The 53,190-nt window shown below is 52.7% G+C and overlaps 3 protein-coding genes across 4 annotated transcripts in view; all 3 read left to right on the forward strand.

Moving 5' to 3' along the window:
* The first annotated feature begins 9,799 nt into the window (after window positions 1-9,799).
* On the forward strand, window positions 9,800-21,737 carry LSM4 (LSM4 homolog, U6 small nuclear RNA and mRNA degradation associated). 2 transcript variants are annotated; one of them, XM_059696200.1, is made up of 5 exons: window positions 9,800-9,937; window positions 13,894-13,935; window positions 15,328-15,426; window positions 19,325-19,508; window positions 20,882-21,737. In XM_059696200.1, exons 1-5 carry the CDS (start codon window positions 9,935-9,937, stop codon window positions 20,971-20,973), a joined length of 420 nt encoding a protein of 139 aa, XP_059552183.1. In that variant the 5' UTR covers window positions 9,800-9,934; the 3' UTR covers window positions 20,974-21,737. The 2 variants fall into 2 exon arrangements, with proteins under 2 accessions (XP_059552183.1, XP_059552184.1); XM_059696201.1 differs by lacking the exon at window positions 9,800-9,937 and adding an exon at window positions 11,771-11,793.
* Window positions 21,738-35,690: 13,953 nt separating this feature from the next.
* On the forward strand, window positions 35,691-37,347 carry JUND (JunD proto-oncogene, AP-1 transcription factor subunit). Its single transcript, XM_059696202.1, has one exon. The coding sequence runs from the start codon at window positions 35,853-35,855 to the stop codon at window positions 36,891-36,893; it is 1,041 nt and encodes a 346-aa protein (XP_059552185.1). The 5' UTR covers window positions 35,691-35,852; the 3' UTR covers window positions 36,894-37,347.
* Window positions 37,348-49,566: 12,219 nt separating this feature from the next.
* IQCN (IQ motif containing N) overlaps window positions 49,567-53,190 on the forward strand; it is a 9,705-nt gene continuing 6,081 nt past the window's right edge. Inside the window, exon 1 of the mRNA XM_059696203.1 lies at window positions 49,567-53,190. This exon is cut by the window's right edge and continues 1,559 nt beyond it. Within this exon, the coding sequence (XP_059552186.1) occupies window positions 51,621-53,190 (1,570 nt within the window). The 5' untranslated portion in view covers window positions 49,567-51,620.

The raw sequence follows: 53,190 nt of genomic DNA on the forward strand, positions 1-53,190 counted from the left end.
CGTTGGAATGTCACCTCTTCCTAGAAGCCCTCTCTGGCTGTCACCTCCTCCTAGGGGCCCTTCTAACGGGCTGAACCCACCACCACCCAGGAGATCCTTCTCATTTCCTTATTTCACTGAAAGAAATCATTCCTTGATAGGTGCAGCTTTCCTGGTGTAATTCCCCATTTGCTCTGACATAAGGGTTAGGACTTACATGCCAAGAGGGTGTCTCTATTACATCGGTGTCCCTGCACTCAGGACAAGCCTAGCACACAGTCGATCTCCCACCAACCTTCATCAGAGGTCAGAATTCCTCCAAAAACAGCCAGAAAAATAAAGCTGTGTTTCTGGCCACATCCTCGGAATCAGGGCTGCACATTAGACACGGGTCACCGACGTCTCATTCCAAGCAGCTGTGGACGAAAGGGGCCACACGCTGACCTGACAAGCTCAGGGAAGGCCTGCGTGGCAGCCTAGCAGACTCAGAGACCTAAAATAACCACAAAGGATGGTCTGAAATTAAACTTTAACTAAAAGCAGTTATGGTGGGCAGTTACGTCCTAGGCCGGTATCTTCACTGACAAGATCAACTTTGATCCTTACTGAGCCCATTTGCCTTTTTGCCTCTAAGATAACATACCCTTGAAATGTCTGGGTAACTTGTAACTTCCCTTTTTCTGGAGCCCCTGGGGCATAACCAAATGTTCTGGGCGCCGGGACAGATACTACAAATTCCTTCATTATCATGTTGATTGATCCTGCACCCACCTAAGTATGTGTCCATCATTTTACTTTTTATCCTATCACAGAGGTTTCCCCGCTTTGCTTAAACCCACCTCCTTAATCTATCACCAATGATTTCATGTAACCCACCTACATTCCTCCTTTGATTGCAAATGTATAAATACAGATGTAACCCTGCCATTCTCCGGAGCACTATCTCAATTCGTTGAGGTTCTGCTTCCCGGCATATGTCGACAGTTTGGCTCAAATAAACTCACAAAAATTCTTTACAGGTTTCAATGGTTTTTTACGTTAACACAGCTTGGCCCCGATTAGCCAGGCTGCTGCTGAAGTTCCAGCTGCCTCCGGCCCAGGCCTCAGACTACCCGGGGCAGAGGTCTTTGGGCTACCCAGAGCCCTGTTTGCAAGCTCAGACTGGAGGTCACATTCTCAGTGACTATTTGGGTCTCTGGCAGCTTCAGGTAGAATTCAGAGCAGGTCTCGTCTGACCAGGGGAGCGAGACCCAAACCAAGTGGGAGAAGAGAACAGAATGAAAATCTCACCCAGAATCAGGCTTTATAGTTTAAACATGTTGAAAGTGTCTGGTAGAAAGTGCACATGTTGCTAGAAGCCTAGGATGTGAAGAGAGGGAAGTCACAGTGGGTTTCATTTTCCCCCATCAAAGGGAGGAAATTGAAACACCCAGAATCAGCCCTGATGGGGGGAAACTGAGTCCCATGCTGTTGCCAGAAGTGATTGGGGTAAAGGCTCAGGTTCACTGGCACCTGAATCACCCATGGATCCTCTTCAAGTGTATAACTGGAATTCTCTTTTTAAATCTCCCCAAATCCTTAGAGGAAGGGACTGGTCTTACACCATTTTGCAAGTGAGAAAACTGAGGCCCAGAGCAGGCAAGCCACATGTCCCAGGTCACATATGGGAGGGTTTGGGATTTGGATTAAGAGCATATGGGCATATCCTTAGGGAAGGACAAGCAGGCAGACACACACACACACACACACACACACACACACACACACACAATCCTGGCTGAAGCTGCCAAGACGTGTGCTCAAGGATGGGCTTTGCAAAGGTGTAATCACTAATGCAATGCCCATGTAGGTTAGATGAAGGCACAGAGAGAAGGATGGAGAACTCGAAAGAAAGAAGAAAGAAAGAAAGAGAGAGAGAGAGAGAGAGAGAGAGAGAGAGAGAGAGAGAGAGAGAGAGAGAAAAGAAAGAAAGAAAGAAAGGAGAGAGAAAGAAAGAAAGGAAAGAGAAAGATAAGAGAGAGAAAAGATAGTTACCTTGGAAAGCCAAGAGCAACAAAATGGTACAGCTGCAGTGAAAGAATGTTTGCCAGCCTGGGCCAGTGCGGCTCAGTTGGTTGAGTGTCCTTCCGTGTAACAAAGGGTCGCTGCTTCCGTTTCCCGTCAGGGCACATACCGAGGTTTCTGGTTCGATCCCTTGGCAGGGCATGTGCTAGAGGCAACTGATGGATGTTTCTCTCTCACATCGATGTTTTCCCCTCTCTCTCCCTCTCCCTACCTCTCCTTCTAAAATCAATTTTTAAAAAGTTTGGCAGTTCCTCAAGCAGTTAAACATAGTTACCACAGGGCCTCGCAATCCCATGCCTTAGTATAAACCCCAAACAATGGAAAGTATTAGGTGTTGAAATAGTTGTAATGAATGTTCACGACAACGCTATCCACAATAGCCAAGCCATCAACATAAAATGTCCATCAAGGGATGAATGGAGCCGAGACCGGTTTGGCTCAGTGGATAGAGCGTTGGCCTGCGGACTGAAAGGTCCCAGGTTCGATTCCGGTCAAGGGCATGTACCTGGGTTGCTGGCACATCCCCCATGGGGAGCGTGCGGGAGGCAGCTGATCGATGTTTCTCTCTCATCAATGTTTCTAACTCTCTATCTCTCTCCCTTCCTCTCTGTAAAAAATCAATAAAATATATTTTTTAAAAAAAAGGGATGAATGGATATACAAAATGTGGTTGACCCAAGCGGCTGTCAGTATACCATGGAACATTACTCAGCCATAAACATGAACAAAGTTCTGACATATGCACGGATGAACCTGGAAAACACCGGGCCAAGTTAAGGAAGCCAGTCACACAGGCCACACGGTGTATGATTCCATCTGTATGCGATGTCCTCGACAGCGAGTCCATAGAGACAGAAAGTAGATTAGTGGACGCCAGGGGTAGGGGAAGGGGTATGGGAGTGACTACTAATGGGGACAGGGTTTCCTTTTGAGTTGATGAAATGTTCTGGGACTAGACAGAGCTGATGGTTTGCAGCATGGTGATTATATTTAATGCTACTGAACTGTACACTTTAAAATGGTTTAAGTGGTGTTTTATCTTATGTATACTTTATCACAATTTTTAAAAAGCCAACGTGGAAGCATTTATGAATGTGAAACAAATGCAAGAGAAAGACAGAGACACACAAATGTAATTGCAAAGGCAGCAAAAATCTCAGGAAGGAGGAATAAGAAATTGATAATACTGGGTCCTTTGGGGGAGGGAACCAGAATGTGGGAAGGGAAGTGAAAATGGGGGTGGAGGGGAGATACGGCCAACACTTCTTGCACCATGTACACATATCCATTACCCAGAAATAAATACAATACACACTTTTTTTAGAAAAAAAATACCACTAGAGATTTAAAAATTGTGGTAAAATGCACATAACATAAAATGTACAACTTTTTAAAAATATATATTTTTATTGATCTCTTACAGAGAGGAAGGGAAAAGGATAGAGAGTTAGGAACATTGACGAGAGAGAAACATCGATCAGCTGCCTCCTGCTCACCTCCTACTGGGGATGTGCCCGCAACCAAGGTACATGCCCTTGACCGGAATCGAACCTGGGACCTTTCAGTCCGCAGGCCGACGCTCTATCCACTGAGCCAAACCAGTTAGGGCTACTTCTAAGTATACAGTTCAGTGGTATTAAATATACTTACATTATTGTGCAACCAATCTATACAACTTTTTTGTCTCATAAAGGTAAAACTCTGTCCCCATGAAACACTAACTCCCTAGCCCCCTCCCTCAGCCCCCGGCACACACACTTCTACGTTCTGTGTCTATGAATCTGACTATTGTAGGTATCTCATGTAAGTACCCTATACAATTTGTCCTTTTGTGACTGACTTATTTCACTTAGCACAATGTCCTCAAGGTGCATCCATATTGTAGCAGGTGTCAGAATGTCCTCCCCTTTTAAGGCTGCGTAATATTCCATCGTATGGATGGACTACGTTTGCTTCTCCATCTTTCCATCAGTGGACACTTAGGCAGCTTCTATGTTTTGGCTATTGTGAATAATGCTGCTATGAACATGGTTGTGTAAGTATCTCTCATAGACCCTGTTTTCAATTCTTTTAGTCACTCAACTTATATGACTTATTTTTTTTTCCAAAACAGTATGAGACTGATCACAAAGATGAAGTACAGTTTCCATAAACTCTCTACTCAGCTTCCCCCAGTGAAATAGTTTATCTTACTAAACCATTGTCAACACCGGGAAATTGATACAATGTAATGGACTTGGGTTCCCCAGAGTTGTAAAAAACTTGTTCCCCAGAGTTGTAAAGAAACATTTCATTTGTAAAGAACTGTTCCTTTTCAAATTGCAATAAGTTTTCTTAGGGAGAAAATGGAGGCCAGCAAGTATGGTGGTTAGAGCTGGCTTTGGTTCAAATTCTGCCTGACTCCTTATGTGGCCTGTACCCTCAGATGAATTATTTTCCTATTTCAAGCCTCAGTTTCCTCAACTGTAAAATGGGGATTAAAGACTACTGCAGGCTTTTTATCCTATACTAGAGGCCCGGTGCACAAAATTCATGCATGGGGGAGGGGGTGGTCCCTCAGCCCGGCCTGCACCTGGATCCCTCTTGCAATCCGGAACCACTGGCTCCTAACCATTCATCTGCCTGCCTGCCTGATGCCCCTAACTGCCCCTCTGCCGGCCTGATTCCCTAACTGCCTATCTGCTGTCCCCTCCTGGCCTGATCCCCCTAACTGCCTATCTGCTCTCCCTTCCTTTCCACGCCCTTTGGACCCCCGCACAGGCTTGCTGAGAGCTCTCTGCCACGGCCCCACCCCTGTCCTGATTGGTCATTATGTGATGGTGTCCTGGACAATTTGCACATTCCTCTATTATTAGTATAGATAATAAAACCCTAATATGCCAGCGGTTCTCAACCTGTGGGTCGCGACCCCTTTGGCAGTCGAATGACCCTTTCACAGGGGTCGCCTAAGACCATCCTGCATATCAGATATTTACATGACGATTCATAACAGGTGATGAATGTCCTGGGGCTGCCATAACAGATGACCACAGAGTCAGTGGCTTGAAAAGACAAATTTATCCTCTCAAAGTTTGGCAGGCCAGAAGTCCAAAATCAGTGTCAGCAGGGCCACATCCCCTCTGGAGATGCTAAGGGAGGGGTCCTTCATTGTCTCTCCTAGATTTGGGGGGTTCCTAGCATTCCCTGGCTAGTGGCTGCATCACCCCTCTCTCTCCCTCTGTCTTCTCTGTGTCTCACATCTCCCTCAGCTTTTCTCTTAGAAGGATATCAGTCACTGGGCTTTGGCTCCATCCTAAATCCCAAAGGATTTCATCTCAGGATCCTTAACTTAATTACAACCGAAAAGACTCTTTTTTCAAATAAGGTCCATTCACAGGTTCAGGGAGTTAGGACTTGGACATACCTTTAGGGGGTCACCATTTAACTCACTACATGTGGTATCTGCCAGGTGTCTCCACTATTCAAGTCTCTATCAACTTACTATTTTCCCCTTTCTCTATTCTATTTTTTTAAGAAGCGATACACTAAGTCCAGAATGGGAAATATTCTGTCTAGTGGATGAACCAGAGCTTACTCAACCAGCCCACTGTTATCAGACCTTTATGTTTTTTTTTTCCTGCTGGTTTAGGGTTGGCAGCATTGCTGCAAGGTCTGGCAGAATGGTTCCCTACATTTGCAAGACCTCCTTAGTATAAATTGTCAGGAATGAATTACTGAGTGGATGTGACACTTTTATGGATTCTGAGACATAATGCCATTTTCCCCACTTAGAAGAAAACATATGTCCACTGGTTTCACCATAACCTTGCTAGCACCGGGTTTTACAATGTTTCCCCCTCCTTTTTTTTTTTTTAGTGGAGGGTAGGATATTTTTGTTAGTTTGATAGGACATTGGTCCTCACTCTTTAAGTTTTTGCTGTCAGAAATACAATTTCAACTGGAAAAAAAAATAGGAGTATTGGTTCAAGAGATAAGAAAGGGCCGAAACCGGTTTGGCTCAGTGGATAGAGCGTCGGCCTGCGGACTGAGGGGTCCCAGGTTCGATTCCGGTCAGGGGCATGTACCTGGGTTGCAGGCATATCTCTAGTGGGGGATGTGCAGGAGGCAGCTGATCGATGTTTCTCTCTCATCGATGTTTCTAACTCTCTCTCTCCCTTCCTCTCTGTAAAAAATCAATAAAATGTATTTTTAAAAAAAAGAGATAAGAAAGGATAGGGATTCACGAAGCATCGGGTACAGAATTAAACAGGGCCAAGACTCTGAAGCGAAGAGATGGCCATGTCTGTGCCTGAATGACGTTACTCTGACTCTGCAATTCCAGCACCAGCCTAGGACAGCCCTCTAATTGGCTGAGCCAGGGACATGTGTCCATGAGGAGAGGGGAGAAGGAACTGTGCTGACTCCCTCAAATAGTGGCCCGTGCAACCTCTCATGTTTTTGCTCCTACAAGTCAGAGTCCAGAAGGCCTAAGTGTGCAAAAGCACAATTAAATGTGCCACACACCAGGTAATAATGAAAATCTATGCAAGGTACCAAAGTTCTAAGTGTAAGAGAGGGAATGATTAGATTTTGGGGTCAGTCATTGAAGAGTCCAGGGAGCAGCTACGCATCAGTGCAGGTTCTGGCCATTGCGGGGGACAGAATCCAAACTCCAAGTGGATGAAGCAATAATGAACTTCTTGGGCTCACGTAAGTGGAAAGTCAGACCTCATGGCTTTAGGCATAGCTGCATCCAGGGGCTCACACCATGACACCCTGTCCACCAAGCAGCTCTTATGTATGTTGCAACCTCATGGCACTGGCTTTTCACTATCTCACTTGTAAATTGCACTATTTCAGTAAATAGGAATATCTCACTATTTCACTTTTAACAACCTCCATGGAAAACACTCTTCTCCCGCTTCTCCCTCCTGACCCTCAGTATCTCTCTCAAGGGAGATTCTTTTTTTTTTTTATGTTTTTATTGATTTTTAGAGAGGAAAGGAGAGGGAGAGGGAGAAGGGGGGGGAGAGAAACATCAATGAGAGAGAATCATTGAATGAGAGAGAATCATTGATCAGCTGCCTCCACCCCACACGGGATCAAGCCAGCAACCCAGGCATGTGCCCCTGACCAGGAATGGAACCATAACCTCCTGGTTCATAGGTTGACCTCACCCACTGAGCCACGTCAGCTGGACTCACGGGAGATTCTAATTGGCCTTGCTTGGTCATGTGCTTCCCTTTTAATCAATCACTATGCCCAGGGGAATGGAGAACTCTGGCCACCCTATGCTGAAAGGACTTACAAAAGCCGCAGTGGCCTCACTCTACCACACGGGGTCACCCAAGTAGAGTTTTCAAGGGTGAATAGGAGTTTGCCAATTGGACAAAAGAAGAAAGCCTCCCCCAGCTGTTTTGGCTGGGTGGTTGAGCATTGACCTATGAACCAGAAGGTCAGGTTTCAATTCCCCGTCAGGGCACGTGTGGGCTCGATCCCCAGTAGGGGGCGTGCAGGAGGCAGAGGATCCATGATTTTCTCTCATCATCGACAGACATTTCTCTCTTCCTTTCCCTTCCTCTCTGAGATCAATAAAAATATCTTAAAAAGAAGAAAGCCTCTGCGTAGAAAAGTCAGAAAGGAGTGATGCAGCACAAGATTTTCTTCCTACTTCCACCACCGCATTGATGCCGGGGCACTTCATGCACCCCAGTTTCTGTTGTTTACATCAAGTAGCCTTTACCCTAACAAACCAAGTGTGGCAGTTCATCCTGATCCCTCTAACACAGTTAGGGCATCACGGTTGGCTGCCTGTCAACATCCTGCACACATCCCAGACTTCGCCAGCTCCCCAGGGGGAAGCCTTGAACTGATGATAGATGGGACTTGGATAATAAATGCGTCAGCTGCCCTGACCCTGGGTGGGATCACAATGAGACATGAGCTCTTATGCTGTTGTCTCAGCTGGACTGACCTCCGCTTGCTTCCTGTGTCATCTTCTTATTGGTGCCCCCAGCAGGATCCTTCCCTTCCTGTATCAGGTCTCCACCCCCAATGGGGGCATCCTGGAGTCACCCCCTGAACACACTATGTGACCTTGAGTACTCATCTCAGGACCCCCAAACTAAAGCATGAAGGACAACTGTTGGTAACAAGTGTCTGGCACTTTATATGGGGTCAGTTATTGGCCAATCCACTAACATAATGACAGATATGTTCTAAGCCCCGGTACCTGTAAGTATGATCTCATTTGAAACTAGTGACCCAGTGCACGAATTCGTGTACATTTAAACGAAATTAATTAGAGGAAAGATTTGTGCAGTACGTTACTGCAAAAAACTACATATCAAAATAGTATAGATAGTATTATAAAATTAAAATACAGAATATTTTAATATCACTATCCACCCTTTATAATAGAAATGTCAAGAAGAAAATTAGTAAAATGTATATGAAAATAATAAATTGATTAATAAACAAATAACAACATGATATAAAAACATTGACAAAAACAATGATTGATAAATTGATTAATAAATAAACAACAACATGATATAACAACAACAAAGTGCCAATAGTTGGTCTTCAGATACATTCTGGCGTCGCATGCGATTGGCGCGAGCGAGAGTTTTATACGTATTGCACATGTGCGAGTCAACGTTTATTTTTAAATTGCCAGTGTGCATCATATGTACCAGTGGGTCAGACAATCGGACTTATGTACCGTCGGTCACTTAGCCTTTTATATAGAGAGAGATAAGGTCTTTGCAGATGTAATTAAGGATCTTGAGGTGACATTACCCTAGATTTAGAGTGGTTCTATTAAGAAAAAGGACTGTCTGTGTAACAGAAAGAAGAGAAAGATTTAGACACAGGCACACAGAGAGAAGAAAGCCGTGTGAAGAAAAAGATATTGGAGTGATGTGTCCACAAGCCAAGGAACTCCAAAGCTTGCCAGCTAGCAGAAGCTGGGCGAGCAGCATGGGATGAATGGTGTCTCTGCGCCTTCTGTAGGAAGCAACCCTGCTGACACCTTGCTTTCAGGCTTCTATTGTGTAATTTGTTACAGCAGCCCAAGGAAAGAATACATTTACCTACTCATTTTGTTTACCGTCTGTCTCCCCAGCCATCTCCTCAGCCCGAGGAGAGCCAGTTCTGTCAGGTCTGCTCACTTGTGTTTCCAAGAGTAAGCAAGTAGTAGGTGCTCAATAAATACTTATTGCATGCCCATGCATTCACTGTGCTTAGTATGGGCCAGATGATGTCCAAAGTGGCTTAACTCGTTTCATTCTCCCCGAAACCTTCTATAGAGCAGACTCTGTCATTACACTGGTTTTATAGGGTGGATAACCAAGGCTCGGAGGGGCAAATTACCAAAATATGTGCCTTGGATAAGGAACAACTACAATAGTATCAGAAGAGTAGGAGCCCCCCCAAAACAAAACAAAACAAAACAAAACGAAAAAGAAAGAAGAGTCAGGGGCCCGAAGGCACTTCCTAATAACCAAGGAGCCCCGGTTTCTCCAACTGCAAGGTGTAAGGAATAACCAGTTTTGTCCACAGTGTGGAGCCCACATCAGCGAGGGTTTCACGTGAGCATGCGCTCTTACCCACAAGCCTCCAGTGCCGGCGCACGTTGCTCCGCCCCGTTTTGCAGCACTCACCGCGGCACTTTACGGCTCTTTCCCTCATTCCTTCGGCGGGAATACGGCACCGCCCGCCCCTGGTGCCTAACAGGCCCCGCCCTATTCCACACGGATTGGTTGCCCTGCCTTTGAGCCCCGTCCGGACTGGCTCTCGTCGCTGCCATTCCATTCAGGCTAGTGGCGCGCGGCGGGGCGGCTACCGGCGGGCGCGTGAACGGAGGCGGCCGCGGCGGAAGTGACCGGCGGGCCAGGTGCCTGCCGCCACCATGGTGAGGGCAGGGTGATGGCGTGTGCTCGCCAGGAGGCGGGGGCGCGGCCTCCAAGGCCCCTCGGGGCTAGCTCTGGGGCAGGGGCGGCGCGGAGTGAGTGTGTAATGGGGCCCGCCTTCGGCCCCAGGAAGAGAAACTGAGGCCCGAGAGGGCAGGAGGCTCTCCTAGGGTACCCAGCGCATCGGTCTCCGAAAACTTAGGCTTGAACGAACGTGTCACCATAGTATGGCGGCCGGGCCGCAGTCCTCCCACTTTGTAGATGGGGAAACTGAGGCTGGAGAGGACGGGGACCCGCTGAAGGGCCCGGTGCCGTATTTCCGCCGAATGCAGCAGAGGAAATGTGGCAGGGAAGTGTCCCCGAGTGCCTCCGACCACCCTGGCCTCCTGTTGGGAAGCTGGAATGCGAGGAAGGAGGGGGCCCGCCTGAGTTCTCTCATTAAACCAGTTTTGGGGACTTCGCGGGGGGGGGGGTTTGCAGAGCCCTAGAATGCAGCGCCACTTCCGGTGCCTCGTATTGAGGCTGAACAAAGCAGACCCAGAAAAGGGGTTTCTTCTCCCCGGATCACAAGGCAGGGGGAGAGGGCATTCTGAGCCAGGAGCGGACCGACTGCGCGCTCTCAGTTCCCAGAAGGAAACACTGAGACCCTGACAGGGCGACCGAGGCCCCCGCAGAGGAATTCCGAGCCGGGCTTCCGGGGGGAGTGCGTGGCCCGGGAGCACCCGCGTCGCGCTGCGACTTGAGAGAAGGGACCAGGTTCCTCCCCGCCGAAGGCAGCGTCCTCCCGAGGAGAGGAGCAGCATGATCCCTCTTTTAAGCTCCGTGGCGGCAAATCTTTGTACCTGCCCCTGGTACAGTCTCAGCGTCTAGAACCGAGCCCGTGCGAAGTGCAGGCCCATCGTTTCCACTGGCAGCGTCCAGGAGTGGACGAGGCATGACACCTCCCCAGTTCCCTGCGGTCCCGGCGGCTGGAAGCAGGGGGCTGGGTGTGTACGCGGGGATGGTGGTCCATGCCGGCTTTTTGAATTGGGAACCTCAGGAGCCCATTGGGTCTGGTCCCGGATTGGCCCGGACCTGACAACCAGGCTCCAAACGTTGTGAGAAAGCCCAGAGAAAGGAACCCTCTTTCCTTGCGCTTTTCTGACTTTCCCAATTCCAGTCTCCCCCAGAGCTGAGTGCTTGGCCCTCTCCCATTTCTTTGGACACCTTCACGCATCTTCCTCTTTCCCGTTGAGTTTTAAGTTCTGCAGCACCACCACCCCCCACCCCACCCCCGTCTCCAGCACAGTTTGGGCATGAGGATGGAGATGGCCAGACCTGGCCACTGCTCCTGGTCCTTGGTTGCAGCCGTGGAGGGCTGTGTGGATGCCACCTCTCCCTTGAGCTTCTCCTTATTTGAGGGGTGGGGCGAGCATTCCGCCCGCCCCATGTGCCTGCCTGGGCAGTATGTGTATTTCCCTTGTATTTATTCAGCAAATATTTCCTTAGTCCACCTGGTGTGCCCGGGCCCCGTGCTTGGCATTGGACGAAGCCCACACCTTCTGAGTTTTCCAGTCCAGCAAGAGGCGTGGTGTTGCAAGTCTAGCCAGGGAGACAAGTAAACAAGATAATTAGAGACTGGCTAAGTGCTATCATGGAAACAGCCGAGGGTGGCCCAGGTGGAAACCTCGTTTCCTAAATGGGGTTATTATGAGGTCCTGGCAGAGGGAGGTGATGTTTGAGCGGCCACCAGCCTGGGGAAAGGCACCCCAGGCAGAGGGAATGGCAGGAACAAAGGTTGAGCAATAGGAACCTGCATGGCGTGAGGAGCAGAAGGGGCCTGTTTGCTGGAGCCTTGTCAGGTCTGGCCCGCCTGGGGGTGAGTGAGAGGGAAGTCAGGGGAGGGCTGGGAGCAAGTGCCGGTCCCGTATGTGTTTCAGGCACCCTCGGCTCCTCTGTGGATAGGGCACAGCCAGTGACCGCTGTGGAGGATGTGGGTCCTCCAGGACGGTGCTGCTAGCAGCTAGACAACGTGGTGACTTGAGAGGGGCCATCATCAGCCTAGTGCAGCGATGGCGAACCTACGACACGCGTGTCAGAGGTGACACGCGAACTCATTTTTTTGGTTGATTTTTCTTTGTTAAATGGCATTTAAATATATAAAATAAATATCAGAAATATAAATCTTTGTTTTACTATGGTTGCAAATATCAAAAAATTTGTATATGTGACACGGCACCAGAGTTAAGTTAGGGTTTTTCAAAATGCTGACACGCCGAGCTCAAAAGGTTCGCCATGACTGGCCTAGGGGCTGTATATGTCGTAAAATACATGTGTGGGTCCCTTGCTGACAGGCATCCGTCTGCTCTCACTGGCTTATGACCTTGCTCTGTGTCCCTGGGCAACTCCTTCCCCTGACCCTCCCTCTGCTTCTTGGCAACTGAGTCCATTTTTCATTCTCACATTCCAGGTCTGGCCGGACCCTGTCCCCTTTCCAGTGATCTGGGAGCAGAACCCGGTGTCGCATCACCTTGGTTCAGACTCCCTCTTGCCCAGGAAAGCCCACAGCTTCTCCATAGTAAAGGCAGTCTGGGCGCGTGGCCCCAAGTGCCATTCTGGTCCTCCTGGGAGTTTCCTTCACGCCCGGTGCAGCGTCACACTGATGCACCCAAGTGAGAGGGGTGTCCCCAACCTGCCCATCCTCCCTGGAGCAGCTGCCTCTCCTCCACGTGGCTCGTTCTTCTTATCTTGCCAGTCCAGGAAGCCAGTGCAGGAAGTGGGCTGGGGCCTGGCTTCCTGTTGTTGCCGACCTCCCTGGTGACTCTTCTGGGGAAGGCCTCTGAGATACTGGATTGCCCCCAACCCAGGCCCTTCCATGGAGAGCCACCCCGCGGGGATTGAGGGCCATTTCCACCTCCACAGGAGATGCCTTCCATTCTGCCACCTGGAGAAACAGCTGCCCAGATCGAGAGTCGTGGGAGGCCAGGGCAGGATGAAGCAAAACCTCTCGCTCCCTGAGGCAGTTTCCTGTCTGCAGGGTCCTTAGGCCAGAACCTTCCTCTGGCCGTACTGATTGGCTACCATTGGACCTGGACCCAAGCACCACACCTGAGTCACTTTCTGGAGAGCCGGAGGTGGCTCCAGTGTATGGGTCCTGATTTGTGTTTCCAGAGTGAGAAGAGCTGATTTTTTTCCAGTTGCACCATGTTTGTTATTAAAAAGAAATTCAGTAATGACGGAAAAAGAAATATCTTAAAAGCCCACCTTATCTGGGTGAGCTTTAAAAGATTCCATCCTTTATCTGCCATCTCTTGCAATAACCACAAGCTTTTTCTGCAATGTTTCTTCCTCTTACCTGGTGAACTCCTGTCTTTGAAAACCCAGTTCAGTGTGTCCTCTTCACATCAAGGTGGACTCCCCATTGTGCTTGGCCGAGTCACTCTTGGTCCAGTTGGGGCTGCCCTCCGGCTTCAGACAGACAGAGTCCAACCAAGCTCTCTCCCTTACTAGCTCTAGTGCTGGGCAGCGTTCTCTGAGCCTCAGTTTCCCCATCTGTAAAGAGGGCGTGACAGTTGCCATATGCAGTGCTGGGAATGAGACCTGGAGTTGGGTGTATTCATCTTAAATATCAGTTGAGCAAAACAGCAGCAGAGGGACCTGTATGCTGTGATGCTGCTGATAAGCATGTGGGTGTGCGGACAGTGTACAGTGTGAGTTATAAAAAAAATACCAAATAAACAGCACTGGGCCTAGGTGTCCGCTGCCTCGGAGGAAAGAGGGGCCTTGAGAGGGTTCTTTCCTAAACTGGGAGGCAGGTGTGTGTCCTGGGGTTGTGCAGAATGAGGAGAATGCCTCTCCCGGACGGGGTTAGGCGTGTGTGCTCCTGCTCTCCTGGTGCTATCGTGGGACCCTCCCCAGAGGCCTGGGGCTCCCGGAGCTGATTAAACAGACAGATCTTGTACTTTTGCTTGCATTTCAGCTCCCGTTGTCACTGCTGAAGACGGCTCAGAATCACCCCATGGTATGTACCATCTGGGACAGCGATTTTCAGTGGGGACCAGCCTTAGCACAGGGATGGGGACGCTGGGCCAAGGGTGAGGTGCCTCTGGCCAAACCTGCTTCCCCACCTGTCCACACAACAGCAGCTTGTCTCTTACTTCCCACACAGGTCAGGACCAGTGTCATTGTTGCTGCTTACAAAAGTAATATGTGCTTATTAAAAATGTCAGACAGAACGAAAAGTCAAACACAAGAGAGACTCGTAGTGGAAGCTCCCTCCATTCATTTTCCCAGCGGGTTAACTAATTCTGGGATGTGTGTGTGTGCTTTTTATTCAGTGTAATTCAAATACCACAAAACTCAGCCCTTTAAAGTGAATAATGCAGTGGCCTTTAGTAAACTCACAATATTGCACAACCATCACCTCTCTGGGATCCAGAACATTTCCGTCATCCAAACGGAGACCCGTGCTCATTAGCAGTTACTCCCCATGCTTCTGGCCCAACCCCTGAGAACCACAGACCCACCTTCTGTCTCTGTGGATTTGCCTCTTCTGACACTTCGTACAAACGGGGTCGTGTAACGGGTGGCCTGTGTGTTTGGCTTCTTGCACTCAGCATGTTTTCAGGGTTGCTGTATATTGTGGTATTTTATGGCTGAATAATATTCCATTGTGTAGATGGACCACAGTGTGTTTATCCATTCATCAGTTGATGTACATTTGATTTTTTTTCTGTCTCTTGGCTATTTGTGAATATTTGGCTACTGTGAATGTTCGTGTATGCATTTTTACATGGATGTATGCCTTCACAAATATCTGAGTTGATTCTTTGTTGTTGTTGTTGTTAATCCTCACCCAAGAATATTTTTTCCATTGGTTGTTTTTTGTTTGTTTGTTTGTTTGTTTTTAGAGAGTTTGTGAGGGAGGCGGGGCGGGGGCGTGGGGGGAGAAACAACAATGTGAGAGAGACAGAGAGATTGGTTGCCTCCTGCATGCACCCTGACCAGAGGCTGGGGATCGAACCTGCAACCCAGATATGACCGGGAATAGAACCCTCGACTCTTAGATGCTCAGGCTGATGCTCTAACCACTGAGAACATGGGCCAGGGCTGAGTATTCTTTTGTTTGTTTGTTTTGAAATCACAACCTTTATTGATTTTATTGGGTTTTGGGTCTTTTTTTCTCCTCACCAAAAACAAAAGGTTTCCTTGTAGAAGTGCCCTGCAAAGTGTACAGAGAAAGCAGAACATTTCCCTGTAAGATAGGCCTCTCTGGGGGCCTGGACTCTGTGTGCAGTGGCCTGGGTACTAAAAGGAGCTGAGGACATATCGGAATGAGGTTGGGGCTACTCTTACTGGCAGGGCTGCACCTCCCGTGGGACCCCTGGCTGACTTGGGACCCGTTTCTCTCCAGTTAGTGGAGCTTAAAAACGGGGAGACGTACAATGGGCACCTGGTGAGCTGTGACAACTGGATGAACATCAACCTGCGCGAGGTGATCTGCACGTCGAGGGTGAGTGCCCTGAGCTGGAGTCTGCGCCTGACACCTGGGGGCCGTCGGGTGGGGCGGGCAGGCGTGGGGAGTGGAGGCAGTGTGGCCAGCAGTGCTCGCTTGCACCGGAGGCTTACAGAGCTTCAGCATTCTGGCTTCCCCATGAAGTGAAGGCCCTTCCCTGCACCTGTTGGGAGGAGTAGGGGGGCTTCCTCAGCCTACCACAGGTCATCCTACCAAGGGTGGGGCCTAGGGGAGGAGCAGGGCCTCCCAGTGTCCTGGACTCTGCACCTGTGAGGACTTTGCACCTGTGGGGATGTTTCCTGATCAGGTACTGACCTGCTATCCCTCTCCTCCTGCCCCTGCTTCCACCCCTGACAAAGGAAGACTCAGGCCTGAGGGGGTGCTTCTGGATACAAGTCTATGGGCAGCCTTGGCTGCTGCGGTTCCAGGCTGCAGGCCATGGTGGTGTGGCGATGGGGTATCTGGGGGCAAGGACAGCCCTGTGGCCCCAGAGGCCCACTTACCTCCCCAGGTCTGAAGCCAGGAACTGCAGGGCCAGAACCTGAGCTCCCAGGGCTGGGAAGTGTCCCTGGAGTCAGAGGCTGGGAAGACCCCAGAGCCATGAGGACAAGGACGGCGGTGGAGGCAGGCGCTCTCCCACTCATGTGCATGGGCTCTAGCCTTCTGCCTGGATTCCAGTCTTGGTCCCCATGCCCACAGTAGCCCCCCAGGTTACAAAGGAAGAAGCTGCTGGGGGCCTTAGCCAGGTTGGAGCTGTCTTGAGCCGGAGGGCAGCATGCCCCTAGGGTTTGCCATGCCAGAGTGCAGCACAGCATAAGACAGCCCCTACCCCTGGTCCATCCTTCTGCATGGTTCACACTCCAGCGGGCAGACTAGTGGGCATGGCCCCTCCCCTCACCTACACAGTTCCATGACCTGTTTCCTGTAATGGGACACTGGAGCTTCCACATCAGCTGGAAGCTCTCTCCTGGTTTTCTTGCCACATGACAGGCAGCAGGTGCATGCTGGGGTCCAACCTCAGCTGGTCCAGGGGTCCCCAAAGGTGTGGACGGAGTCAGGGAAGAAGGAATGACACGGAGACAGCGTTCAGTTGATCAGCAGCCTAGCCAGGATCTCTAGCCAGGCTCTCCAGCCAGGTTCAGTCACCAGGTTCTAGTCAGGTTCTCTTGCCAATTTCTGTAGTCAGGTTCAGTCCAGGATCTTTTGCCATGTTTTCTCCAGCGAAGTTCTTCTGTCTCTAGGTTCTGTGTAGGTTCTGTCTTCTAAGTTCTGTGTCTTGCTGTCTTGTTACATCTGTATTTATACCAGTTGATTCCAATCCTATCAATCTCTATTCCAAAGGTTAGGACGTTTCTTATCTCCATTCCAGGGAGTAAAGATTATGTAGCTTAAGCATGATTGTTCGTAGTTAAAGTGATTAATTACTCGCCTGGCACTTAGTTGAGGGGTTTTATTCCCTCCCTAACTTCAGGGGAAAATCCCTACCTGGGGAAGCAACCTTTCTCAGAGAGGAGACCTTGTTTAAAACACATAGTGCCAAGAAGGTGAGCAAACATATTAAGAACAGTATGCCGCCGAAACCAGTTTGGCTCAGTGGATAGAGCGTCGGCCTGCGGACTGAAAGGTCTCAGGTTCGATTCCGGTCAAGGGCATGTACCTGGGTTGCGGGCACATCCCCAGTAGGGAGTGTGCAGGAGGCAGCTGATCGATGTTTCTCTCTCATCGATGTTTCTAACTTTCTATCTCTCTCCCTTCCTCTCTGTGAAAAATCAATAAAATATATTTAAAAAAAAGAACAGTATGCCATATATGCCAGGTCCTTTGAAACAGCAAGGCTGGACCGGCTCCTGGCAGGTGCAGGGGCAGCTCCATTATGGCCCTAGCAGACAGTGCTGCAGTGCATGGCCTGGCATGCATCTGTCTTTCTGCACATGGCCAGTAGGTCTGTGTCCACTTGTAGAACCACCTACGGGGTTCGGGGAAAGTTTGGTCCAGCCTCCAGAGTCATAAGCCTAGAAACGTGGCTCCTCTGGGAGTTCCCTCTGTGACCAGGTGGTTGGGAGGAGAGGCTGGGATGAGGTTTGAAATCCCTTGGGCAGTGGGTGGCAGAGTCCAGAGACCCTAGGGGTTAAGGTCCCAGGGGAGCCCTGGTTGGTGGGCGCTAAACTACTGCCATGGAAAGCAGAGTGAGGTTCCTGCAGGGAGTGTACTGAGCCTGGCCTGTCCTTGGCTGAGGGAGAGCCAATCAAGGAGCAGCCAGCCCCAGCCCTGGCCTCCAGCTTCCATGGAATCCTTCTGTTTCTGTCTGGCTGTACTTTGCATCCCCATGGACTTGGCCCCTCGCCCACTCTTTCTGGGAAAGGAATGTGCAGGGCCTCGTGGGGTTCCTGTGTGGGATGGGAGCTCATGGACGTTCCTGGGAAGAGTTAGCCCTCGAATATTCCGTCTGACCCTCCGAGTGCTTATGCTGGGCCAGACCAGACTGCTGGTGAGTGTCAAGTGAGAGGACTGGGGATTTCAGGGAGCCTGGAAGGCAAGCCCTGTCAGGGACCAGAATTAGCTGGACAAGGAAAGGCGGGCACGGTGTGTGCAAAGTCCTAGAGGCAGGAAAGCCCTCCCTGTGTGTTCCAGAAAGTTTCATCTGGAAGGTGTGTTCAGTACCCAGAGAGGGCAGCCAGGGTGGGGCTGGATCTTGGGCGCTCAGAAGCCATACTGTGTTTGGGCCTGGTCCTTGGCCAAGGGACCCTGGCTGGGTTCTAAGCAGGGAGAGGTCTTGGTCTGATTTCTAAGGGTGTGGGGAGAGGAAAAGGCTACCCAGGCTTCTGGCTCTAGGCAGTAGGGGTGGGGCTGGGAAACTAACATGAGGCCCTAGGCTCCTACCCAAGGGCAGCAGGAGGGGACTTCAGGGAAAGGCCTTGTGCTGGTTCCAGGATATGGGGTTGCGGGGAGGGGTAGTCTGTATCCTAGGAACCACAGGGCTTTTTAAAAAATATATATTTCTTTATTGATTTCAGAGAGGAAGGGAGAAGGAGAGAGATAGAAACATCAGTGATGAGAGAGAATCATTGATTGGCTGCCTCCTGCACACCCCACACTGGGGATGGAGCCTGCAACTCAGGCATGTGCCCTTGGCCAGAATCGAACCTGGGACCCTTCAGTTCGCAGGCCGATGCTCTATCCACTGAGCCAAGCCGGCTAGGGTGGAACCACAGGGTTTTTACTTTGCAAGCCCCCTATCTCTCCAGCCTCAATTAGCTCCCCTGAAAATTGGCATCTTGGGGAGCTAACCCCGGCGAGCGCCAAACATGCCTCCCCTTTCCCCTCCTGGACCTCTTCACCTGTCACGTAGGATCTCTTCCTGCTGGCCTGTGTCCCACACCAAGCTCAGCCGCTGCCAGGAGATAGTTGGATGAATGAGTGAGTCAGCTCTAGGTCCAGCCCAGCAGATTGATCTGGTGCCCACACAGACCTGGGCTTTAAGCCCTCGTCTCCATACCTACCTGTGTCTGGGCATGGCATGGCACCTCCCTAGAAAAGGTTCCAGAAGGTGTGTTCTAGAAGGCTGGGGACAGGTGCAGACAGGAGGTGGGTTGTGGCAGCACCTGGTGCTTGGGGCAGCCCCCTACCCTGGGCTTTGGGCTGCAGGTAACAAACCCCATCCCACACTGGAGGACAGATTGACGCCATCTCCCATGTAGCTCTGCTGCTCTTCCTCTTGTGCCAGGGGTGCTGAGGGTCTGTTAAGACCCCCTTTAGAGAGGCCTCGTGTCTTATCTGGGACTGTGAACTTGGCAGCCTACAGGGGTGATGCCAGAGATACAGGTGGCACCCAGCTGTCTGTACCCACCCTGAAGGGACCCGCATGGATCTGAGATCCCCACCCCCTGTTGTGCAGGATGGGGACAAGTTCTGGCGGATGCCCGAGTGCTACATCCGCGGCAGCACCATCAAGTACCTGCGCATCCCCGATGAGATCATTGACATGGTCAAAGAAGAGGTGGTGGCCAAGGGTCGTGGCCGTGGGGGCCTGCAGCAGCAGAAGCAGCAGAAAGGCCGTGGCATGGGGGGTGCTGGACGAGGTAGGTCCTACACACACACACACACACACACACACACACACACACAAGTGGCTGCAGCACGTGGCATCTATTTCAGCCCAGTGTTGACATTCTTGGCTGGTGCTCTCACAGTGCACAGGCCTGGCTCTGAGCCTCTCCCCTCAACTCCACCCCCCCCCCCCCCGCCGCCCCCCGCAGCAGAGCCAGCGGGGCTGTGACTCACACAGGGCTCTTCTGTGGAGTGGCTATTGCTGCTGACTGCCATCTGTCCCAGACCCCAACCCGGGGTCCCAGCTGAGTCCTTGGTGCCCAGTGGATTGATCTGGTGCCATGCAGACCTGGGCGTTAATCTCTCATCTCTGGGCATGGCCTGGCACCTCCCTGAGTCTCAGTTTCCCCTCTGTAGAGAGGATCTGGTGGTGCCCACCTGCTCAGGCTGCGGGCAAGGACCCCAACTCAGGGCCTGGCACAGAACCCTTCCCTGCCCTGACTCCTTGATGCCAAGGTCACACCTTTTTTATAGACTCCCCTCACTGCCTCGACATGACAACTCTGGCATACAATTAAATTTGTTGTGCAGTCAGCTGGGGCCTGAGCCTAGAGGCTGTCTGTAAGCCCCACCTTCCTGGTTGGGTGCCTGTTCTTGGAGTGGCCTGCCCTCTTCTCTTCTTATGTGTGGACCTTCTGAATGCCAGGCCTGGAGCCAGCTCTCAGCCAGACTCAGGTGACAGGGCACTCCAGGCAGAGGGTTGACAGAAACGGGGGGTTAGTGGGCCCTGAATTCTCAGGGGCTGTCTGATACCTAAGGCCAGGCTCTTTGCACTGGGGGGTACCACTGGTGACTAAGCTGCAAGGTGGGTGGGGGGAGTGGCCTGCACAGGCCACTCTGAAGAGAAGCCACCTTGGCAAAGCTGGTCTTGACCATGAGAGGTGAGATGGGGCACCCCGTGCCAGCATTGGTCGCTGGACCTACAGGATGGTGTTAGTGTGCGGGAGGTCCTGGGTCCCCCGTGTACACCTTAGCCTCAGAGTTGGGGGGTCTCTGCTCCACCCCTGGCCAGAGTCCTGCCCCTGTCCTGGCTCCTGCTCCACTTACTCCATAGCCCAAGCCCCCACCCCAGCCCCCGTCCCTCTCTCCCAGGAAGCCTGACCCAAGCCTCGATGTGACTTGTGGTCCTCCTCTATCCTTCCTCATACCCTTTGCAACCTGGGGGATCTGGTCTCTTCTGTCACTGAGGACATTCTCGAGCACCACCCATACCCAGCTCTGGTCAGACACTCCACCCCAGATTTTCAGCCTGCTTTTCCCCACTTTTCATAGGGGGGCCACGGAGACTCGGGGTGAGAATACCTTGGAGCCTGGCTCCCATGCAGCCCCCGCTTCTGTCCTGCAGGTGTGTTTGGCGGCCGTGGCAGAGGCGGGATCCCAGGCACTGGCAGAGGTCAGCCAGAAAAGAAGCCCGGCAGGCAGGCGGGTAAACAGTGAGCTGGCCCTGCGTTACCCAGAGACTTAAGCCCTCCCCCAACAGGCCGCATGTCTGCTCCCGTCCATGAGTCTGTTCAGAACAGAAAAAAAGAGGCAGGTGTTGGGGGGACCCCACCTGTGCATCTTATGGTCCTCCTCTTTATGTTGTCTTTTTTTAAAATTGATTTTTGATAGAAGAAGGGAGAGAGAGAGAGAGAGAAACATGGATGTGAGAAAAACATCATCAATCTACTGCCTCCGGCATGTACCCTGACTGGGGATGGAACCCGCAACCTGGATATGTGCCCTGACTGGGAATTGAAACTGCAGCCTTTTGGTGTACAGGACAGTGCTCCAATCAACCAAGCCACATTGCCAGGCATTACGTTCTTTTTTTAAGCCAGCATTTCTGCAGTTGAAAATATTATTTGGTGGTTTTGATTTTGTGAAGCCGCAGCCAACTTGATTCCTGGAAGGCTCTGTGTGAATGCATCTGTAGCGCCTTCCCCTCGTGTTATCGGGGGCATTTTCCAAATAGGTTTGTTTTGCCTCTCTTATTGGATCCCTGTGTGGCAAACAGATGGGAAGTTTTCATTTTAAGGTCTTTGCACTGAGATTGACAGTCCAGGGAGTTTTCCTGAGACAGACCGGACACTGTTTTTTCAGAACAAATCCGCACAGACATGTGCCTCAGGTGCTGTGGTGGGGCCTTGGTGGGGCCTGTTCCTTTGCCTTTCTCCCTCTTGTGTTACAAAAATAAAAACAAAACAACTACCAACCACCAATCCCAAGTTTCTTTTGAACCACTGGGCACATGATAGCATGTGGTATCCTCGGTAAGTCACAGCCCTGTAAGAAGTTTCCTTTCTAGGCCTGCAGCACATCTCACCGAGGGTAAGCACTTTCAACAGGACTTTTACCGTGTCCTACATTTTCTTATGAAAGGCAAGAGTTTCACGCATTGTGGATGGTGGTGCCTTGGAGAAGAGGGGAGAAGCTTAAGAAAACCCAAACATTACTCGAGGCAGTCGCCTTCTCTGTTTGGGTGAACGCTGGTGTGAATGGTTCTTGCAAAACAGCGGAGTGTTGGTGGCAAGGCTGGGCCCTGTCGGTGCCTGCTGGTTCCCACCCCCACCTCTCCTAGCATCATCACTCTACAGAAGGCCTCTGGGTTCCTGGTCCGCGGGGTTGGGAGCAGGCTCGTGACACAGGTGTTCTGTCTGGTGGAGCTTTGATGCAATGGGGGCTCTGGGATCAAGTGTCCCACGGGCTGTGATGGGAAGTCTTTTGGGGGCCTGCGCCTGGCAGTTTAACTGTGATTTGGACCAAGAGCGTCCGGAGGCGCCCAGCACCTTGTATCCTTCTGAAGTTCAGGGATGTGAGCCTGTCTGGTCACCACACTGCCCTTAGCCCCAGCCACCTGGCCCTGACCTTTCCAAAGGGCAGCTTGGCCAGCTGTCCTGTCATCTTACCCCAGACATAAACCACTGCCCTCACCCTGCACTTAGGTGTCTGGGCTTCCTGAATGCCCTGCCTCGAGCTGGCTGTTAGGACAGCTCTGTTTGTCTTCTTCCTTATTGGTTTGAAGAAACCAGCCTCAAACCCTCAGTAAGAGAAACCAAAAGTAAGGGGCCTCAGTCTTTCTGTCCTGATGGTCTGTCAGCAGACAATGCAGGATCCTCAAATGTGGCAGTGACCTCCTCCCCCTGGAGTTTGCTCCTGGTGGCCATGGGGAGCCTCCCTCGCTCAGGTGTGATTTAGCCTGGGGCCAAGAGCCCGTTTCTGGGACATGGATACAGCTGTGGGAGGTGTCTCTGTTGCTTTTCTGTGTCACCCTTGCCTGCACACACCTCCAAGTCATCCTTGATGCCTGCACTGAGCCCACCACAACCTCCAGGAGGTGTGACAGCAGCTGTCCTTCCCACCCGCCAATTGGACCTTGGTGCCAGGCACCTCCTGGCATTGGCAGTAAGTGTCTCCGGTGCTCAGCATGTGCCCCGGGGTCCTCTGCCACCCCCTGTGGACAAAGGGCTGGCTGGCTGCTTAGCCAGGGGAGGGGGGTTCGGGAGAAGGCCTGCTGTCCACTCAATGGGAGAGGCCACCTGCCACAGCAGGAGCAGAGGGCTGGCTTAGGACAGGAACAGGGGCCACAACCCATCCAGGTGCTTTTGGAGGAGAAAGTAGAGGTGGTCAGAGAAGGCGAGAAGGTGATGTGTGAGAAGGGCTTGAGGGAGGCAAGGGAGCCGGCTGTCTTGGGGGAGAGTTCAGATGGAGGGACAGCCCATGCAGAGCCTCTGTGCAGATAGGTGATGGGAGCAGAGTGAAGGGGGGCAGGAAATGGGTTGGTGCAGGCCCCGAGATGGGAAGCGACAGAGGGCTCTGGAACACTGAGGGCTAGGGTGACGCCAGGAGACCAGGAAGAGGTAGTTCTGGGGACTTGGAACTTCTTTATTGGTTTTAAGAAACCAGTGAAGCCCCTCCTGGAGCCATGAGGTGGAACAAGGAGAAAGGCTGCCATGAGGACCCAGGCAAATGGGCTGCCCGTTCCACAGTAAGCCCGGGGCACCGAGGGACCTTTCCACAGAGTGTGTGTGGGGGGGGGAGGGGGCGGGGGGGGGGGGAGAGACGGGGAGGGGGGGGCCTCAATGAGGGGACACAGTCAAACCAGCTCTGGAAGGACAGAAAGGCACTGGTCATGGGAGGAGAGCAGAGAACAGGTGGTGGGAACAGCAAGTGCAAGCTCCCGGAGATTCTATGGCCTGCTCCCATACTTAGGCACAGAGAGGATGGGTACCTGACCCAGGTCACATAGCTCCTCCCTGTTTCGTCCTTGAACTTAGGGGACCCATTTACCTTCTCTCAGTTCTGTTGTGTCAAGCAGAGTCAGGAGTCTAGAGTCAGTTGGGGCAGGGAAGAGGCAAGATAGCCTCCTGCTTAAAAATTCACTCCCCTTACTGTGGTTTCAACTGAGAGACAGGGTTCAAGGCACATAGGGGCCCTGCAGGTTTCACACACACACACACACACACACACACACACGTGCCTGCTGGTAACAGAGTCTGAGTCTACCTCACGGGGCTGTTGGGAGAGTTACTGGAGGGAATGCTTGGTATACAACAAACGCTCTATTCATGCTCGAAGCGCTCAGTGGTGCTTCAATGAGCACCTGTGGAGCGCCTGAGCCGCCCCCCCCCCCCGCCCCCCCCCCCCCCGTAAATCTCCAGGTCAGGATGATTGGCCCATTGTGGGGGGGGGGGGGGAGCAAGCAGTGATGCCATCCAATGGGCAATGGCCAGGCCGCTGTCCTCTATGCTCCAGAGGCTGGCACCAGATGCCTGGCCTGGTGAGCAGTCACCTCACAGGCCCCTTCCGGTCTAGGCCGTCACCCAGGGGTGACTCATCCTTGCCCCGCCTCCACTGGAACCAGGCACTGAAATAGTCACCCAGCTCACTCTCGGGAGTGGCCGTGGAAATATTTCAGGGCTACATTCAGTGCCTAAAAATACTCAGCGGGTCCTCATGAGCCTTCCCCTCCTTCATTCCCTTCTGTTCCTTTGAAAACCATTCCTGTGAGCACCCCAGATCCTGTCCCTCCATGTTGTGACCCTCCAGCACATTGAGTGTCCCTGGTGACCAGGGTTGGAGGTTGCCTCTAAATGCATGTGGACTGTGGTGCAGTGGCCGGCCTCCATTGTCACCATGGAGACCAGGATGCAGTTTTCCCCGGAACATTCTGGAAAAGCAACCTTTCCTGAAACCCCTAGAAGTCTTTCCTTGGAGGGGGATGCCTGGATGCAGCAACACTATCCAGGGATATCTTAACTGTTTTCCTTAAAAATGAGAAAATTGTTTTTTTTAAAAATATATTTTTATTGATTTCAGAGAGGAAGGGAGAGGGAGATAGAAATATCAATCATGAGAGAGAATCATTGATTGGCTGCCTTCTGCATGCCCCCTACCGGGGATCAGCCCACAACCCAAGCATGTGCCCCTGACCAGAAATGAACCAAACCTGGGCCCCTTAAGTCTGTAGGCCAATGCTCTATCCACTGAGCAAAACCAGCCAGGGCGAGAAAATTGTTCTTGTCCACAAGTCTGTAGAAAGCAGGCTCCCCAAAAGAGCCCTCAGCTGGACTGAACCCCACAGCCTCCCCTACTTGCTGTGAGACCCCTCAGAGATTGTAGGTCCTTCTTTCTCCCTCTCCCCTGGGGGGCAGACTGTCCTCTTCAAGGCACCCAGACGTCCTTGACATCATCCCAGCCATTCAGCCTCCTGTCACTCTGTGTCCTTACAGAGAAGATGGGAGAGGGAGAGAGAGAAGCGGCTACCTCCTGCACCAGGGATCAAGCCGGCAACCCCGGGATGTACTCTGACCAGGAATCAGACTAGCAACTTTCGGTGCACAGGACGACACCCAACCCACCGAGCCACATTGGCCAGGGCCAGATGTCCTGCTTTTACCCAATGTCCTTTTTATTATTCCTAAGTGGGTAACATTCACTAACATAAAATTAACCATTTTAAAGTGAACAATTTGGTGCCCTTCACAATATTGTGCAACCAGGTCTATCTAGTTCCAGAACATTTTCATCCCAAAAAGAAACCATATCTGTTCCCACCTCCACCAGCCCCTAAACCACAAATCTGCTTCCTGTATCTATGGATTTGGTTGTTCTGGACATTTCAAATAAATGAAATCATACAACATGTGGCCTTTTGTGTCTGTTTCTCTCAGCATCATTTTCGAGGTTCCTCCACATTGTAGTGTGTCACTCCTTGTTGTGGCCGAATAATATTCCACTGTGTGGATGGACCGCATTGTGTATCCTTTAGCAGCTGGCTCATGGAACTGTTTCTAAGTGCTTATTGAATGTTTACTCTCTGCTAGGCACAGTTGTAAGCGCTTAATCTGCACCTTCTCCGTGAGGTCATACTGTGGCCACCATGCCCAGGTGCCCATTTCCCAATGAGGGAAATGAAGGCAGAAATGGCACACAGGCCTCCAGAGGAACCACCGACCATACTCTGGAGGTGGGGATAGAAACAGATAATAAGGAAGCCAAGAATTGAGCAAGATAAATGCCAGGTGAAGACCCTCAGGGTCTTCCAGGCAGACCAGTATGTGCAAAGGCCCCGAGGTGGGAGTGGGCTGATGTGCTGGAGAACAAATCACTGGGAGAGAGGAAGGTGGAATGGACAGCCGCTACAGGTTCAGGGATGTGTGGGGAAGGGTTTGGCCTGTACTCTGAGATGGAGAGGCAGAGAGAGATGCAGGAAGAGAGGGTGAGAGACTGGGAACAGGAGGGAGAGACTGTCTCAGATCTCACACCTTTCAGCAGGTGCTGGATGGGTTGATGCAGGAACTGATCCAGCTACCCCAGGGTCTTAACCATCTTTCTCCCAGTCTCAGAAGCCACTTCCAGAGTGGACCCTGCAGAGTAGGGGCCTGGTAGGGTGCTGTGAACACGGGAACAGGCCAGTTGGGTACCAGATGCTGCTACCTGCCTCTGCCTGAGTCAGCATTGCCATGGCAACGTGGATTCTACCAGATCCTCCTTCAGGCACATCCCCCATCATTGCAGGCACTTTCACGTCATTGCCGGGGGCAGGGGCACAGTTATTTTTACCCAGGCTGCTGACAGCACTCAAGGACCAAGATGCCCATTCCGCCATGCCTCTCAGCCCTTTTGCCTCCTAAGCAGCCAACTCCCTGCAGACTTTCCAGGCTCTTCCTGGAAGGGGGCAGGGACTGTCTAAAGCAGTGGGGTGCTGCAGGTGAGGAAACATCCTGTGCAAGAGCTGGCAGTGGACAGCTGGAGTGGGCAGAGCTAGGGGGTGACAGAGACTGGCTGAAGCAGTAAGCCAGAGTGTGGGGAGGCCAGCATGGCACTCAGAGGGAAGATGGCCCCTGAGCCTCCCGGACCATGGGCACTGGTGGGGAAAATGAGGTGGGGAGGGTAGCCATGGGCTCCACCTGGGTTGGTGAGGACTCCAACTACCCATCACCCCATCTGCTTATGGCGGGTGCTCCTGTGATCCTCCCGCCCTTACCTTCCCCCATCTCCCCTCTTCTTACCCCACCTCGGGCCTCCTCCTGGATCCTCCAACATACTGTGCATTCCGACCTCAGGTCTTGCATGTGCCACTCCGGCTTTCAGGTGCACCCTCCCAGCACCCCCTTTGGAGGTGGATCCTCTGCACTCCCTGCAATTTCTTCATAACTCTTAGTGCTACTTGACATTACTTGTTATCTGTTCTTCCAGCTGTTCCCACCCTACGAATGTGAGCCTTGGTTTACCCGGCTTGTGAATGGCAGTAGCCAGTGTGCAGAGTGAAGGGAGAACCAGGCGATGAAAGGCCAGTGTCTGGGTCCTCCCTGCCTGACCCAGAACTGCAAGGACAGAGTGGGACCTTGGAATGACCTACAGCTCGCCGGGCAGGTTGGCCCTCAGTTCAAGCCCACAGTGGGAACAGGAAGTCAGTGGGCAGTGGGCAAGCCAGGCCAGGGTGCCTGCCGTGGAGCCTCCAGGACAAGTTGGGGTGGCCTATGAGCCCCCCTCCCCCCATACACACACCATGGCCACATACTGATCATCCGTGCATGTCACCACCAGCTCCAATTGCGCTGCCCTGGGAGACAGTCACTCCATCTTCACTGAAGACTGGTTCGTTCCAGTCCCAGCCAAGAACGATGGATCCCAGTGAAAAACATGGTAAACATGTTCTTCCTGTCTCCAGCCTTTCCCAGCTGTCTCCTTCCTCCTGTCCCCTAGGTCGCTGGCCTTCTCCCACTGGCTCCACCAAACTTTTCTTCCCTCCATCTCTGCCTTTCGCTCTTTACATCAGCTACTATCTCCCCTTTCTCTCCCCATAGTTCTTTGCTCCCGGTCCCCCGACCCCCATTAATCCAGCCTTGGAACCGGCCCCTTGGCCTTGGTCTATCTATTCATCAAATGGGCTTTCCAGGACCTTCAGTCCTGGGCGGAGGAAGGTTCGGCATCGGACACTCGTGCCCTCCCCAGAGCCGGGCAGGCTTCCAGGGACCAGCGGGGAAGGGGTTAACCGCACGGCTTCCCCTCCCCCCAGCCCTGCATTTAATTAGCGGCCCAGCGAGGCAGCCAGGCTTGGCGAGAGCGGGGAGAGGCGGAGAAGTGGGGGGGGAGGGCGGAGAAAGTAAAGGAGGTGGGTGAGGGAGGAGGGGCGCCGACGCCAGTCTGGAACTCGGGTCCCTCAGCGCAGGGTCCCCACTCAGGGGGTCTGGGCTCCCAGTTCTGACCTTTCCACACCCGCCCCTTCCACCCCCCCAGGACTTCCAAAGGCCGAGCCGGGGTGCATGTCGGCTCTTCCTATCGTTCGGTGGAGGAAACTGAGGCCCACGCAGATGTGGCAACCAACCGGGACTCAGCCCGGCCGCCCAGCGCTTCCTCGGGCGGTTCTGTCTGCGCGCGGGGAACAGGACCATGCGACCAGCCGGCTCCGGCCGCGCGACCTCGGGGCCGTCGCGATGTGGGCCGGGGGCGAGCGGGGGCCGGCGGAGGGGGCCGGGGCGAGCGGGGCAGGGGCTGGGGCGAGCGGGGGCCGGCGGAGGGGGCCGGGGCGAGCGGGGGCCGGCGGAGGGGGCCGGCGCTCGGCTACAGCCCTCCCCGCGCCTCCATGTCCCTCTGCGGGCGGAGCGTGGGGAGCCTGGAGGGCGGACCCGACCCCCCAACATACCCACAGCCTCCCGCGCGGCCCCGCCTCCCCTGACGTCATTACTGACGCCCCCGCCCCCCCGTCCCGCAGCTGCGGAGTTAACGCTTCCGCTGCCGCCGGCCGCGCCACCCCCACCCGGGCCGCCGCGGAGGCTGGGGGGACGGAGGGAGGGCGGCCCCGGGCAAAGCGAGGCCACGCGGGAGGTGCCGTGCGGCCTCCCGGCCTTGCCTGCGCCGAGCTCCCCGCCTGGAAGGCGTCTCCCGCCCGATCCGAGCCCTGTTTGCTGCGCTCTCCCTCCCTCCCGTGGCCCAGAACCTTCCAGGCGGGGCGGGTCCTGTCCAGCTGGGCTCCCCGCCCCGCGGGAGCTCCCGGAGCCCCGGGCGGGGTCCTCTCACCCAGCAATTCTGTCTCGAGGTTGAGTGTCTTCCCCCCATTTCCCAGATGAGAACCGGGGAGGCCCGAGCCGATCACCCAGCTCCTGCGGCTCCCGGCCTCCCCCCGCCCCCGTGGAGGGGCCCCCATTCCCACCGCGGGGGCGCCCTCAGCCCGCCCTGCCCCAGGGGAAGTGAGAGTGAGGGGCCCTCCCCCGTCCTCACCACTTCCTCCCCGGAGGCGGGGGAGGGGGACTGGGGATGGGGGTGGGGCGCGAGGAGCTTTGCAGAGCGGCCTCGGCCCGCAGGGTTCGTCCGCCCCGCGCCCGAGGGGGGCCGAGCGAGTGTTTTACGAGTCTCCCTTCCCGGGGGCGGGGGCGGGCCCACTTCCCGCCCCGGAGCCCCGACGCGATGGACCCGGACTCCCTGCTCCCTCTGTGCTGCCTGCCGCGCCCCTTCCCCACCTCCTCCCTCACGGGGCCGGGCCCTTACCCTGAGGCCCGGTCCGGCTGCAGCTCTGGCCAGGCCAGGCCCCGGTTCCCGGCCCCCCATTCTCCCGGGGATGTGCCTGGGTTCCGGGCTGCCTTCCCAGGACGGGAGCCAAGCTTTGCTCAGAGCCTCGGTGTGTCCATCCGGAAAATGGGGGCAGGTGTCCCTCCTGAGGGGCTGCTGTGGGGTTTTAGGAGAAGTGTCGGGAGTGGGTTCGCAGTCTTGGCAGCACTGCTGCGGCCGCTGGTTAACCGCCTCATCCATTCGTTACTTCACTAACTCATCCATGACTCCATCCACTCGTTCACTTCCTTATTCATACTCATTGATTCACGCAACCCCTCCCCAACCCCCGGGTAGCCAGGGAAGGCCGTCAGGGGCCCGCAGCTCCGGGGAGAAGGCCGTCAGGGTTCATGGGGGCCCACCGGAGCGTGGGCGGGGACAGCCCCAAGGCTCTGAGGAGGAAGTGGGAGCTTCCACTTCGCCGAGCCAACCTGAGCCTCCCCTTCGGCGGCCGGCGGGGTCGCTGCCTGCCACCTCTACCTCCATCCGCCCCTGAAAGGGGCCAGTACCCCACAGGGCCTGGGCGGGCGCTGGCTGGTGCAGGCAGACCTCCAGCATAGTAGGTGCTCTCGTTGCTGAGCTGAGACTGGACACATGGAGCGTCAACTGTGTGCTGGGGCCTCTGGGTCCCCTGGCCCCTCCGGAAGTTTCCTTTGCCTTGGTTTGGGGCTTCCCTGCCGTACTGCTCTCTGGACGTTTGCACATTCCTGACCTAGGCCTGGCCCAGAGTGTCCCTGAGCTGGTGGGGAATGCCTGTGTTGCTCTCATTTAATCGTTTTTTTGGGTTTCCTTCTATTTATGGCAAGGGAAACTGGTTTTCCATTCTTGGTGACACGAAGGTTCCCTTTTGAAATATACTCACGGCAGTAAAAACAGAAAAGGGGATCAAAATAAAGGAAAAATAGCGAGTGCTTATGTGCTTCTTATGTTGTTTTCTGTCGATCAGAATAACAGCTCAGGTGGTGATGAGGGAGGGCCAAAAACTCATGCCCAACACACAGGTGCGCACAGTAGGTGCTCAGTGAGGGTGGTGGGATGGCTGGATGCTGGGTCTTGAGGTTAGCCCAAAAGAAAACAAATCAACTTCTTTTTTTAAAAAAATACTTTATTGATTTTTTTTTTTTTTAGAGAGAGGAAGGGAGAGAGATAGAGAGCTAGAAACATTGATCAGCTGCCTCCTGCACACCTCCCACCAGGGATGTGCCCGCAACCACGGCACAAGCCCTTGACCGGAATCGAACCGGGGACCTTTCAGTCCGCAGGCCGAAGCTCTATCCACCAAGCCAAACCGGTTACGACAACAAGTCAACTTCTGAAGCTGGTCTAATGAAAATGAATTCACCAACTCTCTGATTCCCCAAACCCTCTGGGTTCCCCCAACATCCACCTGTGAAAGGGCCTCAACTGGGCCTGGGAATACAGCAAGAACACATTACATGTACACTGGGTGAGCCTGTCCTGGGGGGTGGAAGTGGCTGGTGTGAGATGTTTTCTCTCTGCAGGAGTCCTTGCACGGTAGGTCAGTCAATCAACAAACACTGACTGGACTGAACGACTCTCCCAGGCCTGCAGGAGGCTGAGGAGACACCACAGCCTCGGGGAGCGGTCAGCAGGGCCACCAGTCATACGGCCGGTTCTGCCAGATATCAATCTGGCCCCATCCTTGGGGCCGAGGGTTGACGTGTGAATTACAAAATGGCCTTGTGAAAGACAGAGAGATACAGTGCCAGCCCAGAGGGCAGGGCCTGGGTCCCCTCCCTGCGGCCAGAGAAACACCTGCCCTGGGCTGGGGGGGTGGCTGCCCATCAGGCTCCAGGCAAGGGCAGGAAGGGAGGGAAGGGCTGCGGTCTTCGGCAGTAACCTGATCCTCAGGAATGCGGCGGGGCCAGATGCACCCCCTACCCGAAGCCGGTGCCTCTGTTCTGGTCGCCCCCGGGGTCCTACCACCCGGGTCTCCGCCATCCCTGCCCTCTCCAACCCGCGGAGCCTAAGGTCCCGGGACTGCCCCTACTAGCCGCACCCAGACCTGCGGGGTGCCGAGCGCCCGGGACCACCCCGGCTAGCCTCACCCCCGGAACGACCCTCGCCTCACCCCTTTCAGCTTCCTGCTTAACTCCTTTTTTTCCGTTTTATTCAATAGGTTTTAAGTTTCTGCGTCTTCAAGTAAAGACCAAACATTAAAGCGAGTTGCAGGTTGCTTTAAACAAGAAAGCAGATCTCTCTGCGCTGGCCAGAGGCCAGAGCCCGGGCGATGGGGGTGGCTGGGCTCAGATTAAGCCTCTGTAGGGAAAGGGGGGGCGCAGGAGGACCGGCTGAGTTCTGGTCGGGTTTGGGCAGGTCGTGGACCCCCTCTGGACACTGCTCTAGGAAGTGGGATACTGTCCCCAGACTCTTGAAGCTGTTGGGAAAATACAGCTGAAAATACAGCCCGGAACAAATAATCACCCACCTCAGTTTTGGTGGGGACTCTGCCACCTCACTTTCTCTCCCTCTGTCTCTCTGGCGCCCCCCCAATCCAGCTCCACCTTTCTCTGCCCTCCATCAATGTGGCCCACTGGCTTCTGCCCCAGGACCTTTGCACTTGCTGTTCCCACTGGGACACTCTGCCCTTGATTATCTACTGACTTGCTCCTTCATTCGGCGCCACCTCCTGTGATTCCTCTCCCAGATTACTCAACTCTAAAAAACATCCTCCTTTACCCTCCATGGAAGAAGCACCATTTATTCTCCAGGAAGCTGTTTGCCACCTTCTTCCTTCGGATCTTGTGCTGGGCGGGTGGGGTTGTTTGTGTCATTCATGTGTGTCCCATCACTGGGCTCACAATAGGTGCTCAATCAATGTACATGGAATGGATGAAGGAAGGAATGGTAGTTATACCTAGCTCACTGGAAGGGGCTGGTTGATGGACTTAGGGCCTCCTTGATCTGCCCAAGAAGCCCCCAGTCTCAGGGACAGATCTGGACACAGCCCCTCTTCCCAGCCCTGTGGGGTCAGGGCTGGCCCAAATGGAGGGGCAGGGCTGGGGTGTCCCAGAGAGCTCCCTGGCTGGAAGGAAGGAAATGGTAGGGAAGGGCATTAGGTTAGAAGGAATAGTAAGTGCACTGCAGAGGAGCCTGGGGGGTGGGGGTCGGGGGGGGGGGGTCAGGCCTTAGAAAATGGGGCTGGTAAAGTCTGCCACTGCACTTAGAAGCTAAGGTCCTCCACTCCCAGCTTCAAGGACCCTCCCCTCCCCTCCCCTGTTTGGGGTATACTGAGCCAGACTCAAATGGTGGACAGGGTTCAGTCAGATGGAAGGGGTCTAGGGAAGTCTCCAGGGGCATGGCATGGTTAAAGAAGGCTTCTTGGAGGAAGGAATACTGGAAGTGGGTTTTGAAGGATATGTAGGAGTTTGCCTGGAAGCTACAGAAGGGCACTCCAGGCTAAGGAAACTCCAGACCAAAAAACAGCCGTTAAATTTGGCTGCATAATAATAAAGTAAAACAAAGATAGTGAACATTTGTTGAGCCTATACTGTTTCTGCAAATCCAGTGAAAATCCCAATACACCATGAGATAGGTAGGAGTATTTGCTCCATTTTCATGAAGAGGAAACTGGGACTCAAAGAGGTAACCTGCCTTGGCTTCCATATGCCTCCGTTTCTCAAGGTCTGTCTGCTGGTCAGTCTTTCAGCTCAGGCTGCCTCTGCCCACAGATCACCAGACATTCATCTACCAATTAAGGTAAAAAAAAAAAAGCCCTGGCCAGTTTGGCTCAGTGGATGGAGCGTCGGCCTGCTGACTAGGGGGTCCCAGGTTTGATTCCGGTCAAGGGCATGTGCCTTGGTTGCGGGCATGTCCCGGTGGGGAATGTGCAGGAGGCAGCTGATGGATGTTTCTAACTCTCTGTCCCTCTCCCTTCCTCTCTGTAAAAAAAACAATAAAATATTTTAAAAAAAAAAAGGTCAGGACCCACAGTCGGGGTGGAGCCTCCCTAGGCCACCAATCACTCTCCTGCCTTGGAGAGAAGAATGGCCCCCTCTCTTCCAATCTTGCTCCAGAGAGGGGTCCCAGGATGGGGCTGGCTATAGGTTTGGCCTCTACTCCCTTCCAACAAGGGTCCCTTCATGCCCAAGCTGGGACCCAAGAGGACAGGTCAAGAGGGCACAGAAACTCACATGCCTGGAAACAGACACGCATGTACACAAGGTACCCTGCTCCACACATGAACACACACACAAGCACAGGTAGACAAGTGTGTACACAGATACACACCCACATGCCTGGCCCTCTGCCTGCCAGGCCAGTCCAGGCCTCTTGCTCATAATCACAGTCTCACTCTTAGCCTTTTTGCTCCAAGGCCATTAAGGGCAAGGCCAGGTGAGAAAGGGAGTTGGGGTGGGGGGTGCTCCTCCCCACAGGCTAGTCCAGGGGTGGGCAAACTTTTTGACTCGAGGGCCACAATGGGTTCTTAAACTGGACCCGAGGGCCGGAACAAAAGCATGGATGGAGTGTTTGTGTGAACTAACATAAATTCAAAGTAAACATCATTACATAAAAGGGTACGGTCTTTTTTTTTTTTTTTTTTTTTAGTTTTATTCATTTCAAGCGGGCCGTAGTTTGCCCACGGCTGGGCTAGTCACACAAACCAAGGCCAGAGATGGCCACAGCAAACACAACCAGGCAGTGTTCTCCTTTAACATTCTGCATCCACTGTATGCTAGGTAGGCCCTGTACAGGGAGCTGCGGAACTACCAGGCCCAGGAGAGACAAGGTTCTTAGCTTCTTGAGCCTTATGATCCACTCCATCTGGATAATTCCAAGGTAATGAGAACAAGGTGAGTAGGAAGGGCCTCTCTGAGGACACACTTTTGCACTGGGCCAAGGAATCACCAGAGGACATAGCAGGTACAAAGGTCCTGGGGTAGTAATGATCTGGGAAGCCAAGGTTCAGAGAGGGTAAGGGTGAAAGGTCAGAGGAGGAAGAAGGGTGTGGACTCGGAGCCTCCACCACCGGGCTGAGAAGTAGGCTCCATCCTGAGTGGGGTGGGAGCCAAGGAGGGGTGGAATGCAAGGGCTGTCTGTCAGACTCAGATATCCCAAGGATCCCTGGGGGGTGTTGGGGGAGTTGTTCCCTCCCTCCTCCCTCGTATCCCATCCCAGCCAGCCTTTTGGGCGGCTCATTAAGCCCTAACAGTCATGATAATGGTAATAAGCAGGTAATAATTACCAGCTGGGATAAGAGAGAAAGGGGGGGAGGGGGAGGAGGAGGGAGAAAGGGGGGAGGGGGAGGGGTATTAAAGGAAAAACTGTAGGGCACTCTAACCGGAGGACCCACAGCAGGCCTTGGCAGACCTAGAGTTAAAATGTATGCGGTTGCCCAGGGGCATGGACCCCAGGGTTCTAAGGGCTGGTCACTCGCTGAGCCTGATTCGCATCTGTCAGGAATTTGGACCCTGTGCTTTAGAGGGCTCCCAGTGAACAATATTAAGATCAAAGCGCGTCCAGCAATTTCTGGCAGCCCTCCTTTCCCCTCCTCTGTCTGTTTGAGGCACACACACCACCGGACATTGGAGTGAGGGTGGGTGAAGGCAGACCTGGCTCACATCTCCGGCGAGTCACTGGCCACCGCTCCCCACCCCTTCAGGCCCCAGAGCGCACAAAGACTGGCCGAGATGCGTTAGAGGAACCACCGTCTGCGCAGTGGAACGGGAGGCGCCAGGGAGTTATTTATCCATCTGGGACCCCATTCCCTCACCCCCGTTCCCCGGGACCAGCACCGCCCCCGCCGAACTGGCCCCACGCGCAGACGCGGGGCGGGGCTTTGGAGCGGGCGGGCGCCTGGTGGCCGAGCCTATCACGCCACCCCGGACGTGCCTTGGCGGGAGGCGGCGCTGGGGCCTTCATTGTACACAGCGATCCCGGGGCGGGGTGACCCGGCCCAGACGCGCGGCCCACCCCCATGATGTCAACCCACAAGGCAGCGCGCTGTTGTGCCGTTTACCGCGTGTCACCGGGGCAACGGCAGCCGGGGGAGCGTCGATGGCTTGGCCACGCCCTTCTATGTAAATGAGATACGTCATCCGCGCCCAATGGCGAGCGGGGGCAATGAGCTCATCGCGCTGGGCCGAGGCTATAAGAAGGCGCGCGGGTTGCGCGGCGCAGGAGCCGCCGCCAACGGAGGGCCGGGCGCAGCGGCCGCAGCCTGGGCGGGCTCAGGGCCAAGCGGACGGGGGGGGGCCCGGGCCTCTCGGGAGGCCGCGGCCACTCCCCTCCCCCCCGGACCGGCGCGGCGGGGGAGGCGGAGGATGGAAACACCCTTCTACGGCGATGAGGCGCTAAGCGGCCTGGGCGGCGGCGTCAGTGGCAGTGGCGGCGGTGGCAGCTTCGCGTCCTCGGGTCGCCTGTTCCCCGGGGCGCCCCCGACGGCAGTGGCCAGCAGCATGATGAAGAAGGATGCGCTGACGCTAAGCCTGAGCGAGCAGGTGGCAGCGGCGCTCAAGCCCGCGGCCGCGCCGCCCCCGGCCCCCCTGCGCACCGACGGCGCCCCTGGTGCGGCGCCCCCCGACGGCCTGCTCGCCTCGCCGGACCTGGGGCTGCTCAAGCTCGCCTCGCCAGAACTCGAACGCCTCATCATCCAGTCCAACGGGCTGGTCACCACCACGCCTACGAGCACGCAATTCCTCTACCCCAAGGTGGCGGCCAGCGAGGAGCAGGAATTCGCCGAGGGCTTCGTCAAGGCCCTGGAGGACTTACACAAGCAGAACCAGCTGGGTGCGGGCGCAGCCTCCGCTGCCGCAGCGGCCGGGGGACCCACGGGCACGGCCCCGAGCGCCGCGCCTCCTGGCGAGCTGGCCACGGCGGCGGCCACGCCCGAGGCGCCGGTCTATGCGAACCTGAGCAGCTACGCGGGTAGTACCGGGAGCGCGGGGGGCGCTGCGACGGTCGCCTTCGCCGCGGAACCCGTGCCCTTCCCGCCGCCGCCCCCGGGCGCGCTGGGGCCGCCGCGCCTCGCCGCGCTCAAGGATGAGCCTCAGACCGTGCCCGACGTGCCGAGCTTCGGCGAGAGCCCGCCGCTGTCGCCCATCGACATGGACACTCAAGAGCGCATCAAGGCGGAGCGCAAGCGGCTACGCAACCGCATCGCTGCCTCCAAGTGTCGGAAGCGCAAGCTGGAGCGCATCTCGCGCCTCGAGGAGAAAGTGAAGACGCTCAAGAGCCAGAACACGGAGCTGGCGTCCACCGCGAGCCTGCTGCGCGAGCAGGTGGCGCAGCTCAAGCAGAAGGTCCTCAGCCACGTCAACAGCGGCTGCCAGCTGCTGCCCCAGCACCAGGTGTCCGCGTACTGAGCCCGCGCGCGGGGCGCATGCGCGGCCCCCCTCCCCGAGAGGCGGGCTCGCGTGGGGGGGGGCGTGGGTGCCCCGGACTTGGAGAGGGCGTGGCCCCGGGGACGCCCCCGGATGGTGCCAGGACTTGGAGAGGGCGCCGCACAGTCGACAAGCTGGAACCCCTGCTGCCGGGGGGCCAGCGCATGACCCCCCCCCGCCCCTCCCTCACGCTGCCTCTACCCTCTGCGCGTGGCCATCCCGAGTTGCACAAACCCGCGCGCCCGGCTGCCCCTTTGTACGCACCGCCGCTGAAGAGGGTTCCGAGGGGGCGCAGCCTGAAGCCCTGCGTTGCCTTTTCTTTTACTTTTTTTGCATTTGGAAGAGAGAACAGTGTTCGGTTCTGCCCTATTTATGTTTCTACTCGGGAACAAACGTTGGTTGTGTGCGTGTGTTTTTTTGTGTTGGTTTTTTTTTTTTTAAAGAAATAGGAAGAAGAAAACTACTCCTCCCTTTCCTTGCTTTCTGCCCCCGCCCCTCCGTTCTTCCGACAGACACCCTTCCACCTTTCCTCCCCACCCTTTTTGCTCCCCCCCCCCCCCCCCCGTTTTGTTTTGCTACGAGTCTACATTCCTGTTTGTAATACTTGGTTCGCCCGGTTTTCTGTTTTCAGTAAAGTCTCCTTATTGCAGCTCGGCTCTCCGCCTCCTCCTTCCCCGCCGGGGCCTGCCGGGCTGCGCGAGGCCTGGCCCGCTCCCCTCCCCCCGCGCCTCCTCTCTTCTCCTCTCCTTCCCGGCTCGGAGGGGGGAGCTGGCGCCGGGGAGGGGCCCGCACCTCTGGCGCGGGGCGAGCGCCATCTAGGCGGGCCTGGGCGCCGGGCCGACTACCGTCCGGGCTGGGCGGGGGAATCGCTGGAGATGACAGCCAGCGATTGGAACTAGCAAACTTGCGGGTTGTCCCCTTTGGGGCGGAATGACTGCGGGTTGGGAAGGGGGACAGCCCCAGCCGGAGGCAGGAAGAAAAAGGCAGAAACTTTGACTTTCTGGGCCTGTGTTTCCCTGTCTGTGAAATGGGCAGAACAATCGTCAACCTCCGTAAAGTTGTGAAAATTAAGTTTGTTTACAGAGCAATGTTTGGCTTACAGTCAGTGCTCGATCTGTTTATTATTGATCAGGGGCTGGAGAAACGGAGTCTTGGGGCCAGAAGGAAAGTGGCACAGGGACCTGCGCCAGGTGGTCTTTATCTAGAACTGGAGGCGGGGTACCTGCTGTGGGACCTCCCTTTTATGGCACTAACTGGAAGCCCGGGATTTTCCAAATACTTCCTGAAAGCACCTCCCCCCTATGTTATGTTCTCCCATTTTGAGAAAACTGTTAGAGTGGTTGAGTGACTGGCTTGCGATCACACAGCCTTCTTGTTGTTGATCCTCACCTGAGGATACTGTTCCCATTTATTTTATTTTTTTAAGAGGGAGACATTGATTGCTTGTCTCCTCCATGTGACCTGACCTGGACCTGGGATCAAACCTGCAACCAGGTATGTTCCCTTGACCAGGAACGGAACCTGAGAGACCCTTAGGTGAGCAGGCTGACACTCTAACCACGGAGCTCACAGGCCAGGACCACAGCCTTTTAAGAAGACTGTACAGGGACATTTGGACCTGGGTTTCTCACCTTCAGAGCCCTGACTGCCAGGCTGCCCTCTTCCCTGGCCTCCTCTAGGCTTTGCTGTTGTGTGGGCCAAAGACCTGGGCTTGGGCGCCTGCCTCGGGGCCACCGAGGGATGTGAGCATTTGTGGCCCAGGACACAGGGAAGCTGGGCTGGTGGTGTGTGTTGGACACTGACTCTCCCCAGCCCTGCGCAGAAGGTGACTGAATTCTGCCTGATTTGCAGGTACAAAGAAAGAGTGGCATATGCCCACAGTCTCGGCCGTTGAAGAGTGGTACCTCACCATCTACATGTTCCCTCTAGCCCTGGTCATCCTGTCTGCCCACTTCTTGAGGCTTTAAGAGCTGCTTTGGGGTTTGGTTTTAACCATGTGACTTCACCTGGCACCACCTTCTGGCGGACATTTCAGGAGGGGCGCCAGAGTGAGAAGAGGGGTGATGCTGAGATGGTGTCTTGACACAAAGTAGACCAAGAGCCATGTTTTGAAGGTGCCAGTTTGCCATCTTGTGACCTCAGCCAAGTCTCCCCACTTTGGCCTTTTCCTGAGGCGCTGTGATGTGGGTGTGTTCACATCCAGGCAGCGTCTCCCAGGGCAGAAGTTGGAACAGCTTGGGGGATGAACAACAGTGACATAGCTGATACTCAAGTGCGCCCGGTCTGTAGAGAAGGAGACCTAGGGAGGTGGCAAGATTTGCCTAAACTGTTCACTCACACTTCTGATGACAGTTGTGTGTTTTTTCCCCCTACACGAACCAATTCTCCAACTCCCCAGACACCAACCGGGTTCCCTCCAGTTTAGTTCTGACAGTTTACCTGGAATTAGCATGGACCCCACCGGTGAAGGGCTCAGTCCCACAAAACTGCCCCCACTACGGACACCAGCACAAGTCTCAGGTTGCCGCCTGTACTTCTGACCAATCAGCTATAAATTGGGGGCTTCCACCACTCCTTCCTCAGATTTGACCATTTGCTAGGACAGCTCACAGGACCCAGGAAAGCATTTTACTTACTAGTTTACTGATGATAAAGGATACAACTCAGGAACTGCCAGATGGGAGAGATGCACAGGGCTCTAAGCTTCTGTGCCCCTCTGGGCTGCCACCCTCCCAGCACTTCCACGTGGTCACCAACCAGGAAGCTCTCTTGAATCCCAGAGGTTCCATGGTATAAGCACAACTGATTGCATCTTTGGCCTTTGGTGGTTAACTCAATCTCCAGCCTCCCTCCCCTCCCAGAAGGTTTGAAAGGTGGGGCTGAACGTTCCAACCCACTAATTAAGCCTGGGTCCTTCTGGAGACCAATCTGCAGCTGGACTCTTGCTCTGGCGACTCCCCTGGGAGGCCCAGCTGAGGCCCCTGGGCCTGGCGGTTGTGGCTTTGGCGGGACCTGCTGAGCGGAGGCCAAGGTGTGTGTCAGCCTCAGCCTTGCCAGCAGTGATTCATTCACACCAGGCCTCGGCCGGCCTAGCCCCAGGTGGTGATGCGATGGCAGCTTCACTTCCTTCGCCAAGGCTGTGGCTAAGAGTCGATGCCCATTTCCACCAGGCGTGCGTGGATCCCAAAGGGGCCTGGGGCCCAGCCCCACCCTGAGGAGCCTTTGTCCTCAGAGCCAGACACAGATACCTGCTTGCTTTCTAAGAAGCAAGCCTCGCCAGTGTGGCTCAGTGGTTGAGTGTCAGCCTATGAACCAGAAGGTCACAGTTCAATTCTCGGTCAGGGCACATACCCAGGTTGCAGTTGTGGGCTCAATCCCCAGTGGGGGGCATGCAGGAGGCAGCCAGTCAATGATTCATCATTGATGTTTATCTCTCTTCCTCTCTGAAATCAATAAAAATATATTAAAAAGAAGAAGCAAGTCAGAGTTTTCTTTGTTTTAAACCCTCATGGCTCCTGGGTGCCTTCTTAAACAAACCCAAACTGCCCTATCCTCTCCTAGGCCCCAAGTGTGACCCCTCCCTGCCCTCTCCTCTTTCCCCTACCTCCATATCAGCTTCCTCTCTGTTCCCTCCTTGTGCCCAGCTTGCTCCCACCTCAGGGCCTTTGCCTACACTGTGCCCTCCACCTGAAACACCCTTCCCCCAGTTTGCGCAAGACCAACTTCTCCCCTGTGGGTCAGCGGACCCACCCCTCTTTGATCCCTTCCTGAGTTTCACAGCCCCAAATTACCTGGGTTGTGTCCCCAGACTCACATCAGATCTCAGCCCAAACTAGGTGCTCAGCAAATGCCCAAGGGGACAGGCTTGGAAGTAGAGGTGGAGGTAGAGGTGGGTCACTTCTGTGTTCAGAGCCCTAACTTCTGCTCAGGATGGGCTGGTAATACACAGCAACCAACATGACTCTCGGCTCTGACCCAGGTCCGGCCCACCTACTCCTGAGTCGGCCTTCTAGAACCCCCTCCTCCCAGGAGCTGGCATTGATTGGCCGGAACATGGCTGTGAGTCACAAAGCCACCCTGGCACCAAGGCCCCAAGGTTGGCCATTCAGGCTGTTGGGTTCCGCTTCAGGGGCAGGTGAGTGGAGCTTTTGGAGGGCTTAGTGGGGGTACATGGGGACCTGATCATTCTTCCCTGGTCCCCAGTGTCCTCCGAACCTCCTTGGGCCTTCCAGGCCTCTCAGAGTAGGGGTCAGCTCCCCTACCCCTCAGAGCAGAGCACTAAAGTCCCCCAAAGGCCTGATGGTGGGTTTGTCTGCCTGGGGGCCCAGCCTGGAGAGTCTTGGGAGCCTAGAGAAGTGGGCTGAGCTTGTGTGACACATAGGCAAACTGAGGCTCAGAAGAGTTTACTCAGAATTGCCAAGGCAGTCACTCCGCTTGTATGTTTGGGGGGCCCTATTCTTCCTTTATATCCCCTGTACCCCCCTTTCTCTTACTCTGTTGTCTGGTTGAATTCATCCAAAGGGTCGGACCATGTAGTTGCTCAAGCCCCAGGATGGTCCCTAGGATGGACCAATTCAGACCTTAAAGCTGCCAAATCCAAGTTTGGAAGGTTGGACTCCATCCATCTACTCATCCACCCATTTATCCATTTCACCCATCCGTCTATAAACATCTATTAAGCACTTACTTTGTGGACTGTTCTAGGCTCTGGGGTCCAAAAGCAAACAAAAGAGACAGCTATCCCCACCGATGGGTAGCTCAGAGTCTTAATGGGGGAGGCAGACCAGAGACAACATAAAGAAGTAAGACACAGAGTATGTTGGCTTCTCCAGACATCAGGGTCAGTGAAATGGGGACAATGACTGGGCCCACCTCAGGGGAGCTGGCCTCAGGCCCATTTGCTCTTATGACTCAGTTCACATTGCCCCTTGTTCTCTCTTTTAAAAAAACAAAAAACATTATATATATATATATATATACACACACACACACACACACACACACACATATGTTTTTATTGATTTCAGAGAGAGGAGGTGAGAGGGAGAGAGAGAGACACATCAGTGACGAGAGAGAATCATCAATCGGCTGCCCCCTACTGGGGATGGAGCTGCAACCCAGGCATGTGCCCTGACCAGGAATTGAACATGACCTCATGGTACCTGGGTCAAAGCTCAACCACCGAGCCACACCAGCCGGGCACCCCTTGTTCTCAATGGGCCTGGCCGTCTTGGGTGGGGGTGAAGGTCGGGCAGGGTGCTGGACATTCAGGCTGTCACACAGGTGAAGCCAGAATATTCATCATGAAAGGAGGGGTTGGATGAGTCTTGGAAAATTAATTGATTCTGGTCAACACTTTTGAAGTGTCTAGTCCATTATCCTCTCAATTGATGACGTGGCTGAATTTAAGTCTACCATGTTACTATTTTCCTTTCTGCCCTCTCTACGTTTTAGTCCCTTATTCCCCCTCTTCTGCCTCCTTTTGGATGATTTGAATCTTTCAATGATCCTCTCAGTGTGTACTCTGTGATAAAGAAGTTCCTTGGTCTCCTTCCAAGTGAGTACAATGTTCATCTTCATCCGTAGAGGACACTGTTGAGACATTGTAGGAAGAAGAGACTGACCGGCAGGAAGGGTTGGTGGTGGAGGTGTGGAGACTCCACGTGGAACTTGCCTCCGTCATGGGTACAGACCATCATCCCTCTGTGATTTTTCCGTCGTAACCTGGTGGAAATCTTTCTCCCGTCTTCTCGGCCTCCAAACCAGAGCTTTCATGGCGGCCCATGCACTGTGGGCCTCCACCCGGCACCCGGACTCCCAGTGCGTGCTTACATCACCAGTTGCTGATCACCAGTTGCTGATCACCTGCTCCTCCGCCTTTTCCTTGCCCAGCAACTCCAGACCAGCTCCGGCACGGCCAAACCAGCAAACATCTCTGCGATTTGGTAGGCCAAACCACATACGCTCCGAGGAGGTCCAAACCTGTTCCAAATCTACCCTTCCTTGGAAACCACCTGGAGTTTCATCTATCTTATGGTTCGTCTTTTACCATCATGAACAATTCTTTATATTAAACTTCCCTCTTTTAAACTATTGTGTAGTTTCTACCTCCCGATTGAGCCCAGACTGCTACAGGGTGGCTCCACTGTCTTCTGGATTCCATCCTTTCGGATGAAAACTTGGCTGATTCACGAAGTTGCTTGTGTTACGTATTATTTTTCTCTGGCTGCTTTCAAAATTTGACCTTTGTTTTTCAGGACATTGACTGGATTGAGCTCTGGCGTGTATTTCTTTGTATTTATCTTAGGATTTTCTGAGCTTTTTAAATCTATAAAAAAAATTTTTCAAAAAATTTTGGGCATTATTTCTTCACGTATTTTGTTATGCCCTTCTCTCTTTTCTGGGACCCAGTTACATGTATGTTAGACGTTTTGATGTTGTCCACAGATCCCTAAGTCTTGCTTTACGGCCCAGTTGCCTCCTCTGTGATCTTCAGATCGGACAATTTCTATCTGTTTATATTCAAGCTCACTGACTCTCCTGTCATCAGTTCTCTGCTTGTTGGCCCATCCAGAGAGTTTTGAAATTTCAGGTATTGTGTATTTTCAATTTTAGAATCTCCACCTGTTTTTTTTTTCTAATATATCTTTTTAAAAATGATTTTAAAATCTATTTTTCTTATTGATTTCAGAGAGGAAGAGAAAGAGAGAAACATCAATGGTGAGAATCATTGATTGGCTGCCTCCTGCATGCCCCCTTCTGGGGATTAAGCCTGCAACCCGGGCATGTGCCCTGACTAGGAATCGAACAATGGCCTCCTGGTTCATAGGTCAGTGCTCAACCACGGAGCCACACCAGCTGGGCTCACTTGGACTCTTTACCACATGCAAACATTTTTCCCAGTCTTTTTGTCTTTGACCACGTTTATGGCATCATTTGCCATACATTTTTTTCTCTTTATGAAGTCTTTTTCAGATTTTTTATCTTTTTCAGAATTTTTGAGTTTCCTATTTAGTTCTATAAAAGCTCCCTAATTCACATGTTATGCACACATTCTAATATTCTCATAATTTTTAAATCAATCTGGAAATTTTTGGACTATGGGGTGAGATAAGGGTCCAAGCTGTGTTCCCCAGATGGGTTGCCTCATACATTTGTTTTGTGCCTTCTACCATGATTTTTACCTCCTGAATTAAAATACAATGTACCATTGTTACATTGGGATCAAATTTGGTTTCATCCTTCGGTCTCAGTGGTTTGTCTAGCTCTGGGTAGGTACCATGCTGTGATTATGATGGCTTTTGAGTATATATATATCTATTAAGTCAGGGTCCTCTTTACTAGTCTTCCTGTTCATGATCTTGGCTACTCTCATTTATTCTTTTATTTGAACACTGAAAGCCTTCCTTCGTTTTCAAAAGACTCCCTATTGGGATTCTAATTGGACCTGACGTGCTCTCTGTGAACTGTGACGTTGTGTAATACTCAGTTATATGAATTCTTTCTTCCTAACGTTGTGGTACATCTTTCAGACGGCTTTCGTCTCCTTTCTCAGCCTTCATATCACTCCTTCGACTTTTGTGTAAAATTTGTTTCTGTGACTTGTATAATTTTTGACGTTACTATGAATGGTATTTCCCCCCCTTTCCATTTTAATTTACAGCTCATTTTGCATCAAATGTAGAAAAGCTGCTGGTTTTTGTATGCAGCCATGTGCCTTAGGAAAGACAGAAGATAAAAATATATAGATACTGCCCTGGCTGGTGTGGCTCAGTTGGAGCATTGTCCCGTGCACTGAAAAGTCGTAGGCTCAATTCCTGGTCAGGGTGGGGATCAGAGTGTGTACGAGAGGTAACGGATCCATGTTTCTCTCTCTCTCTTTTTTTTTTTTTTTTTTTAAATATATTTTATTGATTTTTTACAGAGAGGAAGGGAGAGAGATAGAGAGCCAGAAACATCGATGAGAGAGAAACACCGATCAGCCGCCTCCTGCACATCTCCCACTGGGGATATGCCCGCAACCCAGGTACATGCCCCCGACCGGAATCGAACCCGGGACCCCTCAGTCCGCAGGCCGACGCTCTATCCACTGAGCCAAACCGGTCTCGGCTTCTCTCTCTCTTTTACTCTCTCCCTTCTGCTATCTAAAAATCAATGAACATATCCTCAGGTAAGTATTAAATTTATGTATATATAGCCCTGGCTAGTGTGACTCAGTGGTTAGAGTGTGGGCCTGTGCACTGAAGGGTCAAGGGTTCAATTCCCAGTCAAGGGCATGTACCTGGGTTGCAGGTTCAATCCCCGTGCAGGAGCAACCAATCGGTGTCTTTCTTACATCGATATTTCTCTCTCTCTCACTCCCTCTCCTTCCCTCCCTTCCATTCCCTCTATAAAACAATGAAAAAAATATCCTCAGGTAAGGATTAACAACAACAAATATATATATATATACTAGTGGCCCAGTGCATGAAAATCGTGCATGGGGGCGTTGTCCCTCAGCCTGGCCTGCACCCTCTCCAATCTGGGACCTCTGGCTCCTAACCGCTCACGTGCCTGCCTGATCACCCCTAACCACTCTGCCTGCCGGCCTGCTCGCCTCCAACTGCCCCACCCGCCAGCCTGCTCACCCCCAACTGCCCCTCGTTGCTGGCCTGATCACCCCCAATTGGCCCCCCTGCCAGCCTGATCACCCCCAATTGCCCTCCCCTCCTGGCCTGATCACCCCTAATTGCCTCTGCCTCAACCCTGCCACCATGACTTTGTCCAGAAGGATGTCCAGAAGGTCTCCTGGTCTAATTAGCATATTACCCTTTTATTAGTATAGATTTTTTGTTACACACACACACACACACACACACACACACACACACACACACAGGCTGTCCAAAAAACTGTATACACACTTTAATAGCTGTGTATTAAAATGAAATTTTGAAAATGAAATATATTTTAATAAACACTGCCTTTATAATTATTCAAAGTGTGTGTATACATTTTAAATGTATACACAGATTTATATAAATTACATTTCAAAATTAAAATATTAATGATTAATAATATATATATTTAAATATAGAATATATAAATATATATTTATAGATATACTAGAGGCCCAGTGCACGAATTCGTGTATGGGTGGGGTTCATTGTCTTGGCTGGCGAACAGGGCCGATCAGCGCTGGACAGCCAGGTGAAGGGACCGCAGGATGGCCAGGGGGAGGGACTGTGGGAGGTTGGCTGTGGGATCACACTGACCACCAGGGGGCAGCTCCTGCATTGAGTGTCCACCCCTGGTAGTTAGTGCATGTCATAGCGACTGGTCAACGGGTTGTTTGGTCAACCAGTCTTAGTGGTCACTTAGGCTTTTATATATATAGATGTTTGTTTGGTTTTTTAATCCTCATTCATTGATTTTTCAGAGAGAAGGGAAGGGGGAGAGAGAGAGAGAGAAACATCTATCAGTTGCCTCCAACCCATGCCTTAACCAGGGCCAGGGACCAGAGCTGGGGATCAAACCTAAAACCTTAACATGTACCCTTTTTAAAAAGTATATTTTTATTGATTTCAGAGAGGAAGAGAGAGGGAAGGAGAGATAGGAACTTTAATGATAAGAGAGAATCATTGATGGGCTGCCTCCTGCACATCCCCCAGTGAGGATGGAGCCCACAACCCGGGCATGTGCCCTGACCAGGAATTGAACCATGACCTCCAGGTTCATAGGTCAATGCTCAAGCACTGAGCCACACCAGCTGCGCTATTTTTTTAAATTAGAATGTCTTGTCTTTTAGGTAGACAATTCCGGCACCTGCTAGCTCTCCTTTTAAAATATTTACACTGTGTAAATGCACCAGAGATTTTTAAAAATATATATATATATTTTATTGATTTTTTACAGAGAGGAAGGGAGAGGGATAGAGAGTTAGAAACATGGATGAGAGAGAAACATCAATTCAGGTGCCTCCTGCACACTCCTTTTGGGGATGTGCCTGCAACCAAGGTACATGCCCTTGACCAGAATCGAACCTGGGACCCTTCAGTCCACAGGCCAATGCTCTATCCACTGAGCCAAACCAGCTAGGGCCACCAGAGCTTTTTTCATCCACTCATCTACTGATGGGCACTTAGACTGTTTCCTAATCATAGCTATCTATATATATAAAAGGCTAGGTGACCATCTGACCAGTAGCTATGATGCGCACTGACCACCAGGGGGCAGAGGCTCAATGCAGGAGCTGCCCAGCTTCGGTGACTTCGCAGTGGCAGTTCTTGGGTGACGCACCCCGGAACCAGAGAGGAAGGAGCCCGATTCTGAGGTGTGTCACCCAAGAACCGCCCTCTTTCAATCTGGGACCCCTCAGGGGATGTCAGAGAGCCAGTTTCGGCGGATCCCCTCAGGCCAGGCCGAGGGACCCCACCTGCTGGAGAGATCCTGTGCACTCTGCAGACACCCTTCAAGCCCTGTACTGCCCCAGGTGCAGCCAGCCACTGGCAGCCGGCCAGGAAGGGACAGCAGGAGGTTGGCTCCAGGGCATGTCTAGCCCGTCTTGCCCTGTCCCGCCCCACTGGCCACCTTCTAATTAATTTCCTTTCAATGTGCACGAATCCGTGCACCAGGGCACTAGTTATAAATAACGGTGAAGGCCTGGGATGGGGCCGGAGCTGGATGGAAATGGGCAAATGGGGGACATCTGTAATACTGTCAACAACAAACAATTAATACAAATATTTACACTGATCATTCAAGTCCTTGTCATTTTGCTTTAAAAAATGATACCTGCAGTGGGGGTGCATCTTTTTAAAAAAAATATTTTGATTGATTTCAAAGAGAAAGGGAGAAGGAAAGAGAGACAGAAACATCAGTGATGAGAATCACACCCCACACTCGGGTTGAGCCCACAACCCGGGCACGTGCCCTGACTGGGAATCGAACTGTGACCTCTGGTTCATAGGTCGATGCTCAACCACTGAGTCACGCCGGCTGGACCATCTGTGCATCTGTTCCTTTAATGGAAACAACTTTAGGATTTCACCATTTAAAGTGGCATTTGCCGTGGTTTTGTGGTTAGCCTTACCATCTTTAATACTATTCTATTTTTATAAGTTGTTATTAGAAATAGCCATTGCAGCCCTAGCCGGTTTGGCTCAATTGATAGAAAGTCGGCCCGCGGACTGAAGGGTCCCAGGTCCTATTCTGGTCAAGGGTATATACCTTGGTTGCAGATTCCCTGGCCCTGGTCGGGGTGCGTGCAGGAGGCAACCAATCAATTTGTCTCTCACATTGATGTTTCTCTCTATCTTTTCCCTTCCTTTCCACTCTCCCTAAAAAGCAATGGAAAAATATCCTCAGGTGAGGATTAACCCCCCACCCACCCACACACACACAAAAGAAATAGCCATTGCATTTGATAAAACACCTTTTTTTAAAAATATATTTTTTTATTGATTTCAGAGGAAAGGAGAGAGAGAGAGAGATAGAAACATCAATGATGAGAAAGAATCATTGATTGGCTGCCTCCTGCACGTCCCCTACTGGGGGGGATCGAGCCTGCAATCGGGCACAGTGAATCAAACTTGGGACCCTTTAGTCTGCAGGCCATGCTCTATCCAGCTTTATCCACTGAGCCAAAACTGCTACAGCGATAAAACACCTTTTTGACATTTTTTTTTGAAAAACCATAGGCTGTCTTTTTAATTCCTAGATATAATGAATTACCTTGGTGATTTATACATATTGAGCCATTCTTACACCCTAAGTCCTGCTTGCCTATAGTATTCTTTTGATAACTGATCATGATTTTTTTTAGAATATTTGTATTTTATTCATGAGTTTTCATTTTCACAATCCACACAAACCCACACGACTATCTCTAAGGCCTCTTTTTGTCCCCTCCCAGCCATCCATGTTTTAACTGAGAGAGAGAGAGAGAGAGTGAAAATACCAACTTGTCCCACTTATGCATTCATTAGTTGTTTCTTGTATGTGCCTGACTAAGGGATGGCACCCGCAACCTTATTGTATCAGGGGTGCCGTTCTAAACAACTGAGCTACTTGGCCAGGGCCTATACTGACTTCTAATTGCAAAGCTTAACTTCTGTTCCCTTTTAATTTCTTAGAGTTGGAATAACCAATTTTTTTCTTTCACTCAAAATAATATATGTGAGATACATGTATATCGCTGCCTTTTTTTGTAGCTGTGTTGAATGTGATACATTGATTTACAAATAAGTCAATAATTATATTGATATTTATTTATACTGATACCAGAGGCCCAGTGTGTGAAATTTGTGCACAGGTAGGGTCCCTGGGCCTGGCCGGTGATCAGGGCCGATTGAGGCCTTCTGGCTGCTGACTGGGGCCTGCCTTCCAGCTGCCAACCAGGGCCTCCCTTTCCTGGCTGCCAGCCGCCAGCCAGGGCCTGCCTTCATTCTGTGCCTCCCCCTGGTGGTCAGCGCATGTCATAGCGAGCGGTTGAACTCCCAGTCTCCGGGTCAAACTCCCCAGGGGACACTTTGTATATTAGTCTTTTATATCTATTGATTAATATGCAGTTGATTTATTTATTTTTCTGTTGATGGGTATAAACAGTTAGACCTCTTAAGTATATTCATCAGTGTGGATTATGTTGCCTTCAAGATACTGACAATTTCCCCAAGTGGTCCATATTAAAAATATATACATTTTCATGGATTACAGAGAGGAAGTAAGGGGGAGAGAGAGAGATAGAAACATCAATGATGCCAAAGAATCATTGATTGGTTGCCTCCTGCACACACCACACGGGGGGTTGAGCCTGCAACCTGGGCATGTGCCCTAACCAGGAATTGAACCATGACCTCCTGATTCATAGGTTGACGTTCAACCACTGAGCCATGCCGGCTGGGCCATATTTTTTATTTTAGCCATTCCTGTGGATCTGGATACTATTTCTAATGACTGGATAGCATACAAGTGTTCTGTTGATGAATTTAAGCAACATCTTGTTGATAAGCATTTGGATTGTTTTCAGTTTTTAGTCTTCTAAATAATATAGTGATGAACATTCTGGAATACGCTTCTTCATGCATTTGTAACTGACCCCCTAACAATCACCTTTTTGGTTATTTCCAGTTGTTTTTGTTTTACAAAATAACACCAGAATACGCTTTCTTGTGCATTCATCTTTGTGGACTTAAAAGTTTTGGGTTTTCTTGACATTTTAATTTTTGCTTTTAACATCTCTCATGTTGGTCTTGAGCACAGAGCCAGCCCAGGGCAGTGTTGTTGCATGTTGCATGGGATGAAGGGCTGAAGGCTGCTTACTATTGCAAGCTGGCTTCTGAGATTGCACCTTCTCTTCCTGCTCCTCCTCCAACTCAATGACCCCCTAAGGCATGAAGGTGGCTGGGCGAGGGTCTGACTGGTCCAACCAGAAGGGGGGCGGGGACTTCAGCTAGACAGGCTCCAGGTTGTGCATCAGGATTGCTTGACAACCTCCCAGCCCTCTCTGCACCAAGGTACTTCTGGAAACCACAGTCATTTCCTCATTCTTCTTCCACCTGCCATTAATCTAGCCATCATCTGTCAATCATGCACCATCCATTCATGGATCCATTCATCAGTCCACCAATACCTTCAGCTCTCTCCATTTGTACACTCATTATCTACTCAGATTTTACCTATCCATCCACAAATCCATACCTCTATCTTTCCATCCATTCCTCACTCCATCTACCACCCATCTATCCCTCCATCCCTCCACCCATCCAAATATCTATCCATCTACCTACCCATCCACCACCAGACACCCATTTACCCACTCACCTACCCATCTATTCATCCACCCATATACTCACCCTCCTACCTAGCCATACACCCCTCCATCCATGTGTCCATTTCTTTAAATAAAAAAATTTTTTTCAAATTGATTTCAAAGAAGAAGACAGAGGGAGAGAAGGATAGAAACATCAATGATAAGCGAGAATCTTTGACTGGCTGCCTTCTGCACACCCCCTACTGGGAATCAAGCCCGAAACCCGGGCATGTGCCCTTGACCGGAATCAAACCCAGGACCCTTCAGTCCGAAGGCCGACGCTCTATTCACTGAGCTGAACTGGCGAGGGTGTCCATTTTTTTTTTGGTATTGATCCGTTCATAAATCCATCAACTTCATTTACGCATCCATTCTTTCATCCAACCTTCCATCCATCCCCCGAACCGATCTACCATTCATTCACCCACAGATTTACCTATTCAGTATTAAGTCATGCATTCATCTATCCATTCGACTTCCAATCCTCTCACTCACTCATTTATTAGTCAAGTTAGTCACTCACCCAACACCTACCCATTCTTATCCTGAAACCAGACTCTATGACTGAGATGGGGACACAGAAGTGACTCAGACCTGTTTCTTGCCCTCTAGGAATTGATAGTCATTTGTGAGAGGGAAATAACAATCACACACACACACACACACACACACAGGAAGTTCCCAAAATAGTGTGTGATCAGTGTTGTACTCACAGTATGTGCCAGAAACAGGTGGCCAGGAGGCCAGGATAGAGAGGGCTGCAATGGGCAGGAGAAAGATTACAAGGTACCAGGTACAGGATCTAGGTCCCGGGACAAGTACTTGCTCCAGCCAGGACCCCTCTTGTCTGCACAACTCCTCTCTCTGACTCCCTCCCTGCCACCCCACAGGCAGAGTTGATCCACCTAGGAACCAAGACAATGCCACAAGCAACACAGTTACAGTTTTCACTTAGTGGGCAGAGCTCCGACCAGCCCACCCCCAATTACCAAGACAAGGCAGGGACACCTGTATCCAGGGAGACCCTCCCGCAACAGCCTGACAAGGGCAAGATTCCACGCCTCCGGCAAGTGGTCGAAAGCAAGGCCTTCAGGAACATCCTGGTGGACGAGATGGACATGATGCAGTCTCGCGCAGCCACCCTCATCCAAGCCAACTGGAGGGGCCACCAGCTCCGGCAGAAGCTGATCACCCAGATGTTGACGGCGAAAGGCGTCCAGGCGGCCTGGCGGCGCTTCAAAACCAGGCGCCGCCTCGGGGCGGAGAAAAAAACGAGTGTGGACGAGGAGAACATCCCTTACCACCCCCCTCAGCAGGTGCGGTTCCACCCTTCAGAAGAAGGCAGGTATCTTCCGGCCCCACCTGTCATGGTGAATAAGGAGACCCAGTTCCCTTCTGACGACAGCTTGGCTGCCTGTGCCCACGAGCTGGCCCTGCTGCAGCCCGCAGGTGTCCCACCGCCCGGCATGCCAGCTCCTTGTGCCACCGGAGGCCCTAGCGTCACTTTCGTGCCACACCAGACTGTTTCCATCAGACTTCCGTGTCCAGTGAGTCTGAGTGCCAAGTACCACCCGTGTCTGCTAACAAGAACCATCAGAAGTACCAGCCTTCTCCACTTAGAAGGGGACATGACGAACACCAAGCCAGCGACTGCCAGAGCCAGCAAGGCAGGAGCCCTAGGACCACCATGTGGAAGGATTGCCCAGACACTTCATGGCCCCCCCAAGGCCCAGACCCAGGCCCAGGTGGAAGCAGAGGTCCTCAGAGCCCCACCCCAGACAGGCCCACCGTCTGTGATGACCAAGACTCCACTCAAGTCGTGCTTGGCATCCATGATGAACAAATCCATACCCCAGCCAAGCCCAACACCCACGGTAACAACAGCCAAGACCCCACCTCAGCTGGACTCAGCAGTCCCCGTGGCCAAGACCACACTCCAGTCATGCCTGGCAGCAATCTTGAACAAGATCCCAACCCAGCCGTGCCCGATACCCACAATGATAACGAGCACCCCACCCCAGCCGTGCCTGGCAGCCCCGGTGACCAAGACCCCAGCTCAGATGCGACCAACAGTCTTGGTGACCAGCACGGCACCCCAGACACAACCGGCTGCCATGACCTCCATTTTCAAGCCCCCAACACAGACCTGCCCAATTCCTGTGATGACCAAGACCCTGCCCCAGGTCCACCCCACCGCCACGATGTCCAAGTCCCTACTGCACACATGTCCAGTGGCAACGACAGCCAAGACCCCATCTCAGATGCTCCCAGGAGCCTCAATGACCAAGACCGCTACCCAGACACGTATGGCAGCCATGATCGCCAAGACGCCAGCCCAGTTACGCTCAGTGGCCACCGTCCTCAGGAGCCTGTGCCTGCCTCCTCCTGCAGATGGAAATCCGAAAGCTTCACCTCCAGCAGCTGTGGAGGACGGGATTCCCAATGCCTCGTCACAAACAAACCTAAACGGACCAAGCGCCAAGGCTGTGG

This window comes from Myotis daubentonii, chromosome 5 (assembly GCF_963259705.1).
Source record: "Myotis daubentonii chromosome 5, mMyoDau2.1, whole genome shotgun sequence".
Classification (NCBI taxonomy): Eukaryota; Metazoa; Chordata; class Mammalia; order Chiroptera; family Vespertilionidae; genus Myotis; species Myotis daubentonii.

What these genes read in the sequence shown, in the direction of transcription:
- JUND (XM_059696202.1), top strand. Translation starts at nt 35,853, where the DNA reads ATGGAAACACCCTTCTACGGCGATGAGGCGCTAAGCGGCCTGGGCGGC.
- LSM4 (XM_059696200.1), top strand. An exon ending in CGGCTCAGAATCACCCCATG is followed by an intron (nt 13,936 to 15,327) that starts GTATGTACCATC and finishes GTTTCTCTCCAG; the next exon opens with TTAGTGGAGCTTAAAAACGG. An exon ending in CATGGGGGGTGCTGGACGAG is followed by an intron (nt 19,509 to 20,881) that starts GTAGGTCCTACA and finishes TCTGTCCTGCAG; the next exon opens with GTGTGTTTGGCGGCCGTGGC.